This window comes from Benincasa hispida, chromosome 4 (genome assembly GCF_009727055.1).
Source record: "Benincasa hispida cultivar B227 chromosome 4, ASM972705v1, whole genome shotgun sequence".
NCBI lineage: Eukaryota > Viridiplantae > Streptophyta > Magnoliopsida > Cucurbitales > Cucurbitaceae > Benincasa > Benincasa hispida.
Genome location: NC_052352.1, coordinates 4885887 through 4957975, shown reverse-complemented (window position 1 = coordinate 4957975; position 72089 = coordinate 4885887). Strand labels below are relative to the sequence as shown.

The window sequence follows — 72089 nt, the reverse complement described above, 5'->3', positions numbered from 1 at the left end:
CATGGGACACATATGCACATGAAATAAGAAGGAAGTTGAGTCCTATCCTACTGTAGTTAAGTATGCCCACTACCTCAGTGAATCCTGAAAGAGACATAAACTGGTGAATCCCGAAAGAATCACAAACTGGTGAATCCCGAAGAAAGCACAAACTGGTGAATCCCGAAGGAAGCACAAACTGTTGAATCCCGAAGTAAGCACAAATTGGTTAATCCTAAAGGAAACACAAACTAGTGAATCCCGAAGGAAACACAAAATCTAATGGGCATCTAACTAATCAGTAAGGACATTTGCACAGTCTCAACATCATAATCATCACNCAGGGTGAATCATTCCAAATCCCCACCGTGAAGCTCTATACCTAAATCAACTCTATCGGTTGAGCAAGCCTGAGAGGGAAACTCATCCTTTCGTTCACTCCATCTACGCCGGCAAGCAATCTCTCCATTCAGATTGGTGTCAAGACATTGGCACTCTTCTGTATCTGTTTCTAACTCTTATTTATCAATTGTATTTCATCTTCTTAGTCGAAATCATTCACAACCATGTATCAGATGCTTGATTTTATAATTAATTGTCATGATCATTCTCAATTCCACATTTCTGTCTATTTCCGTTCCTCCATTATTCGCTTTCTCCACGATGTTTTCTTAATCCTTTGGTGATTAATATGAATTAAACAAGTAACTTAATCTGTGCTAAAGAAATAAAGATGTTTAGCTAAAGCATGCTAGATGACATCTTCACCTGTGAGAGTAGAAGTGAAGATGCCATTCTGATCTGTCGAGAGATGGTTAGAAGAATGTGTTAACTAAAGCGAGAAGTACTTCCAGAGATGGAAGCAACCTTGCGTTCACTACGTTCGTCCCTGTTTCACCACAGAAATGTGGGAAACGCGGCCGATCACCGAGAGGTGTGCGCCAAGGGAAAGCGGAACCATACTTATATCTTTAACGCAATTAAGGAACTTGCGATGTTTATATTCATTAGCCTTTCTATTTCTGCTTCGCACATAAGTCTTGCCACTGCATAACACGACCTTTGTATATTCTTCACATTCAGTCTCAACCTCAATATCTTGTATTATGTAACTTGTATCTTGTATTATCATAACTTAGGTTTATTTTATCGCACTTTACTTTAACGTAATTTACTTTTTTATCGCATTTTTATCGCTTATCTTTACTTTACTGCACAATTTACTTTACCGAATTTTTTTATGTACCTGTACATAACCTTTTTATAAATTGAAAAACCCCCGGTCGCATATATCACAAATATAACGCAATTAACCTAAAACAATCCCTCTGTTCGACCTCGGATCACACCGAGAAACTTGCGGTGGAATTATACTTGGTTCCAACGCAAGGAAACTTGTGACAACGCATAATATACTACAAGATTCTCGTAAATAACACATATCTAGAAGTAGTATCGCATAGATAAAGTGTGTCTGAATAAGCATAACACAGCATCCACATTCCATTTCCATTCCAAGTCATTGAGTTTATGGTAACATGAGCTTGCATGATCCATCATTCATCACAATCCACATGCCTATTTAGAATCTCCGCATCTTAAGCGTTGTATGGCATCATCGCATTCTATTCTTGCTTGCATCATTGTTTAGCTTATGCCTTTACAATTGTATAAACGATCGTGTAGGAAAAGGGTGAGCGATCGTCTGAACGATCGCGTAGGAAAAACTAAGTGACCGTCTATATGATCATTTAGTAAATACTGGGAGCTAAACGATCACTTAGGAAAAAGGTAAACGATTGTTTAGATAATAGCGCACGACGACGTAATCGGTATGAGATCGCTTAGCAATATCGTATATGTAAGCGATTGTGCAGTCACTATCGTATAGGCACTGATTTCCTAAACGATGACACTATTTTGTCACAATGTCCGTGCACACCGAGATCAACACACCGTCAGTTATTTATATTGCACTCATCCATTATTTAGAACAGAAGAGGCGTCTTCCCATTTCCTTTATATCCGTCCAATGAATGTGATCTTATCATATTCCTAAAATATAAATTAATATCTTATATTAATTATAATATTTTTCTCTACTAGATATAAATCATATTATATCCAATTACCTCCAAATTAATGTATCTCATACATAAAGTTAATTATATCATATTTAATTAACTCGCTCAATTATATCATATATAATTGAACTCCCTCTTGTCAATTTGAAACATTTCAAATTGACTCAAAAACTAACTCTCAACTTGTATTCAAGCTACCAAGGGGATCTTATGGACCTATGACCTGAAGCTCCAATGGTACGTGAATAGCTGACTAAACTCTTTAGTCACAATATCCACCATCCGTTAATGCTAGGCATTCCACTAAAGACCGACAGTTGAACTCTTCTTGCCATAGATATATTTCTATGTCCATTGGATATAACCAATCATCAGTACGATGACCCTTCGCAGATGCTCGTAATTACGCAGGCCAATTTACCATTTTACCCTTGTAATTACATCTTCCTCCTTAGGTTCCACCGATCCTTCTAATGAACAATACAACATAGTCCTACTATGTGTGAACACCTCTTGGGCCATGAGAAGGTGCGTGGCGCCACATCGTTCAAGCCCCGGGATCAGCCTTTAAGAGAGCAATCTATCTACTTACCCCTACTTTGGGGAAGGAGTGAACTCCATCTTGTGAAGCTGAGTTCCCAGCTCCCAAATCAGAAAAATCCCCAAAATGGTAGGTTTGAGTCGGCGTTCTGGCCACTTGCACCTATACAAATCAAAGACCACCCTCAATGGCAGGAGTTCCCAACTCACTCAGGATTGAGGTCATGTTACCTATGATCATCTTAGTGAAGTGAAGTCTCAGTCATGAATGATGTTATATGACCAGACATTAACACTTCGAGGTCAAGATTTATACAAACTCTTTGTATAGGATGCCCCTGCTCACATGTCCACTACATAAATGATCAGGATCAGACCATCTGTGACAAGTCACAACATTTGTAACAATTCAACAAAGCGGGTCGTGTCCGTAGTGTTACCAGGATAAGGTTTCCCTCCTATATCTATATATTATAGACTATTTTTGTTGTCACTTAAGACATGATCCACTAGTATGTCACTACATACATGCTTAAGTTACATAACAACAACCAGTGATATTAAGTTTATTGGTTTGTGGTAAAATGAAAAATATCTAAATGTACAAAGTCAAGTAGTGAAGTAAATATCATTTATATTACACATCACAAGTGTTTGAACAAAATTGTTTACAAACTACTGAACATGAGACTTTAGGACACAAACCCTAACAATGCAATGATGTTGAAGGCTAAGAGGCTAAGGCATCAACATTAAGCAAAGGTGTTGAGTGAGGCATGAGATGGCACAAGCGTTGGAGACATGCATTGAGGTTGGCTTGCGTGTGAGGGTTGTTGTGCATTGAAGCTAGCAAAAGGCAAGGCTTGCATTGATAGAAAGGGAAGCTGATCAGCTTTAACCACCGTTTAAGGAATCCAGCTGTGATGGTTTAGTGGGATCAGCCCATTAAGTGGTTGATGTGGCAGTTTATTAAGGATGCCTGGCTGGCAGATTCAAGTATAAAATGGGAAAGCTGACTTCAAAGAATTGTTTTGAGCAAACACTCGAGCATTTGAAAAGATTCCAATGCCATATGAAAGCTGAAGGAGTCTAGCTGATGGTGGAGGGCTGCAGAAGAAGAAACCAACGAAAATTAGCTAAAAATTTGGAGAAACTGCAAGAAGGTAAAGCTCTCGAGTAATCCAGAGCCAGTGCTAAAATTTTGAATATTTTGGCCAAACCACAAAGAATTATGAGCTCAAATTTTAAGGTAAGCATCTTGAGACATTGTAGAAATTTTTTAGAAGGAAGTTTCTTGAGAAAAACTCTAGAAAATGAGGTATTTAACGAGTATTTTGAATCTAGAATTCTTTGAACAAGAAGGCAGCTACTTGAGTTGAACAAATTAGTAACTCGAGTTGGACGGGTGCGTGTGGGCTGAAGTAAGCCTTGACGTGCATTGAGGTTGTGTGTGGGGCTGTGTAGGCGACCATAAGTGTCATGGACACCCAAGGAAAGGCCTAGGCATTGGTGTGCAGCAAGTAGAACACCTAAGACAAGGCAAGGCCGAAAATGGGGCATGCATTGACACTGGTGTTGCCGCCTAGCCAAGCTTGAAACCTAGAATTTTTCTAAGTGTTGAGCACCTAGAAGGTATGCATTGGGAGTTGATGTCTTTTACTAAGAAGATCATAAGTTTATTTATAAAAGTTAGTCTCAAAAGGAAGACCCTGTCCAATAGCTAAAGTATAACGATATGTCCACAGGGTTGACACCAATAGGGGAAGCTTATCATCCACTAAGGAGTTGCCAAAAAGCCGTGAGTGACTAAGTGTTTATGATGTTTTAGAAATTCATGTTTCAAATGAAATATTTATCTCATGCTAAGTTATTTTACAAAGAGTTTTCCAAGCAAATATTTGATTCTAACACATGCTAGTTAAAGAGTAGGGATGGAAAAATTCCCCGCGGGATTGGTTCCCCAACATGATCGGGGTGGGGAATCCCGTGTTTGATCGGGGATTTAGGGGACGGGGCGGGGAATCTTCGAACCCCGAATCCGATTCCCATCCCACCCCGATTTTTTTAAATTGTTAATATATATAATATAATAATAAATAATAATAATAATAATAATAATATAATAATAATAATAAATATAATAGTAATAATAATAATATGTTTCAGTTTTTTTCTTTTTTTTAATTTAAAAATCTAATAGAGTAAATTTAATTTTTATTAATTTATTATAAAAAAATGTAATGTTTAATTTAAACAACTATATGTAATAATAATACTAATTTCCTATATAAAATTTTACAATTTGAATATAAATATTAAATTTAGATAATTTTAAATAATAAAAATAATACAATAATAAAATAAAAAGCAGGGATTTTCCTCACAGGACTCAAATCCCCAAATGGAGATTTCCTGACCCTGACCCGACTCCCCAAAATGGGGAATGGGGTGGGATGGGACTAAAAATCCCCACGGGGATGGGGATAAGGATGGGAGTGCATCCCCGCCCCAACCCCGGCCCCGTTGCCATCCCTATTAAAGAGTCATAAAGTATGAAGTTTTCAAACATATACTAACTCTTCATAATGAAGCTTTATAACATGTTTTAGTTAAAAACTATTTCCAGAACATGAGATATGCATTGGTAGTTATGTTTTGAGCTTGAATGTTGAACTTAGATCATGTTATTATGATTTAAGCTAACATGATTCAGTAAAAGAGATTTTGTTACACCAAGCTTGATATTGAAGAACTTAGAGAAGGTATCTGAGCAATAATACCTAAGGTATGATGGTACATAATTATGACCACGTGCACGTAGGTAGTTTGACATTGAGAGATCAAGTAAAAGGATTTTCTCTCGACTAAGGCTAGATGTTGAGGGTTTGAGCAAAAGGGTTCACTCTCAACTAAGAATCAGTTTTAAGCTTATGACCATACATGTTATGTTAAAAGTTTTCATGTTTAATTGCTTGGAAAGATTTTATATTTCAGTATATGTTTTCTAGTATGTTAGAAGCATGAGAACTATGTTTTATTAAGTCACTCATTGGGCTAGTAGTTCGCCCGTTTTATATGTTTCTTTTCCCCAGATAGCGGTCAACTCCTCGGAAGATAACTCTATTTCTGCTCCGCCACTCAAGAATAAGGACTTTAGTTTTCTAAATCATTTAGGTGTTTGTCTGTAATTATTTGTACACATATTTTGGTGCATACAGGGACTAGATTGTGAGTTAGGGTCCTTAAGATCTTGTATTAAGTTCACTCTGTTTATGTTATTTATGTATGAAACCTTGATGGATGTGATTGTTGGTCGTTGAGTATTTTATGCATGTTTGATGTTATCATGGTTTCTAGGGAAGCTAAGCAGGTTAGTAGACAGTAAGTGCCAACAAAAGGGTTGGTAACTGCTGCAGTCATATCTACTTCCAGGTTAAAAGGATAGTCTGGGAGGAGGCATGACTCACTTACAAAAAAAGTACAAGGAAAGCAAACTAACTTAACTAATGAAATACATCTTGGGGTTGATGCCCTAAAGCTCATAGGGTCCTATAGTTTGTAAACATTATTGAACAAACTCATTGTGTTTTTAATAAAATATATGATATTTTAATCATTGTCTATAAAATATATGATATTTTAGTTGCATTAACCATAAACCAATAAATTAATATCCAAGGTTATCTTTGTAACTTAAACATGTATGTAGAGACATATGGGTGGATCATGTTTAAGTGATAATCTAAATGGTCTATAGTAGATGGATAAGGTTGGGTACCGTATCCTGTTGACACTATGAGTATGGCGCGCTTTGTAGGTGTTACAATTGTTATAAAGTGCTACAAATGATCTAATCCTGATCATTCATATATAGACATGTGAGCGGGGATATTCTATACAAAGAAGTTTGTATAAGACCGGACCACGAAATGTTTAATCTCATTATATAACACCGTTCATAATAAAGACTTACATTTCACCAGGATGACCATAGGTAACATGACCTAGATCCTGAGTGAGTTGTGAACTCCTGCTTATGAAGGTAGTCCTTTTATTTGTATGGGTGAGAGTGTCCATGAGGTCCTCTTGGTAGCTCAATAGGATTAATTGAGAATCAGTTTTTTGGATTAATTTTTTTGAATTGTTCAAATTAGTAGAGGGATTTAATTATATATGATATAATTAAGTTGATTCAATTATATGTGATATAATTGTTATAATGTATTTGATACATATAGCTTAATAAGAGGAAATAAATATTTAAATGAGATTCAAATATAGTTTCTATGAATTGGATTCATAGTTGTTAAATCTAATATAAATATGATTTATATTAAATGTCATAAAAGAGAGAAAAGAAACTATAGCTTAAATTGTATGTGTACAATATTAAAACTATAAGTTATATGTTATATTTAATATAACGTATAATTTAATCTAGTAAATAAACATGTGTGTGTTGTGTATACTATTATATATACTTATTATATATATATATATATAATATGATAAGTTAGTTATCATATTTATATTTATATTAATTATTGTTTTAATAATAAGGGAGGGAGTTACAACTCCCTTCCCCTTCTTTCCTCTCCACCCACGTAAGTGGTTGGTGGTTATTTTTTAGTAAGTAGAAAAGAAAAAAGTTCTTATTCTTCTTGAAGGTTGTCGATTTTGACAATAAGAAAAACAACAGAAGAGTTTTGTGTGTTTTTGTGTTTTTTAGAACACTCTAATTCCTTCTTCCTCTCCACAAAAGTTCCCTCAAATCCAAAATAGCCAGAGCCCACCACTTCTGGGTTCTCACTCTGAGAATACTGAGGAAACCTTTGTGGTGGTTTTCGTTCTTCTTCAAGGTTATTCTTGAAGAAAGTCTTCAAGGAGTTCGTGAACTGTTCGAGGGAAATCGTGAAGAAAGGTCTTCAAAAGTGAGGTTTCTAAAACCTTTTCATTAACATGCTATAATTTATAATTAAATGCATATCTTGTTTTTTGTTTACTGTGAAATTTATATTCAATAAGAAATGGAATTTGATCGATCCGCTTCCGCTCAATGTTCTATTCCCTAAAGAGTTCCTTCAATTGGTATCAAAGCTAGGTTGTAGGTTTCTGATTCCAAATTCCATTCTTTTATTGAATCAATTTGAAGTAATGGTGGATTTTATAAGTTGCATTCTGTTTCATGCGATGAATGGTTGTGAATGTAGTTTTGTTGATGGATATTTCGAGATAGAACTCTCTATTTAAGGCTTTCTTTGTTTACAAATTTGGTTTGTAAAGGCCTCTACGTTTTTTTGGCATTAATCTTACTATAGAGTTTGTAATTTGTAAGTTTGAGTCTCTCGTGTTGTTCACAGTAAGCTTCAAAGAAGGGTTGTAGAGCACTCTTTCGATGGAGAAGCCGAAGCAGTTCTACAAGATCATGTAGCTCTTGCTATGGGATTTTGTAGCTTTTGCTACACGATCATGTAGCATTTACTAAACGATCGTGTAGCATTTGCTACAAGATCGCACAGTTGCTTAACCTTTGGTCTCTACCCAGACCCGATGAAAAAAATGGGATCACTTCTTATGGACTCGTTGAGAATGATACACGATCACTGCAAGATGGTTCATTGAAGGGCGGTTCGATTCGAGCGGTTCAAGGCCTGGTTCACCTGTTTCGAGCTGGATGACTCAAGCTTATGTAATAGATAACCTTTTATTTCTTTTTCCTTTTAGAGGTCCTATCTTGGTCCATCAACTGATAGTGTAAATATACATGTGATATATGTTTTATATTATATGTCATAATGTATGTCACATAGTTTTAAAACCCACCATAGGTTATGCATTTATATTCATGCATCATTTTATATTATAAGTGTTATAATATATGAATACGCATGATTTAAATTACACTAAGCATGCTCATGCATCATATAGTATAAATGTTATAGTATATGTATGCATGCATTATAGCATATCCATGCATCATTTATATTATAATTGTTATAATATATAATTGAATGATTGTATGGAAAGTATGCTATAGCATGATTCATTACTTAGTTATATAATTGTTATATATTGGTAATGAATAAAGATTGCATGAAACATGACATTACCTTAGGTTAATTTATAAATGTTATAATTAACTAAAGTATGTCAAAACAATTATAATTAAATTTAAATTAGTTTTAAATTTTAATTTTAATTTTAAGGGAGAGAGTTATTAATTCTCTCAATTGATCAGGGGATAGGGGTGGTTGGAAGATCATCTTCTTCTTCTCCCTTTGTTTTGACACAAAACAATCTTTGCTCTCCCAAGCAATCGCTCTGCAATTTCTCTTCCTCTCATAATTTTCTCCCTTTCCCAAAATTATTATGAAGGCCACTCCTCTCGTAGATTCTTAACCCTAAAGAGAATACGGAGGTTTCCATTATGGTGGTGTCCAACCAAATTAGGAATTGGCTTTGCTACATTTTGGTCATGTTCGAAGGAGATCCGTGAGATCATGAACGGAGAAGATTACGTGAATAATTTTGTGACTTCAAGGGTTAGTATTTTCTAAACCCTCGATTTTATTTTATTTTTTTGTTTAAGCATGCTATAAATTTCTGAATACATATTGTTTCCGTCCTCTATAATTTTATGTTCATGTGAAAAACTAAAAATTGGGATCCGATCACGCTTTTGCACGATTTTTACAAACCTTCAATTGGTATTAAAGTATGCGTTTTATGAGTCCCAGTTTTTATTTTTCCAAAATTAAATTCAGAGTTATGGTGGGTACAATTTTTTCTTCTACATTTATGATGATGAATGTGTGTGTATATTTGGGATGTTTTTCGAGATTGGCTTTAGTTTTTGGTTGTTATTTTACAAGCTCGGTATGTAAGGGCCCATTTTTTGGCATAAATTTGCTATCGAGTCTGTAAATGTAAAGTCTAGATCGTTCACGAAGTGCTTCGGCAAAGATTTGGAGGCTTTAGAGAAAAAAAATAGAGCAAAATCGTGTTGTACAAAAGGTTGTTTGTACAGCAGTGTCGTGACGCTATACCCTAGTGTTGCGATGCTTCGATTGTGATGATGTGAAGAGATCCATTCAACTGATGGTTCGCGGTTCAGTTCGTCAGACCGAGAGTTCGGTTCTCTAGACGATCCAACACCATTTTTCTTTGTATTTTTTAATTATCAAACGTAATAATTATTTTTTCTATTAACTAAATTAATATAGTTGTTATATTAATTTAATTAATTGTCAGAAAGCCAATCTTGGTCCAAAATGCATTTATTTTAAATTATGTATTGGATGTGTGGTTTATTTTAATTTTATATATCATAATGTATGTCATATAGAGAAAATCCCACCATAGGTTATGCATTATTCATACATCATGTTTATAATAAATGTTATAATATAGTTGTATGAATTGTTAAAAGCTTGCTCATGCATTATACAATATAAGAGTTATAATATATGAATGCATGCATTAATAATATTACCATGCATCAATTATATTATAATTTTTATAATATAGAGTTAGTATGTATGGACGAATGTTATTATTTTTCATTACTTTATTATATAATTGTTATGTATGGTGTATAATGAAAAATGGATTTTCATGGCGCATGATACCACTTTAGGTTAATTATAAATGTTATAATATTTCCAAAGTATGTCATTTAGATGCAGTCTTAGATTTTAATTTGTTTCATTTTACTTCATAATAGTTATAAGTTTAATGAAATTAGAAACTAAAATCTATAATAAAGAGTTACATGTTGATAGCTTGTAGAACTACAAGCTATTGTAGCCTTTTACTTAGAATCATGAGGGTTGACGAGCAGAATATGCGTTGATATTGATAAGAAGTCATGTGGAAAAGTGAGCTTGCGTCAATCAACACTAAAAATCCCCGCTAACCCTATATCATGCGTTATTCTGCGTTAAAATGTCTATTTTTTTAGCTGTTGCAAGAATCGATCGCATGCGTTGATCCCAAAGCATTGTAAAGTTGTTCGCATGTGTTGATCTTCATGAAGACTAGTTCGTCGCATGGAATGTCGTAGCTACAGAGTGATAACCATGATGAAGGTCGATCGCAAAGTGGGTGGAGTGCATTGATACTTCAGAATAAATAATCATGAACGCATACCTTGGGAGTATAAAAAGATAAGATGATGCTGTCATTTCACCTACCGCGTCAGAAGTGGTAGTGATTCAGAGTAGGACTATCAATGCTGTCAGCATTTGAGCTCTATAAATAGAGCCTTGGAGCCCAAATTCAAACCATCAGAGTCACTGCTTTAGGTAGATTCTTGTGATCACAGATGAGAGCATGAGCAGAGTCTTTGAGAGTTTTTCATTCTCACAACCCTTTTCGAGTGACGATCAGAGCTTCGCCAGAGATAGAGCTCGAGAGAGACTACTCCATCACCCATCCATGGCACCACCGACAGCCTTGACGTACATCTGATGGAAGCAAGAGATTGCCTACATCTAGCCCTCCACCTCTTTTCTTATCTTTGTATTGTATTACATTTTGGCTTAAGAGATTAATACATTTTGTAATCAATGCATCTATTTAGTTCCTTCGACACCATTTTCATCATCATCTTCTTCTTTATCATCTTTTACTTTCATTGCAATGAGTTAAGTGTAGATTGCAAGAGTTATCACATACTCAATCATACGACATAGAAATATGACGCATGTAGTAAACCACTGAGAGGTGTGCATTGTGCGAGTATAGTGAATTAATCCTTTTTGCTTAGTACAAGGCTATCACAATACTTGTCTATGAGTTGAGTAGTTATAACCAACTACCCAAGAGGGTAAGTAGTGGAACTCACTAAGCAAAGTAAGCAGTGTTCCTAGAGATAGGAATAATCTTATGCTCAACACAACCATGCTTTATAAAGATATAAGCATGTGGCTGACCACTGAGAGGTATGCAATGCGTTAGTGTGGCGAGCTGGGATTACCCTTACGACCAAGCTTAATGACACGGTGAATTTATGCCTCCACAATTCTACTTCTCCATGCATCTTATTACGCATTAACAGTTGCTGCATCTCTACCAATTCTCATAATCAAACTTCCATTGCTCAGTCTATTTAGCTAGGAGTAAGAGTAGCGCATAGTTAATTATCTTCTTTCTTTTTATTTTTATTCACCGCCTCAAATGCATTACTTTACAACATCATTTAGTTACAAGTCCCTGTGTTCGACCTCAGATCATCCCGAGAAACTTACGTTCTCGTTATACTTGGATATAGAGAAAGAAAACTTGTGATAGGAACGCATGGTCATCGCATACACGATTAACGCATATTGCATATTCTTCAGTTTAACGCATGACCATCAACACCATGGAAATCAACGCATATAAAAAAACTACACTTTTCTCCAAGTTTTTAACACCACTACCGGGGACTTGGCAGCTAATAGTTTGTTAGGTTTTGTGTTTTCGCAGGCACCACTTTGGTCTTAGGTGTATTGTGGCTTGTGTGACCAAGTTGCAAACGATATTTGAGTGAAGGTGATGCACCGAAATTCAATATTGACCCTAAGATCGAAAGGCTATCTGTCGCATGAGCTGGAAGCAGTCTTATAAGCATGGTAATCGCCATGCGGCCAATGAATGTTGGAAGCTCTAGGGGTCGAGACAACGAGTTCCTTGACCTAAGCAGTCAAGTTCAATCTCCTGTATGTATCACTCTAATTTCTCTAGGGACGTCTTCTACTCTATCTTTAATTTGATTTCCTAGTGAGATTTAGTTTATTTATTTGATTATTTTGGATTTGCAGCTGCTTTTCTTGGATGTGGTGTTGCGATCGCTCCTTCTGGGTGTGACAATAATTTCCTCTTGGTGTGTTGTTTCGAAAAAAGAATCCTATCCATCATTCAACATATGGCTATTTCCTCTGCATGAATTCTAAGTATTAACGCAATCACCATTATGCCCGCAACTTTCTTCTTTTGTTATCTTTCATGCATTATCCTTTTGAAACTCTCTTTTACCTGCTCGCCTTCTTTTGCGTTGATAAATTAGCATCAATGATGATACTCATATAAATTCACTACATTCATTAACTAAACGTTGCATGGCTCACATTGCTTTAGTAGCTTTTTCAAAGTTTGACAGTCTTAAGTTTTATTATGTGTAAACCTCTGCTCAAACCTCTTTTACTGCATTTCTGAAGAGTTTGTCTTTAGCTTTTTGGCAAGGACTTTGCCACTCTCTAAATTTGGGGGTGGGAGTAGTTCGGACAAATGCATCCATTTTTAAACATTGTGATGATTGTTTATTTTTAAAAAAATCATAATAAAAACTCCATTGTTAGCACAAAGGGGAGACCTAAGCTGATAAGAGTTAAAGTTGTGAAAGGTACCAACCCATAAAAGTAGCTGACCAGAATCAACGCATGATAACAACTCCTTTGTCTGGTGCAAACTAAAATTAGCTAAGACAAGAGTTGAGTTGAATATGGCACGCAACTGAAGTTAGATGCCCGCATGACACCCGTGGGGGCAAGCCAAAATGAAGAGCATGACTAGGTTCAATGCTTCAATCTAATATGAGTCGCAAAGCTTGGAATCTTTTTGAACGATCACATTGTAAAAAGCTAAAAGCAAAGTTGTCTGCGATGAGTAAAAAGTTTTGAGCGGAGGCTTGCCAGAGTTAAGCTTAGAAAATATCTCTTAGAAGAAGTGGCTAAGTTTAAGGAGAATGTTGCTACCAAGGTTAGAGATGCAAGTAAATTATATTCTGAGAAGCTGGTCAATGCAAGGGAAGAGTCAGAAGGCAAGTTTTGAATTTTCTTAGTATAAGACATACTTGAGGACAAGTATGATTCTAAATTTGGGGGTGTGATAGCTTATAGAAATACAAGCTATTGTAGCCTTTTACTTAGAATCATGAGGTTGATGAGTAGAATATGTGTTGATATTAATAAGAATTCATGTGGAAAAGTGAGCTTGCGTCGATCGATACTAAAAATCCCTGCTAACCCTATATCATGCTTTATTTTGTGTCAAAATGTCTATTTTTTTAGCTATTGCATGAATCGATCGCATGCGTTGATCTTATACCATCGCAAAGTTGATCGCATGCATTGATCTTCATAAAGACCAGTTTGTTGCATGGAATGTCGCAACTACAGAGTGATAAACGTGATAGAAGGTCAATTGCAAAGTATGTGGAATGCGTTGATACATTAGAAGAAAAGATCATGAACGCATACCTTGGAAGTATAAAAAAGATAAGATGATGTTGACATTTCACTTATCGCGTCAGAAGTGGCAATGATTCAGAGCGGGACTACCAATGCTGTCGGCGCTTGAGCTTTATAAATAGAGGCTATCCGAGTCTTTTCCTTAAGCAGATTCTTGTGATCACAAATGAGAGCATGAGCAGAGTCTTTGAGAGTTCTTCATTCTCACAACTCTTTTTCGTGTGACAGCCAGAGCTTCGTCGGAGATAGAGCTCGAGAAAGACTACTCCACCACCCATCCATGACACCACCGACAGCCTTGACGTACATATGATAGAAGCAAGAGATTGCCTACATTTAGCCCTCCACCTCTCTTTTTATCTCTGTATTGTATTACATTTTGGCTTAAGACATTAATACATTTTGTAATCAATGCATCTCTTTAGTTCCTTCAATGCCATTTTTATCATCATCTTCTTCTTCATCAACTTTTACTTTCATTGCAATCAGTTAAGTGTAGATTGCAAGAGTTATTGCACACTTAATCATGCGGCATAGAGATATGACGCATGTAGTAAACCACCAAGAGGTGTGTGTTGCGCGAGTATAGTGAGTCAATCCTCTTTGCTTAGTGCAAGACTATCGCAATGCTTGTCTATGAGTTGAGTAGCTATAACCAACGTAGTGGAACTCACTAAGCAAAGTAAGCAGTATTCCTGGAACTCACTAAGCAAAGTAAGTAGTGTTCCTAGAGATAGAAATAATCTTATGCTTAACGCAACCTTGCGTTATAAAGATATAAGCATGTGGTTGACCATCGAGAGGTGTGTGATGTGTTAGTATAGCGAGTTGGGATTACCCTTGCGACCAAGCTTAATGTCGCGGTGAATTTATCCCACAATTCTACTTCTCCATGCATCTTAGTACGCATTAATAGTTGCCACATCTCTACCAATTCTCATAGTTAAACTTCCATTACTCGATCTGTTTAGCTAGGAGTAGGAGTAGCACATAGTTAATTAACTTCTTTCTTTTTATTTTTATTCACCCGCCTTAAATGCATTACTTTACAAATATCATTTAGTTACAAGTCCCTGTGTTCGACCTTGGATCATCTCGATAAACTTGTGTTCTCGTTATACTTGGCGAGAGAGCAAGAAAACTTGTGACAGGAACGCATGGTCATCGCATACACGACTAATGCATATTGCATATTCTTCAGTTTAATGCATGACCATCGACGCGTAGAAATAAACGCATATCAAGAGACTACATTTTCCTCACACCACAATGTAACATAAGTTTCAAATCATTTTTTAAATAATTTAAATTTGATTCATTTTAGACCTAGGATCACAATATTTCTAATAAGATTAGAAATATGTTCAATCTTTTCATCAATTTAATAAGTTTAAATTGGTTAATAATAAAAGATTAAATACAAATGTATCTATAAGGCACCTTTGTCTAAGGACGGTTCTGTCTAGGCTGGGGTATTTAAGCTGACGAAAACAGAACATCTCTACCTGGGAACGGACTTGGAAAGTGAATCAGATAGATTTATTACAAGCATGCAATATTTGATTAAAGTTTAAATCATTGAATGAACAATAATCAATATTGTTTAACTATCCAAAGTAAATGTTACATTTGAAAAAAGTAACACACATTTAGTAAAAATAATTAGCCGTATTTTTCTAAGTTAATTAACACTAGGTAAAACACTAAGTGGGAAGAAAATGTGGTATATGATATTTAATCTTTCCTATCACGTTTCTCCCTAAAAGTTCACATCGTGAGACCTATACTCGGTATTGAGGGACCTTTGCTTGTGTCTCTCTACGGGTGGTGTTTGTATAGGTCAATAACAAGGTGAATGGAGAGAGTGTTTATAGTTAGTGGGAGCGGGACGTGTGTCAATACATCTCATGGTTTCTCTCATTAGTTTATAGTAAACTTTCATACTCAGTCTCAAGACACCTTTGCTTGTGTTCCCCCTACGGATGACATTTGCATGATTTTTGCTCAAACTCCAAAAATAGATAAGATTGCTTTAGTTTTTGCCCCAATCGATTTTTCCCTATGGTTGGCTCATTGGAGCATATAATCTAAAATGAGGGATTACACTTACAAGAAACATGTTAAGCTAGTTAACAATTTTTGAACCAAATAATGGTGACTAATAATTACAGGAACAAGAGTTGTTTTGGTGTAATTATTGGTTGAGGTAGTCTTAATTTAGTAAAAGGGTACCTGATCACCGTACGGTGACTTTTACCCTACCCCAATGTTTTAAAAGGCTAAAGGCGGCCTCGAGGCGGTATGAGGCGTAAGCCTCATTTTAAATTAACAAAACATAATTAAATCATAAAATATATTCTATTATATATTTATAATGTCATAATATTACTTAAAAATACCTAACATACTCAAACTTCATCATGACAAAGAAAATAATTCCAGTAATTAATCATGACAAAGGAAAAAAACTCAATGTTCCATCTAAATCTCATCTTCAATATCATTATCATTATCATTAATAGGATCTTCATAGAATCATCCTCGTATCTAATAGCTTCATCCTCATTTTGTTGTCACTCTCAATGTCTACCCATTCCTCTTCATCCAATGTCATCGGCCTCTTCCCTTTATCTATTTGTGAAATAAATTTTGTTAATAAAAGTTACAACTAAATGAATTTTGGAAATTTGTTTAAATTAAATCTTTTCAATAAGTAATATACCTTCACTTTTAATATTTGGTTGTTTGGTCTTGTCACTACTTCTTTGTTGAGAACTACTTCCTTCTCCAAGCTCATACACGTTGATGTTAGAATCATCATCCTACTTAACAAAGGAATTTGTGGCCCCACTATTATTTTCAGCGATCCACTCATCATCAGATGGCACATCATCTACCACCAATGGATCGACTTCTTCCTTGAGACACTTTCGCTTCAAGTGTCTATCCTTTAATCTTTTATTGTACATGATATAAACTTAGTTGTGCTCAAATGATTCATTTTCTTTGTATGAATCTATCCATGAAACATAAACTTATCATTAACTGTAGAAGTCCTAGACATTTCTTTTCAAAGTAAGGAAATACAATTGAACACTTCCTAACTTAATTAAATGTACTCCAATTACATTCACCCTGATGCTGAACAAGTAAGACTCAAAACTTTGATTGTGAATTTTGCTAGTCCTGATGTTCCATCCCCGAATTGAGTCCACCAATCAACTACATCGCCCAATATCACATCAAGTAATGAAACCAAAATAAATAAAAATTGATGGAATTATATATCATGCAACGGAAAACCAAAATCAATAAGCACTTAAACTACATTTAATTTGAGTTTTAAGCATGCTATTCATATGATATTCATAAGAGGGTTTGAAACACATATTACCTTTGAAGATTTCCTCTATGTATTCAGCTAAAAATCATCAAGATAGAGCTTGAATCTTCAAGAGGACTACCATCGAGATCTTCTCCACTATGCTCAAGCTGGAACGTATGGTGGAAACATTTAAATCAAGTTGAATTGATGAAAAACTAGTGAGGGATGTGTAGGGTTTTCAGGTTTTCACTTCAACAAGTAAAACTCAGAAATCTTAATAATCTTCATGCATGGAGCTTCTATATATAGGTAAAATTCATGCAAATATACAGGGTTGCATGGTGGGCAGCTCCAGCTTGAAAATCATCATAAAATGAAATTGGAATTTGGTGATAATCCACCAACTATGTTAGTTGATTTTTATCAAAAATGAAAAAAAAACCCATTAACTTAAAATGATTTCAAACATCATTTTATTTTGTTATTTAAATTAGTTTTATAAAATTAATTAAAAAATAATTAATTTAAACAAAACTAATTTTAATTAATTTAGAATTAATTTTAATTAAGAAAAATATTAATTTAATATCTTAATATTAAATTAATAAAATATCAATTTCACCAACAAATCACTTTTATATTTAAATCATAATCTAAATATTAATTGATGTTCCTATTTCGTTTAATTTCAATTAAATTAAACGTTTTTAAATGTATCATACACACTCAATCGAAAACAATAAAATTGAATTTGAACATTTCAAATTCATAACCTTAATTTCATACATCAATACTCAATTTGTTATTCCAATTTAATGAGCTAGTAGAGGGATCTAATGGACCTATAGATCATGAGCTCCAACGATCTGTAATTAATTCGTTAAACTATTCGTTAAACTCTTTAATCGGATTAATTACTATTCGTTAACTATCAAGACACATCACTATAGCTCGATAGTTGCACTTTTCTCACTGTAGATATAATTTTGTCCATATAAATCGTAATCAATAAGTCGATCCTTCACAGGTCGTTCGTAATTACAGCTGGATCAAAATTACCGTTTTACCCCTGTAAATACATCTTGTTCCTTAAGTTCTCACTGACCCTCCAATGAACAATTTGATTCATAATACTACTTATGAATCATGTCCTTCTCTATCATGAGAAGGCACAACCCCGATTGTTCAAGACCTGGAATCAGCATTTAAGAGAATAACCTATCTACTAACCCTAAAATGGATAGGAGTGAATTCCATTTTGCAGAGCTATGTCCCCAACTATCGATCTGGTCTTATCCACAAAATGAAAGGCAGCTTATTGAGCAGTGTTGTTGGATTACTCTCACCCATGCAGATTAAAGGATAATCTCGAATAAATAGGAGGTCATAGCTAGCTCAGGATTAAGATCGAGTTATCCTAGGTTACTTTTATTATGAAATAGTCAGTTTTAACAGTAAACGGTCGTTATAAAGAAAAGTGACTATTTCGTAGTCCAGTCAATATGCAAACTCATTGCATAGACTTCCCCACTCACATGTCTCTGCATGAATGATCTATGGATCACATCGTTTATATTACCTATACAAAATGGGTCGCATCCAATAGTGTTACTAGGATGAGATACCCAATTTCATCCATATACTTATGGACCATTTAGGCTATATACTATTAACTTGATCCCGTTTATGTCACCACATAAAGTTAAAGTATTCATACTATAGCCATGGATATGTTTATTGGATTTTCATAATAGAATGCAAAATCAATTACTTTATTGAATAACATACTCAATAATACTTTATTGATAAATAGAATGTTTAACACAAAATTTACAAACTGCGAGTCTAGGACATTCCCAACAAAAATATGATATATTATCTTCATGATGCTTACCTGGAGATCTTTTCTTGTAAGAGGCTATTGCTTGTTGGAACCCAAAGAATCCTTCTCTCATTCGAAATGAATCTATTTGAAGGTCGACTTTTATTCTCTCGTTTTCATCTGCTATCAACCTATCCATACATGTATATAAGCTTAATTTAATTTCCAGATGAGTGGAAAAATTATCATCATATTGAAAATGTTGGCTCAAGAAATATGATGTCGCATGTAAGTTTCGATGTAGTTGAAACTCCCACTTTTCATCAATAATATTCCATATCTCCTTATAACTTGCTTCCTCCCCACCAAGATTCTTGGCAATTTCTTCTTTTGCTAAATCCATGGCACCATATAGAAATCCCATTGTAGGCACCTTCTCATAATCAACCAATCTCAAAACACTCACCAAAGGTTTTATTGTCTTAATTGCATACATTACAACGAGCCAAAAAAAAATCACTTAAAATTATACTCTTCACTTCCTTTCCTTCAGGTTTTTTTGCCCAAACACTATCTTGTCATTCCTTAGAAGTAAACATTGCTTGTAATGGTTGTTTAGATTGACAAATACTTTGCAATGTCAAATAGACAATAACAAATCTAGTGGTGGCTAGACGAACAAACTCTCTTTTTGTGAAAGATCTCATTAATGCTAACACCCAACCATGATTATAGATAAAATTACTAACCTTCTTTGCTTTTAACAATGCATTCTTATGTTGAGGTAGCTCACCAAGTTTTTCAAGCATCAAATCGAGACGATGAGCAACACACAGAGTCTAATACAAATGCTTCGCCTTTCCATCAATTTTTTCTAGCTACCTTGTACTTAGATGTGTTGTTTGTCACCATTTGAACTACGAGGTTCTCTGCAATTTCCTCTACTGCATCATCAAGAAGTTGAAACAACAAATTTCCATCTTTTATGGTGTCTAAGGCGTCAATCGATTTCAAGAAAACTGTTCCACTTGGTGAGTTTACAAAAAAATTAATTAAACTCATCCCTCTCATGTCCTTCCAACCATCCGATAAGATTGAAACTCCAGTGTTCGCCCATGTCTCGCGAATGTCATGAATAATATTATTTGTAATTTTCATCTCTTCCTTCAAAATCCATGAACTTAGTTCATGCATACTCGGTGGCTTCAAACCTCGACCATATAATCCAATGGATCGGCACATATTTATGAAGGAAGGACTTCTCGCCACATTAAACGAAATACCATTTTCAAAAAAAAAAAAAAACTTTCAATATCCATATAAACAGAATTGTGCACTTCCTTTGCATTCATAAGAGTAACTTGATTTTGAACCGTATATTCATTATCAACACCACTGTGATCAATTACCATATATCGATCCATTGGTCCTCGAATACCTCTCAAAGAAACATCACAACTACTTGATGTTGGACCGTAATAGTATGCCCCCCTTCAACCACGTCCTCAAATTGCTTTTAACACGCCATATTTGCCATTTCTCCTTGTTTAAGATAATCTTGAATTTCTTGTTTAACTTCATCAGGAACTTTATAACATGGTGCAACATTTTTACGTGTTCCTTCAAGATGGTCTTTCATTCTTTTGACACCTCCCGTAATGACCTTATTGCAAAAATTGCATTTGATATAAATGTAGGATTTTCTTATTCGACCTTCTTGTACTTTAGTGCCATACTTCCAAGTTGGATCTTTCCTAGTCCTACTATTTGTTTTTTTTTTAACACTTCCAACCATATCTAGGAAGAAAACATAAATTTGTACATAGTTAAGAAATCAGATGGGAAAATATAAGAGAGTTGAAGTCCAATTCTAAAAACATGGGGGAACAAATAGGAAAAGCACAAAACTAGGAAAAAAAGTCTTAATATATCGAACAAAATAGAAAAAAATAATAAAATTTATGTATTTAGAAAAATAAAAAATAAAAAAATGTGTGAAATAAAAAATTGTGGAAAAAAGTAAGTATAAAAAATTTAAAAGTTGGAAAAAAAACTTCAATATGTTAAAAAAAAACAAAAGAATAAGACCGTAACTATTAAGAAAAAAACTCTTTAAACAAAGCGAAAAAAAAAAAACAAAAGAATAAGACGGGAAAAAAATCAATTAAGGAAAAAAACTATTTAAACAAAAGAATAAGACAAGACAGATCAATTAAGAAAAACTTTTTTGAAGTTTAAACAAAAGGAAAAAAAAAAATGGCACAGTGAGGAAAAAATCTTTAAAAATAACAAAAGTAAACAGAAATCAATTTTATTGCACAGATAAAAATGGTGAAAAAAAAGCTAACCTTAGAAGTCGATTGAATTATGTAGACAAAATTGAACAAACTCTCCCACTTGGTATTTTGAGTTGTTATCAATTCCACTAAATCTCTTAATGGTTTTAAATTAGTATTGGGTTAATTTATATTTTAAAACTTGTTGTCCTTTCTACGTCCACCGCAAAAAATAAAAATAAAAATAAAAATAAAAAAAATAAAAAAAAAATAAATAACAAAATTTTGTTAATGGGACGATTCCACTCCTCTATATTGCAGCCTGCAGGATTGAAAATTTTGGTGGTGGGACCCAGTCCCTTTAATTGCACATGCAAACAATTTTGGTGGTGGGGCCCAGCCATTTAATTTTGTGATTCAGATATTTGAGGCCTTAGCCTCAACAGGCATCAGTGCGTACGCCTTTCTGCACAAAGGCGTAAGCCTCCTTTTTCTTCACATAAACCGACGCCTTGAGGCATGAGGAAGCCGCTTGCCTCAAAGGCATACACCTCATACGTTTCATCATTGTAAAATAGATGTCACATATGGTAGTTTTTATCCTGATCATCGTACAGTGACTTTTACCCTGATCATCATACGGTGACTTTTACCCTACCCCAAAGAAACATCGTTACAAAATAAATGTCACATAAAATACATTAAATTATTTTGCTAAAATGATTGGTTGTTTAAAATGGGTAATGCTTATGAAACTAATATAAATAAATTGTATCTTTCAGCAATATTCAAAATGGCATCCGCTACTCTTAACATGCTTGTTGTCGATAAACTTACTGGTGATAACTATGCTGCATGGAAAAACACTATCAATAAAGTTTTAATCATTAATGACCTACGATTTATCCTTGTTTAGGAGTGCTCTCAAGTCTCACCTACCAATGCCACCCGAAAAGTTCGGGAGGCACATGAGTGATGGTCCAGGAAAATGAAAATTTTCAAATTAATTGAGGGAATTAATTATATATGATATAATTAATATAAATTAATTATATGTGATATAGTTATATTTGATACTTATAATATAAAGTTTAATTTGAGAGGAAATAAATATTTGAATATCATTCAAATATTATTTATGTGAATTGGATTCATATAAAATCTATAGGTTAAATTTTAATATGAATTTAATTTATATTAAATACTATAGATTTAATGAGAGAATTCAAACTATATGTTATATTATATTTGATGTAACATAAACTATAGGTTATGTTATATTAGATATAACATGTAGTATAATATATATGTTATGATAAGTTAGTTATTATATAATTATATTATATTAATTAAATTAAAATTATTTTTTAATTTTAATTTTAAGGGAAAGAGTTATAATAACTCCCCTTAATTCTCTCAATTGATCGTTGGATAGGGATGGTTAGAAGATGTTCTTCTTCTTCTCCCTTCGTTTCGACACAGAACAATCTCTACTCTCCCAAGCAATCACTCTGCAATTTCTTTTTCTCTCATAATTCTCCCTCTCTCCCAAAATTATTATGGAGCCCACTCCTCTGGTAGATTCCCAACCATAAAGAGAATACGAAGGTTTTTATTGTGGTGGTCCCCAACCAAATTGGGATTTGGCGTTGCTGCATTTTGGTATTCGTGTTCGAAGGAGATCCATGAGATCATGACTAGAGAGGATTACGTGAATAATTTTGTGACTTTAAGGTTTAGTATTTTCTAAACCCTCAATTTTTTTTTTTTTCTATTTAAGCATGCTATAAATTTCTGAATGCATATTGTTTTCATCCTCTGTAATTTTACGTTTCTGTGCAAAACTAAAAGTTGGGATCTAATCACACTTCTGCACAATTTTCACAAACCTTTAGGAGGATCAAAAGAAACATCAATGAATTTGAAACAACAGCAACAAGGGAGCCTGATTCATTTAGAAAAATAGCGTTTAAGCCAGTTGTTGGAGGGTTTGATTTCTAAGCGCATAAACATTCATTTTTCACATTTTTATCACACAGAGAGGACCAATAGACCTTTTGGGGATTTTTTATGACAAACAAAGCGTTTTTCTCTTCTGCTTTAAGAATGGGGTTTGTGACTTCAATATAGTATTTCAAAATCCAACTGCACTTTTGCTGGACGTCAAGAATGGGAATATTATGTTGAACATGTTAGAGTTAAATAACATGCAGCGGAAGTATCAAGGATCCATAAGCATTCTAATTCACTAATTTTGGCAAAAACTAAAGCATGTTGTTCATAAAAAATGAGTTTTCAGAACATACTTTTGAAGAACTCTTCAAGAAAATCGTTGTTCAGCTACTGTCTTCACTTAATATCAACGTGAACTACCTCAAAGCCTTCCCTACTATGCTCTTGGAGCTTTAGGCAAAGTTGTGGGACTCAAGAACAACTTATAGATGTGGAAAAACAAGGGAAGCTCACAGCAGCAAGTTGAAGAAGACAGCTACCTCTTCACCACGATTTTTCTCTCAAAATTTTGTATTCATCTTCCTTCTCCAACAACTCCAATCTTCTTTATATATCAAGATGAACAAGCAAAGAGATGGAGTGCATGACTTGCAACTCATGCTTGGAGAATCAAGGTAGAGAAGATCATGGTTTGTGTGTGAGCATAAAGATGATGATAATGGAAAAAACTCTTTTTCCATTATGTGCAAATATGCCAAAACGAATTTTCATTTCCTTTTTAAAACAAAAAAATGAACTTTTAAATCATTTTAATTTTAATTTTGATTTTCTGAAATTAATTTCATAAATTAATTTAAAAAAATTAATTAATTAAATATCGAATATTAAATTAATTTTTGCACAATAATCATTCTTATATATTTAAATCATATTTAATATTTATTCTCTTGTTTTGTTTAATTTGAACGTTTCAAATTAATTTCTCAAGCTACCCGAAGCGTATCCATTTACAGCTAGTAAGGGGACCTTGCGGGCCTACAGATCATGGCTCAACGATCCGAGATTAATCGGCTAAACTCATTAGACTGATCTAACTCACATTCGTTAACTAATGGGTGATTCCACTAAAGGCCATAGCTGAACTCCCCTCACTGTAGATATATTTATGTCCACTCAATATAACCATGATTAGTAAGTTAACTCTTCACAAGTTGCTCGTAATAACGGCTGGGTTGAATCTCTGTTTTACCCCCGAAATTACCGATCTTGTTCCTTAAGTTCCACTGATCCCCTAATGAACAATTGATTTATGATCCAATCAACAAATCGAATTCCTCTCAGGCCAATGAGAGGGTGAGGCCTCTTGTTCAAGACCCAAAATCAACACTTGAAGGGAACAACCTCTCTACCAACCCTAATCGGTTAGGAGTGAATTCCCTCTTGCACCCTACGTTCCCAACTATTCATCCAGTCTTATCCCCAAAATGGTAAGCTTATTGAGTAGAGACAATTGGTCTACTCTCACCGTTTGCAGATCAAAGGATAATCCCCAACAAACAAAAGTTCATAATTAGCTCAAGATTAAGGTTAAGTTACCTAGGTCATCGCTTTGAAATTGTCAGTCTTAAACAGTAAACAGGGTTATAAAGTAAGAGTGACAGGTTTCATGGTCCGATCTTGCTCAAAACTCATTTGCACAGGACACCCCCACTTCTCATGTCTCAACATGCACGAATTAGGATTACTTCGTATGTAGCACTTCACAACTCTTTGTAACAACTACAGAGTAGGCTGCATCCAATAGTGTTACCAGAATAACGTACCCAACCTTATTCATATACTATAGATCATTTTGACTATTTACTCGAACTTGATCCACTTGTATGTCTCCACATAAAGTTCAAGTACTCATATAATAGTCAAGGGACTTAGGTTTATTGGATTTCTAAAAAACAATATATTCAACAACAACTTTATTGAATTCTCATAATAAATTATAATGTTTATAAACCATGAGTTTTAGGACGTAAAACCCAACAGAACATTGTTCCTGTCTAACCAAATAGCCCAGTAGGTGATTGTAATAAGCTCCAAAACCTCAACTAAGACAGAATTATGAATAAAGGACCATCTATCGAAGAAGCTTTAGTTAAATCATCATCCATGATTGAGGACAAAGATAGATAAGACCAAATCATCTAGGCACGAGGGCAGAGAAAAAGAATGTGGTTTGTTGTTTCCAAAAGAGTGAAGCAAATCGAGCAAGAAGGTACAATGTCAAATCCTTTTATTAATAAATTTGTCCCTGCCGGAATTATCTTATCGAGAGCTTTCCAAAGAAAATGCTTTATTTTGTTAGGGATATTCAACTTCCATAAGGAATTCCACATCTTTTCAAACCGGTTACTACTTGAGGATGTTTCTCTGATTTGTTTCTCCATAAACAATTTATATCAAATTTTGACACCGTATGCTCTTTTTTTGTCAAAATATTAATTGATCGTCTAATCTTCTATTTATAGGAATTTTTCAAACTAAATCCATTATATCCTTTGGAAAAGCTTGATTAAGTCAGTCTACATCCCAATTGTAATATTTTGTAATGAATTCAACAACCTTAAAGCTTTCAAAAGCAGAGTTGTAAATTGTTGGTTTGAACGTTGAAACAATGAGGAGCCAAGGGTCAATGCATATGTTAACTTGTTTGTCATTTCCTACTCTAAATCTAATGCCTTTCATGAGTAAATATCTCCCCCACAAAAGGCTCTTCCAGAAATAGAAAGGAGAGGTACTTTTATTAGCTGAAAGATAGTCTCCATTTCTGAAGTAGAGATCTTTTAGTAACTCAGTAACCAACAAGTCTGGTTTAGAAATTATCTGCCAAGCTTGTTTTGCAATTAAGGCATGATTGAATCCTTCAATATCTCGAAAGTCAAGTCCTCCAAGAGCCTTAGGAAGATGAAGTTTTCCCCATTTCTTCCAATGGATTCTTCTTTACTTCGATGTTAAACCCTACCAGAAATTAGCAAAAATTTTTATGATTTCCAAACAGAAGCTTCTTGGTAGTTGAAAAAGACTCATGACAATGGTTGGAATAGCTTGACCAATGCTTTTAATGAGAACTTCTTTCATTGTTGTTGAAAAAAAAAAAGACATTTCCAACCTTGGACTGTCTTCCATGCTTTGTCTAACATATAGTTGAAGTCACTAAATTTATTTCTAGAGAGAGCAAAGGGAATTCCCAAATAGTGCCACAGGTATTCTACACAGTTGATTCCCATTATACTGCTTAAAAAAGCATCTCTATCCGTATTTGTATTTGGTGAGAAAATCATAGCAGATTTAGAGAAGTTGATACAATATCCTAATGCTTCTTCATAAGATAATATAAGAGTCTTTTCAAGTTCATACAATTACGTTAATCAGCTTTGCAGAAAATCAAACTATCATCTACAAACAAAAGATGATATATTACTGGACATGAATTAGAAAAAGATAAACCATTGATGTTAATCGTATTACTAGCCTCTTGTATTAATGAAGAGAGTTCTTCTGCAGCGTTAACCCACAAAACCACTAAACTAAGATCCAAGGTTATCTTTTATAACTTAAACGTGTATGTGGAGACATATAGGTGGATCATGTTTAAGAGATAACCTAAACGATTTGTAGTGATAGATGAGATTGGGTACCTTATCCTGGTGGCACTACGAATACGCTCCACTTTGTAGTTGTTACAATTGTTGTAAAGTGCTACAAATAATCTAATCCTGATCATTCATATGGAGACATATGAGTGGGGGTATTCTATACAAAGAGTTTGTATAATACCGAACCATGCGATGAATAGTATTTCTATATAACACCGTTGATAGAAGAGACTTACATTTCACCAAGATGACCATAGATGACTTGACCTGAATCCTGAGTGAGTTGTGAACTCCTGTCAATGAAGGCAGTCCTTTGATCTACATGGGTGAGAGTGACCAGTTTCGCTGACTCAATATGCCTACCATTTTAGGGATTCGTCTGATTGAGGAGCTGGGAACGCAGCTTCACAAGAAGGAATTTGCTCCTACATAGTTAGAGCGAGTAGAGAAATTTCTCCCTTAAGAGTTGATTCCAGAGCTTGAACAATGTGGCACCACACCCTCTCCTGGCCCCAAAGAGGTTTGGTCATAGTTGAACTATGACTTATTATTCATTAGAGGGAGCAGTGGTACTAAAGGAGTTAGATGTAACTACAGGAGCAAAACAGTAATTTTGGCCCGACTGTACTTACAAGCAATTTATGAAGGGTCAATGCACCGTTGATTGTGTTAGAGTTGGTTATTAGGGGTTCATCTTCCCCTTTCATTCAATGCAGAATAGTGTGTGCTCTCCCAGACAATCCTTCTGCAAAAATCTCTCTCTCAAATTCTCCCTCTCCCTTTGCCAAAATTACTACGAGAAGTCCATAAAACTCTCTCTGATTCTCAACCTTTGAGAATACCTTGGTTTCTTTGTGATGGTGTCTATTTTGGCATTGCTGTAATTTTGGCGTGTTCATGTTCCAAGGAGAACGTGGAGATCATTTGGAGAGAAATCGTGAAGAATTATTGGTCTTCAAGGATAAGTGTTCTTCAACCCTATGTTTCTTATCATTTTTGTTGATTAAAGCATGTTGTATTAAAATGTGTATGAATCGTTTCCGTCCTTTATAATTTTATGTTTCTGTGATAATAAAATTGGGCTACGATCCACTTCCGCATCAAAAGTTTGCACATCCTTCAAATAAATTCAATAATAAGAGAAACACATTTAGGATCAAAACCAAACTTAAGCATAACAGATTTTAGAAAAGGCTATTCGACCTTAACATAAGCTTTATCGAGTTTAATCACAACAGTGCCATTTTTCCTCCATTTTTTCTGTTTTAATTGGTGAAGACACTCATGGCCGATAATTAGCATGACTTGGAATAAAAGCAGCTTGACTAGGAGAAATGATCTCGTCAAGAATCCATTTCAAACGATTAGAAATAATCTTTGAAATGATTTTATAACATACATTACATAAGCTAATAGGACGATATTCATAAACATATGTGGAATTAGTTGTCTTGGGAATTAAAAAAATGTTAATTTTATCCCATAAACTAATATCGGAGGAACTATTTAGAATATCTAAATAATTTTGAATTGTATTTTTACCCACTATCTCCCAGTAATATTGATAAAATAGTGTAGGGAATCCATTAAGACTTGGAGCTTTAGTCGGGCTCATGTTAGCTATAACTATCTTAATCTCTTCCTCATTGAAGGGTCCAAGTAGTTTTGTATTCATTTGAGTCGTGACTCTATGATTAATAGGATGAATAGCCTTTGAAATGATTTCTTCTGTTGGGTGGTTGGTAGATAAGAGGTTCTGAAAATAAGATGCAAAACAGTGCTCAATCTCTGCAGGGTCTTCAGTCCAAACATTTTTTTTTCATTTAGAATCCCGTTGATCTCCTTTTGTTTCTTTCGGATTGAGGTTTTTTTCGTGGAACCACCTTGTGCTTTTATCACCCCATTTTAGCCATTCTTTCCTTGACCTTTGTTTCCAATAAATCTTGTCATCTTTTAAAATAAAATCCAACCCAAGTTCAATGTCGTGGATCTTATTAAAATTAACATCGGAAAATCATTGGTATGCATCCTGCAGTGCCTTTTTACAATCAAAGATGCATGTAAACCCCTAACCTTGTTTTACTAGTTAATATGTTTAAGTCCTCTTAATTATGAATTTAAGTTTTTATAAGTATGTGTGTATGATTATTGAATTAATTGAAATGGATAAAAAGCTTAATGTGTATGTATGTAAAGGTTAAATGAGAAGAAATATTCTAAGTGTTAGGGAGCAACGTTCTCGGGTACTTAAGAGCAGAAAAATATTCTAAGTTTGGAATGTTGAGCTCTCGGGTGAAATGGAGAGGAATTAACACTTAGAAGAAAAATAAAAAGCTTGATGCGACAAAGTCATGTCAAGCTATGCGGCTAGAAGTCCAAGGAGGGGGCATTATAGCTAAGTATGATCCATGAAGTGTGGTGAAGGCCATAAAAGAAGTTAAGTTGGCTCTCGTGTGAATAAGAGTTGATTTAGATTGGTAAGGAAGTATGCGACCAAATCCACATGAGGTTAGTGAAGTTCAATGTAGGCAGTGTGCAAGCGACCAAGTTTCCTAAGCAAGCTCTTCAAGAGGATGCAAAGGTAGTATGTTAGGAGGGTCGCGAAATAAGTATCAATCGAAAGGCTTAGAATTTGGCAAGCGAGGTTGTTGTGGACTGATGCGATGATGTTATCGCCCAGGTGATGTGATGACGTATGTTGTTATGGAAGTTGATGAAGGTTGATCGGGCAAGGCTGGTAAGGAACGTATGAGGCAAAGTGATATGATGATGGCTAGAAATGAGCGATGACCAGGGAACTTAAGTAGTCGCAAGCCCTATGTGATGAAGTTAAGATAAGCATTCAGTTTAATTAATTAGTTAGTGGGCTAAGTAGCAACCTTAGAAGCGTTAACTAAAGATTGGTGGGCAATGACACTTAATTAAGCTTAAAGTTCATGCACACCTAAGTGTAAAAAGATGAAACAAAGATGAAATCTATTTCACCAAATTCTTTACGCTAAGAGGAAGAACTATTGCCCACCTGAAGCTCAGATGAAGTTGAAGGCAATTTCAGGCTGCCAGGGTGAGATTCAAACAGTTAAAGGTTGGAAAATTGAAGAAATTTATGAGGATTCAAGCCTCAATGATCTCGGGCAAGCTTAAGAAGATAGAAGAATTCTAACCCGTTAAGAGGAATTTGCAACTCAAAATCCTAAGGTAAGAGGGTTAGGATGTTTATGAGCAAATTCTTATAAGGAAATGTGGTTAAATAACGACTGGATTTAAAGTTATGAAATTAAAAAATTAAAATATAGAATGATGTTATGGATGAATAAACAGGCAACTGCATTTGAAGAATAAGCAAACAACTGATCCGTTGAGATATGCGACGACGCGCATAGACATGAAGTGAGGATTTATGCGAGCAGAGGTAGTCACTGGGTAAGGTGCGTGCGACGTGAGGCGTGTGGCTGTGAGAAAAGCAGTAACAGCAGTCAAGGCACACTCAGTGAAACATGCAGTAGATGTTCATTGCATAGGCACAGAGGCATGTCTTCTTGACTTTTCAAGCACCTGATAGAGGGAGTTACCATTATTTAGCCAAGTAAAAGATAAATTGGCTAAGTATAAATGATGCAATGAGCTCAGGCATGATGCGATGAGATCAGTAGTATGCGTTGATATCAAGTTTATATGTTAAGCTCTAAAGGGAGCTAATGATACTAACCAAAGGACTTTTCCTTATGACAGGGTAGATGCAAATAGGAGAGACTTACAAACCCTTGGATAAGTAGCTTAAGACAGTGAGTGACAAGTTTTCACAATGATTTCTAACGAGTAGTTTTACTAATGATTTTCAGCGCATAGTCAGTTTAACATGCTGTTTTTATATCATGATTTCCTCAACGCATGCTTAAAATATATATTGATCGCATGATCCCTAATTTCAAAGATTGAAATTTTATATGTGAATTTGGCATGTGTTTTCAGTAAGTTTATGTCCATGTTATGAAATACAATGAGTTCCTACAAGGAATTTATGAGCATGTTTATGTTTACAAGGCATTATACGATGACATGAAAATTTTAAAGTTTAACCATTTTTCCTTGTGCATGTTGTTTTATGTTCATGGAATGTTTAAAATGTTTTGTGCCTTATACAAAAACCCTACTCCAAATGTTTGGTACCGAAGGTATGGTAAGGTATCAAAATTTCCAGTTATGTTAGGGATCCCTAATACCAAAGGTATGGTAAGATAGGCAGGATCCTAATAAGATATGATCTATGTAATAGACGTTGATGAGATCGAGCACAAGGGTTCTCTCTCAACTAAGGTTATTAAGAATTGAGCAAAAAGACTATCCCTCATATTCAAGCAGATGAGTAGAGATGCTTTATAGGAAATAATGATGAGTTTTAATTCAGGGTTTTTATATGCTACAATCTCATGTTTTTAGTTTCTATTTTCAAATCCTGAAAAATGAGCATGTAAATGTTTTATGTAAGGCATGTCATATTACTTTTGTATGAAAGCATGTTTCTTAAAAGTAGTCACTCACCGAGCGTTTTAAGCTCATACTTTTGAATGCTTTCTCTCCCCAGGTAGCAGTCAACTTCCTGAAGCCTAGCAGATCTGCCTGTCAGTCACTACTCAGGATTTTCAGAACTCGAAGTTTATGTGGTCCACTGCGTTATGTTAAACCCTAGTTTTGTCTGTACATATTAGAGGGTTCAAGGTAGAATTTCAAGCCAACTTGTAAATATGAACACTTATACCTTTGGTACTAATGTATATGTTTGGATGTGGATGTTCTTGATATGAAATTTTCTTGTTATGTGTTAAGTTGTTACTGGATAGGATATTGAACTATAAAGGGATATAAACTATTATCAGGTGCTGAGAAACAGGTTTACAGGAGTATGTTGGGCAGTAGTTGTCATAAGAGGGCTAGTAACTATCGTCTTCACATCTCTTCTCGGATTTAGAGGGTAATCTATGAAGGAGTGTGACAATGCGTTTTTTTTTTTTTTTAATCTTCAATTAAGGTTGATACCCCATCTACTTAGTCTTGTTGCATAATTGCCAAGATTTGAATGTGTACGCTCTTTTCCAGCTTCCCATTCTCTAGTTTCTGAGATGATTTCCTTGCATTCATGGTGTAACGTCCAACATTCCTCAAATTTGAATTTATACTTGGTTTTTTTTTTTTTTTTTTTGTGGTGCCAATTGTAACACTCTTTTAATTGTATTTCAATTGGTCTATGGTTTGATTGTAACCAACTAAGATGAATAACATCTAATCTATTAAACAGGGTTTGAAAACTTTCGTTGCACATAAATCTATCTAATCTTTCCCATGCATTTCCTTCTTTTCTTCTTTTGCTCCAAGTAAATACATCCCCGGTAGTATTCAAGTCAGATAAATGGCAGTCATCTAAACACTGACGAAAATTAACTGAACTTTTTCTATCTCTGAGAGGCCCCCCTGACTTTTCATAACCCCTTAGTATTTCATTAAAATCTCTACCTAACAACCAAGGGAAACAATCAAAAGAATACAGTCTTCTGATCATCTCCCATGTGAATTTTTTCTTATTCTTTTCATGGTAACCATAAATTCACGTGAACCTCCATTTTTTATCCTTCCATGAAACAACAGAATCAATGTGGTATGAAGAAAAAGACTTAATGGAAACATCAAAATGGTTCTTCTACAGTAGACATAACCCCCTTTTGTACCCTCACTTTTACAGTTAAGCAACCATGGAAATTACCTTTTATTTTAATGTGACTTATTATCTCTCTACCACATTTGGTTTTAGAAATGAAAAGAATATATGAGTTTCTCTCTCTAATGAGCTCTCTTAGGCTTTTGAACGCACCAGGGTTGCTTAATCCCCAAGAATTCTAACATAGAACACTCATTGTTCCCAGTAGAGCTGTTTTGCAGCATCTTCCAAATAGTTATTGTCGTAATACATTTCAGATTGTCTTATCTCATTGCTTCTACTTCTCTTACTAGTGCTAGAGCTCTCCAATTCTATAGGTTTACGTTTTGAGAGTATAGGTTGAGAAACATTACCAAAACTCTCACTGTTTGCTTTTGACTCTCTCTTCCAAGATTGAATTTGACCTTTAGAGAATGGGGCCTTTTTTTTCTGAAATATTCTTCATTCTTAATAAGTTGATGCCAGGGAGAGTCTAGATCAAAATCTTTCAAAGTGGTAGTAGAATTGTGATTGAATACTTCCATGGACTATTTGGCTTGTACTTTTTCATGGTGAACCATGGTAACTTCTTCGACTGTCGTATTCAAAGCATTAAGAACCGTGTGTTTAGAAGCAAATATTTCTACTTGCTCATTAGCTTCAATAATCTCTGGGGGACATTTATTCAAATCAAGATTAGGTTATTCTTTCTGTGGGGAAATGGACTGATTAGATCTTGAAACCTCTTCTTCAGCAGGTTTAGGAACAGGGGAAGGATTTTTTAAGCGACCTAGTGATTCCTTGGAATTTCAACCAAGAGCCAAATTGGTAATTTTTAAAGGAATTACCATCGGGAACGTCAGCTTGAAAGGGCCAATTCTTCACGGCATTACCAATACGATCGCAATTAAAGCAGAAGTCTGGAAGGAATTCATATTGTATCTTTAACCAACGTTTGTTTGATAAATCATCCATTTTGAAGTAGAAGCCTGTCACACCCCTTTCCAGATCACCCTTTTAATCTAGAAGAGAATGTGACGACAACAATTACCAACCATTTTATGACACTTACTGTCTAACAAGCCTGTTTAACCTACTTAGGAAGCCCTGGAAAACATGATTAACATTCAAGAGCTAGCGGAACTTAAAACATTTAAAACAACTTTAGGATTCCATACATAGCAAACTCATAACATAAACAGAAATAAGGTTCGGTGGGTCCCACACTCAATACTAGTTCCTAATATGATGACACGTGTACAAATATTTACATAACAAACACCTAAACTTTCTCTTCCAACCGAGTCTTTAAGTGACAAAGCAGCAGTACAGTTATCCTCTAGGGAGATGACCACTATCTGGGAGAAGGAAAACATTTAAATGAGTGAGCTACTAGCCCAGTAAATGATTAATAAATAACATGCTTTAAAATTGAAAATTGCCAAGCAAACTCAATCAAAAATTTTCATCATAGCATAGCTTAAAACATAGCTTAACATAATCTTAAGTTGAGAGATAACCCTTTTGCTCAATCCCTCAACGTTATATCTTAGTTGGTGTGGAGTATTCTCAACACAACCAACGTCGGTCTACCTTCATGTACGTGGTAATATTTAAGTACCATCATACCTTAGGTACTACTACCCAGATACCTTCTCATTGTCCTTCAGTATCGAGTTCTAATAGTCATCATAAAATTCGTACTGTGAAGTAATTCATACTTTGAAAGAATAGCATCATAAATCATATGCTTAAACATTTTTGCTAATAAGCATCACTTCTAACGCATGCTTCTTGAAATATAAGTATTGAAGTACTTAAGTCATGCTCATAAACTTCTTTAAAACTAGCATGCGTTAATGGCTTCATGAAACATAGTTTGCTTGAAAATCATTTTAACATTCATATAGACAAGCATTAGTCTAAACATTTAAGTAAAACATGTGTTACTAAAACATTTGAAAAACATCAACTTTATCACTCACAGCCTTGGACGTTTCTCCTAGGGTTGATAATCCCTTCCTATTGGCGTTAACCCTATGTAAATGAAAAACATGTTTAACCAATGCTTATGGCTTCCTTGTGAGACCAACTCACATAAACTATCTTAACATTCAGCTAAAACATCTATTTCCTTTTCAACGCATACCTCTTATGCATCCAACATTTAGACAAATCTTGAGTAGTTAAGCCTTAGTCACGCGGCCAACATTGCAACCCATATGCCCATTGCATGTCCTATGTGTTTTTCTAGCGCGCTAACGCACGGCTAGTGCCCATTGCGCCTAGCGTTTCGCATGTCTGCCCGCACAACCTTCACTCGCTTGCACTCACAGCTTCAGCACACGCCTGTACCACATCCATTCAGCATAACACATTCCTTCACGCACAAGTTCAGTGCAAGCCTTGTGAAGTAAAATAAGCTCAAACATTCAACATATTCAACAGCTCTTCACATTTCTTTAACTTTTATAGTTTGTTATTGTAACTACTTGTATAAGAAAATAGTATAAATACTCATCATTTACAAATTTCGTAGCATACAACATACAAAGCTTCAAGAAAGCTTGAAATCTGTAAAAGAAAAAGCAGTGACTTAGCTCTTGAATAAAATCTCCTCTCCTTCCCGTGGATGTAGGCATCATTTGCCGAACCACGTATATCATCGTGTAGAACTCTTCTTCCTTTTTTCTTTTACAAGATTGCACGTTCTTCATCGTCGATCGTTTACTCAAGCAGTCGCACGAAACAAACAGAAAAGATTAGGGTTAGAGAAGCTCTGCAAATTTGATAGAGAGAACGAGAGAGAGAGAAATTAATTCTGAAAAAATCCCATCATAATAAAAGTTTTCATTCGCTTCCATCAGGAAAGGGATAGTGGAGCGAACCACGTGGAGCACATCAGCTGGAAGTTCGTGGAAAAAGGATATCCAAGAACTCTACCAAACCAAATTTAATTTGGAGCAAAATTCTTGGGTTCACGAATTGGATTAGCAAAGCAGGGCCACTAGATTCATCATTTGGGCTTTTAGTTTATAATCAACAGAAAGCAGGCCCAAAAAAGTGGTATCAGAGAAAAAGACATACAAGATTGCAATTCTTGAAGATTCAAGATTCAAGTTTTTCATTCCAAGATGTAAGTAGCAAGATTCGAAGTAGAGAAATTCGATGGCAAAGGAGATTTCGCCCTGTGGAAGGCCAAAATCAAGGCAATTCTCGGCCAGTAGAAAGCTTATAGAGCCCTCCTTGACCCATTAACACTCTCTGCTACAGTGACAACTCAAGAAAAAGAAGACTGGGAGCTGGCAGCTTATGGTACGTTGGTTCTAAACCTTAGTGACAGTTTTTTAGACAAGTTTTAGATCAAGAAACTGCCCATAGGATATGGACTAAACTAGAAGAATTATATGCTACCAAAGATCTTCCTAGTAAAATGTACCTTAGGGAGAAATTCTGTACATTTAAAATGGATTCATAAAAAACTTTAACTGATAATTTAGATGAGTTCAAGAAAATTGTTGCTGAATTCAAAACTCTAGGAGAAAAACGTGGTGATGAAAATGAGGCCTATGTGCTTCTAAACTCTTTGCCTGAACCCTATAAAGAAATTAAAAATGCTCTAAAATATGGAAGGGACAGTATAAGTACTGATACTATAATTTCAGCCCTAAGAACTAAAGAACTAGAGTTACAGATTGATAAAAAGGATCATCCTAGTGGTGAAGGGTTATTTGCTAAAGAAAACTTTAAACAAAATCATTCAAAGAACAGAAAACCACATAACTCAGATGATAATAAGTCTAAATAGAAAATAAAGTGTAAGTATAGCAAAAAGAAAGGACATTTAATCAAAGATTGTTTTATCTTAAAAAGAAAGAACCAAGAGAAAGAAAATGACTCAAAAGGCAAACAGCCCGAAACATATGTTGTAGAAAGTTCTTGTATCTACTTAGATGCTTTAGCCTCAACTTTAGACAAATCCAACTATGTAAATCCTCTAGGAAAACATGATTGGGTCCTAGATTTTGGATGCACCTACCACATGACCTCAATGAGACCATGGTTCAACACCTTTAAAGAAACTGAAGGAGAAATGGTTTATATGGGAAACAACCAAGGCTGTAGGATAGAATGCATTGGCTCTATTTCTATGAAACTTAAGGATGAAACTATTAAACTCCTTAGGAATGTGAGATATGTTCCACTTCTTAAGAGAAATCTAATCTCTTTAGGTATGCTTGATGCAATTAGGTGTGAGTACAGGGGTAAAAGAGGAACCTTTGAGGTGCTAAAGGATTCTAAGGTGATACTAGTTGGGGAAAAGATAAATGACTTATTTGTGGTCAAAGGAGTTGAAATGATGACAAGGGCATATGTTGCCACCACAAATGAGATCGCAGAGGCTGATGTTTGGCACAAGAGATTATCTCACATTAGTGTTAAAGGCCTAGAAGTCCTATCTAAACAAGGGATTCTACCTAAAGGTCTCTCATAAAATCTAAACTTTTGTGAACACTATGTTTTAGGAAAAGCCACAAGGCAAAGTTTCACTAAAGCACAATACGCCACAAAAGCTATCCAAGATTATATACATTCTGACCTATGGGGTCCAACTCCTACACCTAGCCTAAGTGGCTCAAAGTATTTACTTTTTTCTACTGATGACTTCTCTAGAAAAAGTTGGGTCTACTTCCTTAAAACTAAAAACCAAGTGTTTGATAGGTTTAAGGAATGGAAACTCATGATAAAGAAGCAAATTTCTAAAGAAATTAAAAACCTAAGAACTGACAATGGACTAGAATTTTATATTGAAGAGTTTAACAAATTCTGTAAAGAAACAAGAATAACTAGGCATAAGACTGTTAGATTCACTCAACAAAATGGAGTAGCTGAAAGACTAAATGGAACAGTCATGGAAAGGGTTAGATGTCTTCTCTCAGATGAAATACTTAATGAAAAATATTGGGCTAAGGCAGCAAGCTACATTGTGTACACCTTAAATTGGTGTCCTCATTCCTCCCTAAAATTTCTAACTCCTGAAGAAAAATGGACCACACATCCACTTAACCTAGAAAATCTAAGGGTATTTGGATGTGTTGGCTATATTCACCAAAATCAGGGGAAACTAAAGTCTAAAGCAGTAAAGTGTATGTTTGTTGGGTTCTCAGAAGGTGTCAAAGGCTTTAAGATGTGGAATTCTATTGAGAAAAGGTTTGTCATAAGCAGGGATGTCACTTTTAGAGAGAAAAAAAGATATTTATGCAAAAAGAAAAGACAACTTATGAAGTTCCTAATAGCCTTAGTACTGCTAAGATTGAGGTGGAGACACCTACAGATTCTTCCACTAGCCATAACCCTCCTAATGAAACTGAAGAAGAAGAAGAGGAAAACTTAAATGAGCATACTGTGAATACTGAAGTTGTGCCTGATCTAAGCCAGTATTCTTTGGCTAGGGATAGACAAAGAAGAGTGATAGTTCCTCCGGCTAGGTATACTGAAACTAATTACATGAACCTAGTCCTAAATGCCACAATAGCTCCTAATGACCAAGAACCAACTACTTTTGAAGAGGCAGTAAACTGTCCTAATGCTAGGTCTTGGATTCAAGCTTTGTGTGAAGAAATGGAATCACTCACTGTCGATAATATTTGGACCCTAGCCCCTCTTCCTAAAGGATGAAAACCTATAGCCTCTAAATGGATATATAGACTAAATGAGGGTTCTACCAAAGAAGAAAAGCCTAGATACAAAGCAAGACTAGTGGCTAAAGGGTTTACTCAGAGGGAAGGCATAAACTATTCTAAAATTTTTTTCACCAGTAGTAAAACAAACCTTTATTGGACTTCTTTTATCTCTAATTGCTTAGTACAACCTTGAACTAGATCAACTAAATGTTAAAATTGCTTTCCTTCATGGAAATCTAGAAGAGGTTATCTATATGGTTTAACCTAAAGGGTTTGAAGAAAGAGGGAAGGAAGACCTATACTGTCTCCTAAACAAGTCTATATATGGTCTTAAACAATCCCCTGGATGGTGGTACAGAAGATTTAATGATTACATAGAGAGTATTGGATTTCAAAGAAGTTCCTACAATATTTGTTCATACATTAATTCAACAACCTATAAGGACAAAGTCTATCTGCTACTCTATGTTGATGATATGCTACTAGCAGGGAAATCTAAGGAGGATTTAATTCATGTCAAAGATCTCCTAAAGAGAGAATTTGACATGAAGGATTTGGGTCAGTCTAAAAAGATCCTAGGGATTGAAATTCAAAGAGACAGGGTTTCCTCTACTCTAATCATTAGTCAATTAAGCTATTGTGAAAAAGTAATTAACAGATTCAATATATCTAATGCAAAACCAGTCATTATACCTATTGCTAGTCATTTAAAACTTTCCTCAGAAAACTCACCAAAAGAAACAAACATAGAACATTTGACTCAAATGCAATCAATTCCATACAATCAAGCAGTATGGAGTCTAATGTACCTAATGATATCAACTAGATCAGACCTATCATATAACACTAGTTTAGTCAGTAGATATATGTCTAACTCTGGAAAAAGTCACTGGGAAGCAACAAAATGGATTTTAAGATATCTAATTTGGTCTAAACAGTCAAAATTAATATATCAAAGTACTAATGAAACAGATTTAGAGCTATATGGATATGTTGATTCAGATTTTGCAGGTGACCAAGACAAAAGAAGACCATTAACAGGTTATCTATTCTTATTTGGTCCTTATTTGTTGTATTGGAAAGCAAATTTATAGTCAATCACAGCATTATTAACCAGAAGCAGAGTATATGGCTTTATCAGAAACAATAAAAGAAGCATTGTGGTTAAAAGGGTTGATGAAGGACTTTGGTATTAATCAAACAATAATAAAGATCTACTGTGATAACCAAAGTGCCATTCACCTATCCAAAAACCCTCATTATCATTCAAGAACCAAACACATAGATATTAAATATCACTTTGTAAGAGACAGAATAGAAAAAGGAGAAGTCGAAGTGCTAAAAGTTCATACCAGTGAAAACACAACCGACATGCTTACCAAACCTGTGTCTAAACTCAAGCTAGCAAACTGTCTTGGTCAGATCGGCTTCCAACTTCCTAAAAAAGGGTGAAGACATGTTAAATCTGGTGAGCTTAAGATGGAGATTTGAAGTAAAATAAGCTCAAACATTCAACATATTCAACAACTGTTCACATTTCTTTAACTTTTATAGTTTGTTATTATAACTACTTGTATCAGAAAATAGTATAAATACTCATCATTTACAAATTTCGTAGCATGCAACATACAAGCTTTAAGAAAACTTGAAATCTGTAAAAGAAAAGGCAGTGACTTAGCTCTTGAATAAAATCTCCTCTCTTTCTCATTGATGTAGGCATCATTTGTCGAACCACGTATATCATCGTGTAGAACTCTTCTTCCTCTTTTCTTCTATAAGATTGCATGTTCTTCATCACCGATCGCTTACTCAAGCAATTGCTCGAAACAAACAGAAAAGATTAGGGTTAGAGAAGCTCTGCAAATTCGATAGAGAGAACGAAAGAGAGAAAGAAATTAATTTTGAAAAAATTCCATCAAAATAAAAGTTTTCATTCACTTCCATCAGGCAAGATTTATTGGAGCGAACCACATGGAGCACATCAGCTGGAAATTCATGGAAAAAAGATATCTAAGGACTCTACCAAACCAAATTTAATTTAGGGCAAAATTCTTGGGTTCACGAATTGGATCAGCAAAGCAGGGCCACTGGATTCATCATTTGGGCTTTTAGTTTACAATCAACAGAAAGCAGGCCCAACACCTTGCGCCCAACCAGCCCCTCGTGTGCGCCTGCAGCCTGCTTGCTCAACGGTTGTAGATGACTACTTGTTCAACCAAAACCCAATTTCAATTTTGAGCTTGAATAATTTATTTGCCAGACTTTATCTTAGAAAATTTGCTTCTACATACTTGTTTAAAAATATCTTAACTTGCTTACCTTAAAATTTTAGTTCTTAATTTCTCGTAGTTTGTTTGAAAACTTCAAATCTTCATCACTGGCTTGGAATGATCCGAGAGCTTGACCTTTTTGCAATCTTCTTTAGATTTCAATCTGAATTCCTTAGAATTTCCTTCCAGCATCCCTAGACTTAAACTACACTCATCAAGCTTTTGAATGGCTCTGAAATCACTTTATTAGCACGAGCAAAGAGCTTAAATTGAGCCTTTGAACTGAAGTTTCCCTTTTATACTAAGCTTTGCATGTCCTCCAAGCATTCTTAAGCTGCCAACTCACCCACTAAGTAGGATTAATTCCCTTAATTTTGACAACTTGTCCATTATAATGGGTGACTCAGCTGTTAACCACCGTTGATCAATATATGGCTTCCCCATCATTCACCTTTGCTTGGCACAATCAATGCATGTCCCTTTGGCTTACACATGGCCTCAACGCATATAGCCCAATGCTTGGTCTAGTGCCAATGCCTGCTTTCCTTTGTCGTGACCTTTACTTTGAACATTGAATAACTCACCAACGCATGGCTCAAACCTCATCATATAGCTCTCTTGCCAGTGCCACTGCATAGCCACCAGCCATTGCCATCGTATATACTCACATGCTCACCCCGCGCATTAAGCCATCGCATGCACGCCCATCCTTGGCACAAACTCAACTTGGCAGTGCTTTACTTGGCATGTCCTGCACCCTCTCTTATCAACACTCACGCACAGCCCTCAAACGCCTAAGGCTTTCATGCTCTTACGCACGCATCCTTGCCCATCTAACCTCTCATGGGCTTGTCCAGCGCATGCCCTTGCTCAACGCAAGGCACCTCATGCGGTCATCGCTTAGCCACATTTAGCATGGCCTCACGCCCATCATGCATCCAAATAACCTCCTTGAAGCTTGGCTGCTGCAACCTAGGCAACCCCCTTTAATGATTATCTATCAACACATGGCCATTTTGACTTCCATTCTTAGTCGAAAGTTTTCCTTACAAAAGGCTTCATTGGCTTGCTACCCGAGACCACATTGTTCAACACTTGGAACATGTTTCCTTCTTTTCTTCTTCAAGCTTTTTTCCTACAAACATATTTATAACCTATTCTTAAACTTAATTAATATGTTAATTAACTTACTTAAGTAGGAAAAATAGGGTTCGGGATTTACAAAGCCTCTTCTCATCAATTTCGTAATATCCATTATCACTTTTAAATATTCTCTCCTCAACAAAAACCTTCTTGGTCGCATTCCACATCCAAAAATTTGCCAATAATGGTCCCTATTTTTCAGCCATGTATTTATTATGTAGTCTGAGCGGAGGATCATAATACGAATCCAAAATGCTTCTTTCGCAAAGTAGAACTCTAAAGATTTTAGGCTTGCTTGAGGAATCTCTAAAATCAAAAGAGATTTATCGAATACTCATGGGCCATTCAAAAAAACCCATTCTTTGTCTTTCTTTGAGTGGAATTTGCAAAGGAAAACATTCTTGCCTATATCATCTATGCTGAAACTACTTCCAATTCTCCAAGAATTTACGAAGGCCTTCTTTAGGGCTAATCTAGTGATACTACAAGGGGAGAGAAGTTTATCGACGATACAAAAATCAAGGTGACCATGAACACCTGGTTTTATCTTCGAATCTGATAAAAGAGTTGAGACCTTTTCTTCGTCGGAGAACTTGAATTTTTCCCATTCTTTCAAGAGATCATTTTTTGAATCCATAAGGAGGTGTCTATTTTCGACTTCACCTTAACAATGGCATTTGGAAAGACCAGACTGATATTACCCCTCATGGAAACCATAGGATTTTGGAGGGATAAAACCCTATTTTTCTACAAGTCGCCATTCTTGTATTTGAGAAACCTAAAATCTTATTTTCATTTGCATATTTGCAATGTATTTTCTTAATTTCAAACTTTGTTCCAAATAAAGATATTATCTTTTATGAAGAATATTATTATTTGCTTTAAATATATGTTCGAAATATGAATCGGTGTGTATCTACAATAAAATAGGGAAAAAGAAAACAGACTAATTTACAAAATTGAAAAGTGAAAAAAAAAAAAAAAAGGTTGTAAAACCACTAAATTGTTTGAACATTTAGAGCAACATCTCTTCTCTCTTCAATATATGAGAATCAATTGTGGTCTTCTTCTCCCCCTCCTTAAGATGTGAGAACTAAATACATGTTACCATTATAATTATGAAAAGGGAAAGAAAAAAAAACCTACAAAAGCATTAAAAAAAATGGCATTAAATCACTTTGTAGACCTTGAATATGTGATAGGAAGATTTGAGAATTGGAAGATTGAAAAGGGGCAGGATTTTATAGATGTAAAATAGAAGGGAGTAATATCACATTAAAATCATAGAACTATTAACGTGAATATTTTAAAAACAATAAAATGAGAATTTTAAAAAGTTAAAAAAATAAAAAAAATACATTATTATATATTTTCACACTTTGTCGACCCTAAATTGATTGAACCTCGATAACCTCAAAAGTAAGGTTGTTCTTCTCCACCTTCTTCAATAGGTGAGGATCCATAGGTCAATATGCTTGTATAGAGTAAAAAAAAGAACTATAAAAACATATAAAAAAAATTATATTAAATAATCACTACGGACATATGTTTAAAAAAGAAAAATAAATGTGATATCTCCTTCTAGACCTAGAAGAGATACTCGGAGCAAGAATGTTGGAGTGATAGTAAAGCTTAAGAGAAATAAGCAAAGAAATGTGGGAACGATGTTTGCTATTAGAAGAAGAATTCTAATCGAAAATGAGGTTTAACTTAGTTATTTATAAAGAAAATTTCGATAGAGATAGAATATAACTTTTTTATTAATTTTTAAATCAAGTTAAAACTATATATATTTTTGTTTTTTTACAAAAATTCTTTCTAGATTTAGATATAATATAATATATATTATATTATTTTTATTTTTATTTTTCAATCTAAAGTGATGTAGAGTTTTTTTTTTTTTTTTTTTTTTTTTTTTTTTTTTTTTTTTTTTTTTTTTTTTAAAAAAATCTTTTTGTTCCTAGTCCATTTTTTTTTATTAGATTAGATAGGAGTATATATGGATTTATTATTATTATTTTTTTAAAAAAATAAAGTCAAAACTGTAGTTTATTATTATTATTATTATTTTAAAAAAATCAAGGATTAGATGGTATATATTATATATATATTATTCTTTTTCGTTTTAACGTAGTTTAGATTTTGTTTTTGTTTTTGTTTTTGTTTTTTTTAATTTTTTAAGGTAAACGGCCTTTAGAAGTATTTAACGTGAGTAAAATTTAATTGGATGATTTAAATGTGAAAACCTAAATAATTTGATTCAATCAAATCTATCTAAAATGTCAATTTATGTGTACTATAAGCTATTTTCTTGAAAGATTTTTATATACAAATTTATTTGGTTTGTTATATACTAAAACTGTTTTTATTAATATTTTTCAAAGTTAGTGAATGAAGATCAAAGGTTGGTTGGTATGATTGTCGAAATTGGTAACTAGAAGTTTGTCTGCAAAATTATCGAAAGTGGCAATGAAGGTTGGCTCGTGACCGTCATCAGAAATAATAGTTGGAATTGAGTATCGACGATGACCGAAAGTGGTGTATAGTTGATCGACAAACTCTCTTAGATTAAATTAGGAAAAAAAAATAGTGTAGCTCTTCTTTCCAAACAAAAAAGGGGAAAAAAAAACGTAGCCCTTAAATCTGGTGAAGGAAGTAATAGGAATGAGAATTTACTAATTTAGGGCTTCTTGCTCCTCAAGCTTACTCACAAAAATTCGATACCCACTCCGACCTCGAAGCACGACCGCGACAGCTAAAATGGCCGATGGAGAAGAAGCCGCCCGGCGTCATACGGCGGTCAATGACTACCGCAAGAAACTCCTTCAGCACAAAGAACTCGACGCTAGAGTCCGATCTCGTACGTCCTTCCCTAGCCAGTTTTACAAACTACTCCTGTTTCTTACTTTTGTGAATTCCGTTATTATTTCCGATTCGAGCAATTGTAGGTCCTGACTTCTGAATCTTCGGCAATGAGCGTTCCTTGGAATATGAGATTGTAGCATCTCAGTTTTTGGCTGCTAACTCAGCTCCCCCAATTATAAATTTTGGCCTTTGAAAGCCCTAGTATTTCCTAGACGCCCTGTATAGAGTTTTGTGTAGTTGTATGTGTAGGAAGGGGGAGTGCGATAAAATATAGGGCTTAAAGGAAGGAAATTTGGATATGATCTGTTAGGAAAATATGATCATTGTAGGAATTAGAAAACGTTGGGAAATGGGTTGTGTTCTTGACTGTTAGTTCATCATTTCCCTTTGCTACATTTCTGTAGTGCTTATAATGTGGCTTTATTAGTTGGTATTTCGTTTAGTGGTAATGGTAACGGAAGCTGAGATTCTTGTTTATTTTACGGAAGCCTTTAAGATTATGTTTAATTTATGTTTCCAGTGAGGGAGAATTTACGAGGTGCAAAGAAAGAATTTAACAAGACTGAAGATGATTTGAAGTCTCTGCAAAGTGTTGGCCAGATTATTGGAGAAGTTCTCAGGCCGCTTGACAATGAACGCTGTACTTCTTCTTACTCCCTGAATTTCTTTTGAGATAGAGATAAAATTTTCTCAAATTGGTTGGTAATGTTGGATTATCGTTGCCTTTGTGATTTCAGTGATTGTCAAAGCAAGCAGTGGACCAAGATATGTGGTTGGATGCCGTAATAAGGTGGATAAGGATAAATTGACGTCTGGTACTAGAGTGGTACTTGATATGACAACACTCACTATTATGAGGGCTCTTCCACGCGAAGTAAGATTTTTGTTTATACTCAAATGATTACAAAGGAAATAAAAACTAGGTACTATCATATAATGCACGATTGCCCACTTTCCCTAAATGTTTATATCTAATTTAATCTGGTAGGTAGATCCAGTTGTGTATAATATGTTGCATGAAGATCCTGGTAATGTTAGCTATTCTGCTGTGGGTGGTTTGTCTGATCAAATTAGAGAATTGAGGGAGTCTATCGAGCTACCTCTCATGAATCCTGAGCTTTTCCTTAGGGTTGGTATCAAACCTCCCAAGGTACTATCTCTCTATCTCTTTGATGGGATTCGATTACCATATTTTAGTTTTCTAGTTTTTGTTCTATATATTACTTGCATTGCACCGGCTTCGTCCTCCCTCTTTTACTCACATTATTTGTTTACTTTTCACTTAAAGGGTGTGCTTCTATATGGTCCTCCTGGTACCGGCAAGACATTGTTGGCAAGAGCAATTGCGAGTAACATAGATGCCAACTTCTTAAAGGTTGAATTTCCTCCATGTACTGAAATGACATTAATATTCCCCTCTTTCCCAACTAATATATAACTACTAGCTTCTCTCTTCTATTTATTGAAGTATAGGTTGTATCAAGTGCCATAATTGATAAGTACATTGGAGAAAGTGCAAGGTTAATACGTGAGATGTTTGGATATGCACGTGATCACCAGGTAAGTTCTCATGTGGTATGAACTTCTCTTAGTATGATTCTATTAGGAAAGATGTTTCATAACTCACACACCATTCCTTTCTGCTTAGCCCTGCATAATTTTTATGGATGAGATTGATGCCATTGGTGGGCGGAGATTCAGTGAGGGAACAAGTGCAGATCGTGAAATTCAGCGAACATTGATGGAGTTACTCAATCAGCTTGATGGTTTTGATCAGCTTGGCAAGGTATGTCTGGATTTGTTCTCTTGGTTTTATGGGAAAATGATCTTCTCATGGGTATCTAGATTATGACCATTGTCTTGAACTTAAAGGTATATTTAGATATTCAGATATTAAGATATCCAATGATTCTATGAACCTGATCGAGATGCCCAACGTAATGATGGGTGTTTTGAATATTCATCTCATTGGAAATCTAACAATGACATCTTTGTACTTCTCCTTCCAACATGTTTCGACGGCATCTTTTGATATTTTGATGTGCAGGGGTACTTATTAACATCAGTATCCAGGTGCCCATCAAAATCACGGGTGTTATAAGTTTCATCTCATGGAGAATCTGACTGTTTTGTTTTTTTTTTCTTTTTTCCCCACTCTTTCTTTCTTTCTCCCTCTCTCTTTCTCTTTACTTAAATACATCTATAATTTTTTCATATCATCAATGAAATTATGATTACATGTTTCTCATCAAATATATGTGTATATATATATATATTAATTTTGTATAATGTCTACATATTTATATATGAATGTTTTTCACCTTCTGATTGATAAATAGTAAGAATTTTACTCTCTTCTCGGTATACTGAATTCCCAAAGGTGGTGGAGACCTGAGGGCTGTTCTCCTTACATTAACTAGCAAGGGATAGGCAGAAAATAAAAATTGAAGTTAGTGGCCAAATGCCAGATATGTGTTCATTCTTTTTCCAAGATTGTTTTTTATTCACCTGTGTTATGCATCCTGAAAGGTTGTGGAGACTGGAGGATAATCCTCCTTGCAGTAACTAAATTGGAAGTCAGTGGCCAAATACCAAGAATGTGTTCATTCTTTTTCTAGTTTTGGTTGTATTTACCTGTATAACTTGTTAAAACAGAAAATGTAAGGTCTTAGGCCATGTTGCTGATGCCGACCATGCTAAGACAACTGTTTGTCTTAGATCTTATTTGGATATTTTTACAAACATTTTGTTTTCTGATCAAAATATTATTAACTTGAAACTGACACTGTAGGTCAAAATGATAATGGCCACAAACAGGCCTGATGTTCTTGACCCTGCACTTCTTCGACCAGGCCGATTGGACCGCAAAATAGAGATTCCCCTGCCAAATGAGCAGTCCAGAATGGAGATCCTTAAGATTCATGCGGCTGGAATTGCCAAGCATGGTGAGATTGATTATGAAGCTGTTGTGAAGCTTGCAGAGGTAATCCTGCTAGCTCTTTTTTATTCATTTCTTTCTAGCTGTTTCCACAATCTAGGCATGCTTGAAACCGTCATTCATCTAGGGCTTCAATGGAGCTGATTTGAGAAATGTGTGCACCGAAGCTGGAATGTCAGCCATCCGTGCGGAACGTGACTATGTCATCCACGAAGATTTCATGAAGGTAGTTTGATATTAATTTCTCAAGCATTCTATAGCATACACTTTATCATGTTGGGATTAATTGGCGTGTACGGACAGAAGGCTCTTTCTTCCAATACTCACCTTTATCATCTTTTGATGTTCAGGCTGTACGAAAATTGAATGAAGCCAAGAAACTTGAGTCCAGCGCACACTACAGTGCTGATTTTGGAAAAGACTGAAGTAATGTATTTTACTCTTAGCAGCCAAACTTTTCTAAGCACAAAACTTCTCTTCCCGGCGAGATGATGCAGTCCTTGGATGCAGGCAGGGAAAACTGAGCTTTTTCCTGGTATCACTGCTTATCTTAGAAGTCAGAACCCTAGGAACTTGCTTGTATCTGAGATCACAGATGGGAGATCATGAATATTCATGAAAATATGGCTATTCTTGTTATCTTATTTTCTATTTCCAAGCTGAGAGATGAACTGTCCACTGTGAATGTGATTATTATTTACCAAAACATGATATCTGCGGCTCAGTTCACAGAATATACGATTGATTGGAAAGTTTATGAACTGTTTTTATTTGTAATGTTGCTGCTCTCAGGACCTTGATTTGATCAAACTCGATACAACAAGAATCTTTCTGATAATGCGAGGTTGTTGAGTTGCAATTAGGACATGGAAAGCTGTTGGTTGAGTTGAGAAGAATAAGATGTAGAAATTGAAGTTTGTGCCATTAATGGACTGAAAGCTATATGATTCGAACAGAAGCTAAGCAGCCATTGGAAGATAAAGAAACAGAGAGATGAAAAAATTGGATACATAAGAGGAGATTAACTTTGATGATTTCGTTGAGACAATGAAACCTTCAAATTTCCAAGCATCTGAAATCAATCATTTCCGCTGTTTGGATTTGTCTCAAAATAATTTTCCTTTCTAAATAGGGATTGACATGGAAATTTGTGTTCAGGGAAACAAAAGAAAATGACTACCCGGTTCTTTTTCTTTATGGAAAATGGTGAAAATTGGTAGGTTGCAGTTGCAGTTGCAGCTAAAATGGAACGGTAAACAAATTAAGAAGATAATCATTGGATTATCGTGAAATTTTAAAGAATAATAGAAAAAAAAAATATATAAATTAAAACTCAAGCTATTCTGAAAACATATTTGAGAATTATTTCTTTTTATAAAATTAAATAAAAGATTTGAATGTGAGATTATTAGTTATATTCATATATTTAAATAGTTCTAAAATAAAAGTTATCTAACACACGAAAAACTTATATAGGATGTTACAACATTTTCAGAAACATCATAGATAAATACAGAACACAAAATTTGGTTACCCAATATAGTGCAAATATCACCTATGTTTTAGATAACCATTTCTTAGGCTCCTCCTAAGTATAAGAACATTAGTTTTGCCTATAATAAATATACTAATCATACTGCAATAACAAATATCCTAACAAATTCTAATACAATACTTATCAACTCACTCATAATTGAATTTCTTTCGTAGTATTGAATAATCTTAAAACTTAATTCATTAATAGATCTTTTTTATTCAATGAGCTAGCTTGATTTTGGTTAATATTGCATTTAAAATAATCTATACTTTATTGTCGCAACAAATTTTAAAAATTAAAAGCTATCCGGAATTTTACTTGACATTTGTTGAATAAAATATAAATTAAATTTGATAAACTCATATCGAAAACTTAAAATTTAATTCAATTAAAAAAAATACTAAATTCAAACTGTGCAAAAATTTCAATAATCGTATAAACTCAAAAGTCAAATGATCAATATAATTAACATAAAAATTCAAATTTTGTAAAAATAAATAAATCAACTAATAGATCTCCTCAGATGCCACCAACCAAACACATTTTTCTTAATTATTCAAAAAAATTTAACACTTCTAAATTATTTAAATATTTGTTTTTTTTTTAAACATTTACCTTAAACTCAACTCACGATATGTATTTTCAACGTTATAAAACGCGTGCAACGCACGCAGTATTCAATTAGTTATGTAAAGTTATCAGAACCACGAGTTGATTTTTTTCTTTTTTAGTACAATAAGAGATTGAAGGATTTAAACTAAGGACATCCTAGTCATTATCGCATCCATAAGCTACTTGAACTTACTTGCTCTGACTATAGAGTTATTTTAATTAAGGTATCCCAATCATTACAATAGTCTTCTCATTAGTGATACATAATATGGTGAGTAACAACTATTTTTTCATGGTTGGTGAGAGACCCAATTTGTTAATTAACCATTAGAGAAAAGAGAATGTAATATGGAAGCATTTTTTCCCACACATCAAACACTTAGGTCCCATATGTAACCATTTCATTTTTGGTTTTTGGTTTTTGAAAAGTGGAGTCCATTCAATTATATTTATTGTTTACTAATATTCTGTAATTGTAATAAATTTGGGCCCCACAACTAAACTGTAATCCTCTGTAAAACGGCCCTTAAAATAAGGGTGCTTAGTTCGATTAGATTTAAAAATTATATAAGACTTACTAGCCTTTTATATGAACATTTTGTAGATTTTTCAGATTATGCTCTTGCATGTCATCAATTACTGTTTTAATTATAAAAAATGATTGCGATGGTTTAAATGGTCATATATCATTTTCAGTAAGATCATAGGTACCCATTTTACGTTTTTTGACAATAATAATAAAATATATTCTTTATGGGTTCTAACTTTCAAAAAATTGTTATATGAAGATTGTGTGTTTTTCTTCTTTAGAAATGCGTTTTTCTAAATTAAAATCTGAATTTATTTTTTTTAGTTTTTTTAATATGCATTTTTATAAAAAAAAAAATTAACTCAAGTGTTAATTTCTTACCATTTAAAAATTAAAAAAACTAAATAAAAATGATAAGAGGTGTTTCAATTCTTAAAAAGAGGAAACAACAAAATAGATGGATTATTATGATTGCATCAAATATGTACTAAACACATTAAAGAAATTAGACATAATAAACTCATTACGAAGACAACAAATTAGTAAATGTTGCCTTATTAAAAAAAGTTAATAATGAAAAATTTTAAAATCGAAAATACTTGAACACACCTCTTACTGTATCTAATTAAAAATTGACACTTGTTAATCTTTTTTTTTTAAAAAAAAGTGATTAAATATATATATTGTAGGGGTAGGAAAGGGTTAAAACCATAATAATAAATTTCCATCGTTGATATTTTCACGTTTTCATTGATTCAATATCGATGTAAGGGTAAATCGATATTATAGTCGTATCACAAAACATAAAAAATAAATAATAAGATATCAATATTTTAAATATAATATAAATAGTAGAAATGTTAATTTCTTTAAAAATCAGAAAATGACTATTTACTAATTAAAATTTATTTTTTGAGTTTATTGTTTATATAATTTTTATAGAAATATTCTTCGAAATCAAATTAAAACCTCGATATTTCTGTTCATTTTAAGCCCCGGTTAAATCAAACTATGTGACACCAAAACCATAGTTAAAAGCAACGGCGTCGTATCACAATTGTTATAAAGCGTAGTCCATAAATTTGGGGAAGAAGGCAAGCAATTTTTGCAGAAGGAGAGAGCATCTAAAGCTTCTTGCTTCCCAAGCTTTCTCTGATAAATCCACCGGAACTTCCACCTCCGACCACCAAGAATGGCTGACGGTGAAGAAGCCGCCCGACGTCACACGGCGGTCAATGATTACCGCAAGAAACTCCTTCAGCACAAAGAGTTAGATGCCAGAGTCCGATCTCGTTTGTCCCTCAATACCCAGCTTTATAATCTCCTCCTGTTTTTATTTTACTCTGTGAATTCCGGTTCTAGTCGTTCCTAATGGGGTTTCTTTTTGTTGATTTGAGTAATAGTAGGTTTTGGGTCTTCGACAATGACCGTTTTATGGACTATGGGATTGCTGCATCTTGGTTTTAGAGTGTTGTAATTCATCCCCCCGATTTAACTTTGGGTCACTAAGAAATTTGTGTAGATTTGTGGGTGTGTTGCATTTCTAGGAAGTTTTAGGAAATGGGTTTGTGTTGTTTCTTAGTTTTCATTTTGCTACATTTCTATTTTGCTTGTGATATGTGTTAACATAAGCTGAAACTGTTGATTGTTTTACGGATTCTTGAGAAATTTTCTTTGATTTATGGTTTTCAGTGAGGGAGAATTTGCGAGCTGCAAAGAAAGAATTTAACAAGACGGAAGATGATTTGAAGTCTCTGCAAAGTGTTGGCCAGATTATTGGAGAAGTTCTCAGGCCACTTGACAATGAACGCTGTAATTTCTCTTGTTATTCCTTTTAATTCTTGTGGTATGAAAATTCTCTCAAATTGGTTGATAATGGTCGTAGAGTGTCATTGCTTTTGTGATTTCAGTGATCGTCAAAGCAAGCAGTGGACCAAGGTATGTGGTTGGATGCCGCAATAAAGTCGATAAGGAAAAATTAACATCTGGTACTAGAGTAGTTCTTGATATGACAACACTCACCATTATGAGGGCTCTTCCACGTGAAGTAAGTTAGATTTATTGATCATACTCAATGATTATAAAGGAAAAGGAAAGAAGGTAGTAGTATCCTCTAATTCAAGATTGTCCTAAATGTTTTGATATAATTTGCTCTAATAGGTAGATCCTGTTGTGTATAATATGTTGCACGAAGATCCTGGTAATGTTAGCTATTCTGCTGTGGGTGGCTTATCTGATCAAATTAGAGAACTGAGGGAGTCCATTGAACTACCTCTCATGAATCCTGAGCTTTTCCTTAGGGTTGGCATCAAACCTCCCAAGGTACTCTCTCTCTCAACCACATAGCTGATAGGTTCCCAAATTCTGGTTTTCTGGCTAATAATTTTTGCGTTATCAATTACTTACACTGTACTGGATACTTTCTCCTCCTTTTGTTTAAAAAAAATTTCCCCATTTCTATTCCAAGGGTGTGCTTCTGTATGGTCCTCCTGGTACTGGCAAGACATTGTTAGCAAGAGCCATTGCAAGCAACATAGATGCCAACTTCTTAAAGGTTGAATATTCTTCTTATACTGAAATGACTTTACTTCCCCTTCTTCCCAGTTAGTGTATAACTATTAGCTTTTATCTTCTTTTTAGGTCGTATCGAGTGCCATAATTGATAAGTACATTGGAGAAAGTGCAAGGTTAATACGAGAAATGTTTGGATATGCACGTGATCACCAGGTAAGTACTGATGTACTGGTGTTATGAACTTCTTTTGGCATGATTCTATAAGTAGTTGTGATTCATAATTCATGCTCCATTCTTTTCTGTGTTTAGCCCTGCATAATTTTTATGGATGAGATTGATGCCATTGGTGGGAGGAGATTCAGTGAGGGAACAAGTGCTGATCGTGAAATTCAGCGAACATTGATGGAGTTACTTAATCAGCTTGATGGTTTTGATCAGCTCGGTAAGGTATGTCCAAATTTTCTGACCCCTTGTTTGTTTTTTTTGGGAATCCCAGGCCCTTCTCACATATATTTAGATTCCAACCTTTGTTTTGAAGCCTGAAGGTATCTTTAATATTTAGATATTCAAGTATCATATGAACATTGCTACTTAAAAACTCTATTAGATGAGGGGTCTTTTAAGTTGAAAGATTACTATATCTTATTATTGTTGGTATAATATGCAATTGTTAAATGCTACCCTAGACAAATATGGCAAAACAGGTAACTGTTCTTCAGATGTCTAGATTTTTAGGTTCACAAATCCTTTGCAAATAAATGACCCTTTAACCATGTTTATCATTTGACTTTACAATGGACGTGAAAGTAATCTCTTCTTTATCAAGTATTGGTTGGCCTGGTAGTAACATGCGCAAACAAACAAGAGAGATAATGAGATCAAGGCTTGATGACCACTTCTGATCTATCTAAGACATTAATGTTACACAAGTTCTTCAGAAATCTTAGTGAAGAAAAAAAATATTGTGATTTTGTAAGTGGCATTTTTCTAAAAAATATTTAACAGTAACCAAGTATGGAATATAAATGAAAATGGAAGCTCTGGCCATATATCAAGAACTCCGTTTCTGGTCTTCTTTTTTCTTTGTTCTTTCTTTTTTGTGTGGGGGGAGGGGGTGGCAATTTCAGTTTTGTCTTACCTACATGATATAAGGTCGCATGCATTGTGAAGATATTGTTTTTTTTTTCCAATGTTTTAAAAGGGTAAAAGCGGGCTTGAGGCTTTTCCTCTTGAAGAGGTGCAAGCATTGAATTGAATTAAAAACATTTTACAAGTCCTAAATTGGAATGACCAAGTATTGCTAAACATGATAGTCATATTGGGAAAGTGTTAAAAAGAAATCCTCCCCCTTGATTTTCACTTAATCAAAAGTTCTACAAGGGTATCTTTAACATCACTACCATTATAATTAATAGGATTGACTTGTACTATAAATTTTTGTCTTCAATGTTTTTAAAGTCACAACCGTAAAAGTATTAATAGTTGAAATTATCACAACTCAAAATCTTTATATTTTTGAAGAATGAGGCAAATCACTAGATGAGGTGTAGAATTTTAAACCTTAGTACCTTTTCACAAAGGCTTAAGCCTCTTATGGTTCAATGAAGGTGTAAGTCTTGAGGCTAAAAGTTAGAGCTTTAGGTGTAAGTCTTAGTAGCTTTCTAAAACATTGTTTTTTTTTTAAATAAATAAATAAATAAATAAGAAACTGAGAAACCATATATTTCACACAAAAACAAAAGAACATGTTGCCTTGTGAAGAGAAGATATAAATTTAAGGTCTTAGATCTTAATCATGTTCCCGACCATGCTATGACTTAATTTTGTCTCGTCATTTCTTTTATTGCAATTTTTTCCCTCAAACTTTTATGTTTTCCTAACACAAGATGATTAATTTGATGATACCATAGGTCAAAATGATAATGGCTACAAACAGGCCGGATGTTTTGGACCCTGCACTTCTTCGGCCAGGGCGATTGGACCGCAAAATTGAGATTCCATTGCCGAATGAGCAATCCAGAACGGAGATCCTTAAGATTCATGCCGCTGGAATTGCCAAGCATGGTGAGATCGACTATGAAGCTGTTGTAAAGCTTGCAGAGGTAACCTTGCTAGTTTTTTTTTTTTTNTTTTTTTTTTTTTTTTTTTTTTTTTTTTTTTTTTTTGTTTATTTAGGATTTCTTTTAGTAGAAACTTTGTCCACAATCTGTGATGCATAAAACTATCCTTTGTCTAGGGATTTAATGGAGCTGATTTGCGGAATGTCTGCACTGAAGCTGGAATGTCAGCTATTCGCGCCGAACGTGACTATGTCATCCATGAAGATTTCATGAAGGTAACTTCTTTCTATAGCGGTCTTTATTCATTGTATTGCAACAGATTCCTACAGAGAGGTCTTTTCTTCGTACTCACTTTCATCTTGTGATATTCGTTCAGGCGGTCCGAAAATTGAACGAAGCAAAGAAACTCGAGTCCAGTGCGCACTATAGTGCCGATTTTGGGAAGGACTAAAGCTATGTAACGTAGTCTTGGTAGCCAAAATCTTTGCAAGCATAACATTCCCCCCCAGGGAAACGATGCACTCTTGGGATGTGTGCACAAATGAGCTTTTCCTGGTATCACTGGTGTTTTTCTTAGAACTTTAGGAACTTGTATCTGATCACAGATAATGATGAACATTCATGAAAATCTAGCCATTCTTCTTTTCTTATTTATATTTCCTTTTGCTTGTGGGCTAAACAGATTGTTCTTCACCTGCCTTAACTTTTCTTGTTAATGTACTCATATTGAAAAGATATAAAGCTGAAGATGAAATGGTTCATTGTGATTTTCTTCTACTTAAACATGATCATCTGCAGCTCAGTTTACAGAATGCATAGTTCATTTCAAACTTTATGCCACTGTTGTTATTTGGAATGTCACTGCTCCTAAGTTACAAATGGGATTTGATGAATCATAAAATTGCTAGTATTCTATCTTTTTGACATTTCCTTGGCTGAGATTAACTGTTCTTCAATGTCAATCTGTTGTTGAGTTTGAATCTGACCATTCTCACGATCTTGTAAAACCAGTAGGCACTGACTAGCTGCAATCCCAGCGCCATGGCCTGAAGTATAGGAACTAATTAGTTAGTGAAAGTTGCATAAAGTAGTTTATAATGGAGTAAACATGTCAATGTTTCAAATCATATTATAGATTTGTTACTTATGTGGTTGTGTTTATTTCATCGTAAACTTGTAGTTCCTTTTAACATTGTTATTTCATACTTTTTTATCTTTTTTTTTTAATCATAATATCTATCAACATTGACATTTTATTAATTGAAACATCATGTTATCGAGAATATGGAGTTAGATGTCTGAAAAAAATACCTTAATAAGAAAAGGGACCGTGGCAGTTAGAGTCATGTAGGTGAGATAAGGCCCTCCAACCATTCTTGCAGATGAGAATATCACTGCAAATCCAATCTGTCAACACATCAATATTAGTTTAGCTCACACTCAATTTGATAATCACAAATTGTGTTTATTTTATCATTCTTTACAAACAATGATTTTAATCCACAAGTTTTTTTTTTATAATACTATTGCTTCTAAATTTTTTTTAACTTCCATTGTTTAAGTCAAAGTTCAAAAGTATTAGCCAAATATTCAAAATAATAACATTCCCATCTCTGCTTTAATTTTGCATTCAAATATATTCAAGTTGTTGATTTCTCCAGATCTTGCTCGTTTGTATTAACATAGTCCCTTTGATAAGAGTTGGCATGGATGATAATTCAACACTAACGGTTAAGTATCTAAGTTTAGCTCAATTAGTTAAGATATGTGTCGTCCATTGAATACGAATCATTTCATTCTAACATATTAATCAACTATATATATATATATATGAAAGTGACTTACATCAGCTGCCAAATTAAGGTCAGTGCCTTTGTAACCAATTTCTTTGAGAATTTCCCTTAAATGGAGAAAGGGGCTTGAGATCTCTGTTATCCACAATGCTGCTACCATCTCTGACCCACACTACATATTTATGCCCAAAATTATTGCTAGTTAATTGGGTAAAATATTAATGGCAAAATAATTTAAATATTTACATTATTCATCAATTATGTAAATCAACTATGGTTATATAAAATAAAAACAATTATTCTCCTGCAACAATTAAATTATCCAACTATACTCAATTAAGAACGGTTAGAATATTAAATTCCATTTGATAATCATCTTTGTTTTTACTTTTTGAAAATTGTACTTGTTTTCTTACCATCTTTTTAGATTTTTGTTAAAGTAACATTTGAATCCGTAGTTAAATTTCAAAACTTAACATGGATTTTGAGATAATTGTTTGTAAGTAGATAATAAACATAACAAATAAAGAAAGCAGTAAAAATTTTAAAGATTAAAAAATCAAATGGTTATGAACGAGTGTGGAAACATAAAAAAGAAAGAAAAAGACAAATTGAACATAGTTTAGCGGATAAGACATGCATATATAAAGTCAAAAATCAATCTTCAACTCGACGATTATAGAAATACAAAATGGGGGAAAAAAGTTTACCTTTTGATAAGCAAAGCCTGCTGCAATTCCAACAATGCTAACCAAGTGATGGATTGTATTGTCCAAACTCACTTTCTTGTCAAAATGGCAACACACCATATCATATATCAAATAAGAACAGCTGACAGCCAATGTTTGCATCTGGCTAACACATTCATCCCATCATTTAATAGCTTGAAGCACAATCTTACTAACAAATCAAATAACTTCGACAATAAAGATTTGACGGGCAATCTGAGCATAGCTTAATTAGTGAATAAAGACAGAATAAAAACATAATTTGCATTTTAAAAGTCAATGTTTTGAAAGATCCAAGAATGTAGAGGATTGAAGATTATAGATCGTAAATAACGAAGAAGGCGAAGAAGAAAGAGTGAGAATTAACCTGAAAGGGTGAAGATTGAGAAGCAAGAGGACAAATGGGGCATCGCCAATTTCGAACAGAGATGGAAGCCAATGTGACAGCCAAACAAGCATGGATTGTTGAGATGAGGCGATTACAAAATTCAAAAGATCGATTTGGAAGGAGTTTTCTTAAGAAAATGAAACCCAATGTCCATGATATTACACCGAAAACAACGATGTTTATTACGTGGGGATCTCGACTGTCGGAAACTGCCATGGCAGCTCCAAGAAAGCAGAGGTTTTGTAGAAGAAGAAGCCGAGTCTTGTGGAAAGATCAGAGGAAGTAGCAGTTTGTAAAATGAGAGAGAAGAGTCAATTGTGGAGCTTTTTCTGAGATTAAACCAACTTTTATTTATTTCTTTATTTATTTTTGTTTCTTTTCCTAAAGAATGGGGGTTGGGTGTTTTCATTGATGAGCATTTAATTCAAAAGTGGGGTTTTTTCTGGTTGAAACTAGGACCATATGGGGGTCCAAAGTCATTTGTTGGTTTGTTTTATTAATGGGAAAATTAGTTTTTTTTTAAAAAAAATCTAATTTGCATTTGATCTGTAAATTTCAAAATATTAAGCTTAATTCTTAAATTTTAAATTTGATTTCAATTTTGTCTCCGACTTTCGATACAATTTTACATTTAAGATTTGAGTTTTGTTTTAATTTAATTTTGAGATTTTGAGATTTTACATTTTTTATATCGATTTTTATTAAAATACACACTTTTAGTTATTGACATTAATATTTATTTATTAATTTGAAATAATTATTAAATTTAAATTTAAATTTAATAAGAACACTAGAATTTTTTTTTAAAATAATATTTTTTTTTAATAAATAATGACAAAAATAGGGTCGGAGAAGTGTTTTGGGAAACTATTGACAAAATTAGGGTAGTGGAATCGTGTACCGGGTACACGATTTCCATGTGGCATACTCGTGTACTGGTACATGAGTACCGNACTGGTACATGAGTACCGTTTAATCCCGTTAGCACCACGTCGGCTGACTGGTTAACCGGTCAAGCAAACTCGTGGACCCGATCTACGATTTGCTTATAATTTTTTTTTTTTAAAGTTTGTTGACTAATTTTTTTTAATTGTAGATGTACAACAATATTAAAACTTTAGGAATTGGTCCACAAATTTCTTCATTATTAAACTTAATTATATATTTAATATACAATGAAAATATCTTGCACTCAAATTAAAAAAAAAAAAAAAACCATGATATTAAAGAAAAACAATTAGTTCTTTAATTTACAATTTGAAAATGATACAATGTGGGATTTAAAAACGACCTTACCCCTTATGGGTTGTCTTCGTGTCTCTCTAAATTAGGTTCACCCTGTTGTTGCTGTCGTCTACGAATACGTCTTCGATCGGTGTCAGTAACATTGAGTCGTTTTGTTTGTTGAATAATACCTTCTACGTTGACCAATGTTTGTTGACACATTGAAGTTTGGTGATTTCGAACATCCCATGAGTTTTACGCTGACATGGCCGTAACCTCCCAGTACAAACGTCCATGATTTACATTTAACATACCAAAGATCCTAATTTGATTCCACTACGACAATTTCGTATTGTTCTATCACACAATATTTTTTTATAGTAAGCTGTAAATTTCTTTGGTATTAAACAACATTTATCTACACCTATATTCCTTTCTTCCAAAGTAGACCCTAGTTCACACTTTGAATTTATCATTTCTTAATCTATTTGGGTGAACATTTCTGACGGTACCAACTCAAGATCATGTTCACCACTATTGTCGTTTCCAAATAATTCATCAACTTCAACGTCAATGTCACTATCTCCATCATTTCCATGTTCAAGAATAACTAAATCTTACGCATGACACAAAAAAAAATCTGTTAATATGTTACCTCAATAAAATCCAATTTCTAAGTTTAACATATAAGATCTAAATATTATACATTTAAATCGGCCCAAATCTAAGATTTATAAATTATATATTTAAATCAACCCAAACAAATAAAAAAAAAAAATATAAGATCTAAGATTTAAGATCTACAAACATATACATATAAGATCAGCCCAACAAATACATATAAGATCAACTCAACAAATTCATATATTTCTAAGTTTAACATACATATATTTTTATTGAAAAAGATACATAAAATATATTGAAAAACATACATATCTAAGATTTACCACAGAAATATATAAGATCAGTCCAAACATACATATATTTCTAAATTTAAAATATATTAAAAACAACTAGAGAAAAAAAAATTACCACAGAAGTGTTCGGACGATTTTCTCGGTGAGGAAAATCAAGCAAAATTGGAATTTTGGAAGATTTTGGTGTGGAAAATCAAGGACTCGGTGAGGAAAATCAACAAGATTTTGGAAGGTAGAAAGCAAAATGGAGCAGATCATTTGAAGTTATCGGTGAGGAAGAAGGAAGGCAGAAGGTTCGGTGGTCTCGGTGAGGAAGAATAAGAGGTGGATTTAATGGCGAGGAAGTCGTGTACCAGGTACACAATTTCCTTAGTCAACCCTGCATAGCGAGGGATTCATGTACCAAAAACCTATTTTTGGGAATACTTTTCCTCCAATCCTATTTTTGTCATTATTTATTAAAAAAATATTATTTAAAAAAAATCTGAAAAATAGTAAAACCTAATTAATTTTATTTTTAAAAAATTAATTAATGAATATTAACACGAAAAAGAATAGTTAGTAAAAAAATTAATGTTAAAAGTAGAGATGAACTTAAAATAAAAATCAAATTTCAAAAGTAGAATGGTAAAATTTTGAAGCTTCAAGATTAAATTAAAATAAAATCCAAAACTTAAAAAAATTTGAATTTAATTAACATTTTGAAATTTAGGATTAAAATAAAAACTATATTTCTGGGGAAGAAAAGGACGGATATTATGGATGATATTAGTTCATAAAATTTTAAATTTTATGTTTAATAATCTTATTACGAAATTTATAAAATTTCCATACTTTAGTTTGAGGTTGGATTCTCTGCCCTAGAAGTTCAAACGAGAGGATTGGATGAATTTTGTCCGTAAATGAAATCTAAATCCAAATTTTGTAGTTTCAACATTGTGAAATGGATGCATTATGTTGGAATCATCCAGCAATTTCTCTGAAAGGCAGCAAAAATTCTGAGAATCATGGTTTCCTTAAATCCAAGTCGTCGTCGCATTTTCACTGCCGAGCGGCGATGAACAGTTCAAATTCAGAATCAAAACCATCGCCACTGAAAATCCAAAATCGCATGTTTATTCTAGGGATGGGTTTCGTTGGACAGTTCTTTGCGCAAGAACTAAAGTACTCAGGATGGTAAAATCTCTACACTTCCTAGTCTTCAACTTGTAGAAATTAGAGAATTATCCGGTAATATCATTCGGATTCGAAATATTTGTTGAATTTGAGATTTATCTTTAAGAATTATAGGTGTGAAGCTAATGACATGGGGGTTGATCATTAGGGCTGTTTCTGGGACTTGTAGAAACCCTGGGCAGAAGATGCAACTGGAGGGAAGGGGTTTTGATGTTTATGTTTTTGATGCAAATGATCCAGAGTAAGGTTTCCTTTTGTGTTTCATTGAGAGATAATGAAAGATAAATGTGTGCTGTCCTTACATTATGTTTCATTGATATGGAAATATTTTCTAGTTCATGAGATGAGAGTACTAAATGTAAACAAATCGACACCGACGTCCAGGATGCTTGTTAGGATGATGTTACGGGCAAAGTTCACTCCATACCTATGAACCCTATGAGTTTGGCTGCAAGCTCATGGCCAATATCTGGATTATGTTGTTTCTTACTCACGTGAAATAGATAGAGAAACATTTATGTATTTTATACTTTATGTTTCTGCTGTGATGATCTTAGAAATGGTCTGTTCAAAACCTGTAAAATTGATAGTTTGGAAGTTGATATAGTTATAGTGTGAAGTTTCCATTGGTTAATTGTTGTGTTTGTTTTGTAGACAGGGCACTCTAAAAGCAATGAAGTATCATACTCACCTTCTTGTTTCTATTCCACCAGATGTGGATGTTGGTGATCCTGTATGCCATAATATTTATCTGTTTTATTTTGAATACTAATGCAGGACAGTGGTAGAAACTTTTGTTGAGATTAATTTAGGTGTTTTAGTTGAGCTTTTTTAAGCTTTTAATGAGGGTTTCACAGCTTACATAATCTGAAATGCCCTAGATTAATTGCAAGAAAATGTCATAACATTGTCCTGCATCAAAGACTCATTAATTTGGGTTATCTTATGGAAATTTCTTACTGTCCTGCTTTAACTTTGCAGCTGCTCCAGCATGAAAAACTATTAAGGACTACTTTACAGGGTGGAGATCTTCGATGGCTTTGCTATTTGTCATCAACAAGTATGCGTTTGTTGTAATGTAAACTGGGCAGCATTTCCTGTTGTCATACATGCATGTAAGATAAACAGTAGAACATAGGTCTAGCAAGCATGTGAGAATTTTTTTTAATCACTATCTCCTTCAAAAAACCAAACTCTACCTTATGTAGTGTTGCCAACGTACTCACTCTATTTTAGGGATAGAGAACAATGAGAGGCTTTCATATTTTGGTTTGAATCTCTCTCTCAGCCCCCATTTGGCTCTCTTTCTCTCTTACAAGCGTTTTATGAGGACCTAAACCTTAGATATGAGTAGAGCCCTTTGGAAGTCCTGCCTATGATCCCGGTTCATCTTATTTCTACCATCGGAATCCATTCCTATGCCACTGATGCAACAAGTATAGGACTTGTGATTTCAAGGGATCCCATGCCTTCTTCCTTTTGCTCATAACTGTTTTGCCACGTCGGTCCATAGTAGACCTTTGGCCTCAGTAATTGCATAGTTTCATTATTGACTATATGATCAAAGTTTCTTCTTCGTGGCAGGTGTCTATGGAGATTATGGTGGTGCTTGGGTAAATGAAGAGTAAGTGATTTTTGCTGTATACTCAGTCATGATTACCAATTACCATCGTATATTTACTTGATTTCGGTATTAAACAAGTAAATTACTCTATGGTAGTAACCCGACAAACCCCTCAAGTCAGTCAGGCAAGTTGAGGATCGAAGCAGAGGAGAGATGGCTAAATTTGGGTAATGATCTTGGCCTCTCATCTCAAGTATTTCGGCTTGGAGGTATCTATGGTCCAGGTAGAAGGTTGTGATCTCCTTTCTCTTGATATATTTGTTAGAAATCAGCCATTTTTCCACGTTCCGTTCTTGTCATTCACTGCATTCAACTTCAAGTCTGTACCATTTCTATTCTTTTGATTTTCATCAAGTTCCATGTCCGTGAACAAAATGTTATTGTTCTTGTTTTATAAGTGATTGTTTTTTTTCTTAAAAAATTTGGTTTCATCACAGTGCTATTGATACAATAATCAAGCAGAGATCCTTATCTGAGCGTCAACAACATAGGGCACGTAGACAATACACATCCCGAGTTCATGTTCAGGACATCTGCCAAGCTCTTAAAGCCTGTATTCAAAGGCCTTCTTCCAGGTAACATAACGTTATATCAATAACAGTATCGTGTAGTTAGAATGAGAGAGGAATGAAATTGAAACTGAGAGATAAACAAAGATTTCAATGCTAGACATTCTTTTGCAGGAGAGTTTACAACATAGTTGACGACGATCCAGCTCCAAGGGAAGAAGTTTTCTCGTATGCTCGAGATTTGGTCGAGAGGAAGTGGCCCGGGAAGTTCGATTCATTGTCGAAGCAAGTGGAGGCAAGTGTTATTACCAATGGGAGTGAAAGGGGTGATAAAAGAGTGTGTAATGTACGAATGAAAAGAGAGCTGGGAGCGAGTCTTGTGTATCCCAGTTATAAATCAGGATTGCAAAGCATAATTGACCAAATGAAAGAAGAGGAACCCTTTTGAAGGGTCTCCAAATTTGTAGACCATAAATATATTGAATGTCTTTTGAGTTAAACAAAATTGTGGGATAGAGAGTCATTCGAATGATTGAACCATGGATCTTTGAGATGAGATGATAATTAGCACTTTATCGATTGAGTAATGTTTGAATTTGCTTTTTATTTAGTTTAATTGAAGATTGAATGCATAGCCTCTCTTATCTTATAAATTGGAAAAATGGTTAAATTTAGGACACATATCAATTTATACTCTAAATTTTGGAGGTTGTATTCATAAAAATCTTGAACTAATGATTGTATCAATTTAAACGTTAAACTTTCATAATTGTATCAACTTACATTCTCCAAATTTTATTCGATCAATATCATATGAAACTTATAATTAGAGTTGATTAAATTCATAAATTTACCTACTTATTTTTTAAAATCATCAATGCATTAATTCTCAAATATGTGTAGATTTCTTTAAATGTTAGTTTTACAAAATAGACGATTAAAGCAAATACATTGATGATTATCAAAAGAAATTTTGTTTAAAAGTCTAAACTGATCCATTTATTAAAGTAACAATTATAAATTTTATACGAGGTTTTTGGAACATAATGAGTATGTATTGGAACAACCACTAAAATTAAATTGATTTTAGTTATTATATAATGTGTTTTGTATTTTCAAAGATGTCAGGATGGCCGAGTGGTCTAAGGCGCCAGACTCAAGTTCTGGTCTTCGAGAGAGGGCGTGGGTTCAAATCCCACTTCTGACAATCAAATTTTTTCTAAAAATAAATATGAAACCATTTATTATCTACTAAAATAATTATATTAACAATAAATTTTGTAAACAAATTGTCAGGATGGCCGAGTGGTCTAAGGCGCCAGACTCAAGTTCTGGTCTTCGAGAGAGGGCGTGGGTTCAAATCCCACTTCTGACAATTTTAGATTTCGTTTTCTTTTATTTTCCATTGGGCCTGGCCCATTTGTTCACATTTCAATGGAGGCTTTGGGCCGTTTTCTACCAATGAGCTTGGCCCAATCTCGAGCTCTATCAAAAAAAATAAGTCATCATTTTTATTACTTGTGTTAATGAATAAACATAATCAAGCATAATTAAAGTTCAAAAGAGCACAATTCAATTTTATAATTTACCTTTTCTAACCATTTATAATTAACCTTAAATAATATATAAACGGTTGCATTATAGAAAAAAAAAAGAAAAATTGCAAGAAGTTTACCTAAAAGGAATGAAAGTCATAGTTAAGAAATTGTGAGAAAACAAACGTAAATTTTTAATAACTAAATAGTCATCAAATGAAAGATTATCTACTAAGTTATATTGAAATTGGCCACACGATGTAAACTTAGATCGTGTTTTGATTGGATCGACTATGTATGTATGGATCACTAGCAAGAAATCGTTTCTTTTTTAATACTGCTCCATGAGTTCTGCACGCATTGTAGATGACAAGATCATGTTTGTCACAGATGCAAAGGGCGAATAAGGAATCTGGTGTCAACCCGTCATCGAGAATGGCCTGTGTTTCAAAAGTTGAATTTAAGAGTAGTTTAAATTTAGCATTGAATATTTTATCTATTTTAGTCCCAAAAAATTTAAAACTTCACCATTACCTCATTATTTTATTTCTAGATAGTGTTGGTTACATTTGTGCTTAAGACTGATAGGTAGATTAAGTTGGTCACTTGTGGCACATACACTTAACAAAAGTTTAAAGTTTAGGGTCTGTTTGGATTAACTTAAGAAAAAATTATATTTTTTTTCAAAAAATTCAGATTTATTTAAACATTTTTTTTTATTAAAAATTGATTAAAATATACTTGAAAAGTTATCTTGAGTTGTTGCCAAATACTCAATTTTTTTTCAAAATAACTTATTTTTTAAAATTAAACATTTGAAAATGTAATTCAAACACACCCTTAATTAAGTTTAATGTCGATAAATTGTGTGTATTTTTGCCTATTTTTTTTTTTTTTTGAAAAAAAACATGTAATTTACATTATTTGACCTTAGGATTTTATTTCTAAGTAATCATAGCTACATTTATGCTTAATTAGGATATAGCTTGAACCATTATACCTTTTAACATAAAGTAATGGTATTATATTGACAAATTTGCATACAAAGTTACCTTATTTGTTTGCCAATGCCATGCCTTTGCTACTTGTAATTTGTGTTGTTAATACTACAAACAAGAATATTAATTTAACATTCTCATTAATTAATATGATTATCTATATAACATCATACTAATTCAATAGAGGTTTGGTTCCCAAAATACCAATTCAATTGAAGTTTATAAAGAAAGATATGTTGTCATCGCCATCTTATCACTATTAATATATAAATTAAATAAAAGTAACAGTCAAGGCAAAAGAATGTCAAAGTCCAAGACTATAACAAATTAACCCAATTAGAAAAAATAAAAGGTTTAAATGTTACTTTGATTACTGTACTCTCAATTTTAATTTATTTCGATTCTTATACTTTCAAAAAATAGGAAAATTTTTATGAATAGAAACATTCAAAAACTATTTACACTTTATGACAAAAATTCTAAAAGTATAAAAAAAGTTCCAAAAGTATTCTTACACTTATAGAGTTTTTTTTGGTATAAAGTGTAAATATTTTTTATTTTTAAAAAGGCCCATTCGAAAGATTTATTTTGGTCCTTATATGTTGAACGTTTGTTCAGCTTAGTCCATGTGTTTTCAAAAGTTTATTTTGTTCCGTTAATTCATTTTGTGACATTTTTTTTAATAAAAATGAACTACAATTGAAATTACAAAAATCAAAATAAACTTTTTGAAGTAGATAGATGAAAATAACTAAAACAAAAAGAAATATAAAGACTAAAATAGTATTTATTTATTATTTAATAAAAAAAATATAAATTAAATAATTTAACTAAAAATAAAGGGTTGCTTTCAAATAAAGGAAAAATGAATCAATTTACTTATAAATATAGCAAAATGTCAGTATTCATCCATGATAAACCGCGATAGATATCTATAATAGTTGTAGTCTATCGATATTTATCAGAGCGATAGAAGTCTATCGAGTCTATCACTGATAAACAATTACGTTTTGTTATACTTAAAAATTATATATATATATATATATATATATATATATATATATAACATTACATCAACATTCACGTAATAAAAAAAAAGGTTACGTACATTTGAAAACAAACATACAACTCACAAAGAGAAAATCAAATGAAAAGATGTGTATTATAAAAAGAAAACATTAAAAAAAAAAAAGTTCAATTAAACTAATTTAAAAAAAATGGGGAGAGACCTACAGTTTTAGTTCATGAGAGTTGGAAATGAGGAACCTTTTTCTTTATTATTAATTATTATTTAATTTTGATAATAATAAAAATTGACCCTTAATAGAACCAAAAAGCCACCGACTCTCCACTCAGCTAAAACGAGTTCCAAACACAAAATGCCCTCTCTGCATTTTCTGACAATTATGTTCTCCTTTTACATTTATATCTCTTCCACGTTTTTATTATTATTATTATTTTTTAAGAGCTTCCAAAACACTTCAACATATATCTTAATTAACTCAATTCAAATAATTCATGTGGTGTATATTTATAAGTAAGACATTCTTTTATAATTAGATAATCTATCCGGTTGAGGATCGTATTTGGTTTTATGTTTGACTATGGATGACCTCACCCAAGGTTGAGGTCGAGCATCATCCTTAGGTCATTTTTTGGGCCTAAAATGATCTCTTGGGTCGGGGTATTGCATTAGGCATGTCCTGTTAGGCATTTGGTAAGGCTCGATTGAGGTTAAGGTCAATTACAGGGCCCAAGCCAACCCCTTTTTCTAAATTCATTTTGGTCATAAGTTACCACTTTCAGTTTGTATCATGTTTTCTTTTAAACCTTATCATTTCTATTTACCCTAGATGTCAATTATATTTTTCGATCCAAAATCACCCCTAACAAATATAATTAATGTGAATATATAATATGAATGATCCGTATACTAACTTATTTAATAGGAATAAAATATTGATTTTTAATTTTTTATGTTTAAGATTTATTTTGTTTAAAAAATATATCGGAATCGACATTTTTTTATTTTTTTTTTTAGTGGATATTAAAAAAATTCAGGAGATCAAAATGAAATTTGAACTTAATTCTAACGCTAAAATAAGGTTTTTAAAAATTTAATATTATCTATTTTCTTAAAAAAAAAAAAATTGGGTTCTAAAGTCTATAATTTCTCTTGATAAAAATTTCAAACTCAATCAAATAAATCAAAAAGTGACATAACTTTATTATTTTTAGATGGTCCAAATTTTTTAATAAGATATTCTTTTTCAATCTTCGAAATTATTTTCCTTCCTTTCTAATTATTAAACACCTTTTAACCTTATATTTTCTTAATTATTATGCAAATTAGTGCATAATACATAATCTCAGGTTCGTCGATCCTCTCGACAACATTGTGGGCTACTAATAAAATATGAATCTTAATTAAAAATAAAATACTTAATGCCTTTTTTAACTAATTCTTAATAAAACACCACATAGATCATTTCTTAATGATCGAAAAAAAAATCTTTCACATACAACAATTTTTTTTAACTAAAATACAACAAAGAAATTGGTAAAGGGTTAAATTTACAAAACAAAGTATATAATATTGATTTAATTTGTCATTACTTTTGAACCATAATAAAATATTGAATCTTTACTAATTATATAAATACTTTATAAGTTAAAAATAATATCCATTAGATTAGTTGTCATGTTTGGTAGCTATTGCAATTTTTTTTTTTTTTTTTTGAACTATTTTATCGAATCAATATAATGAGCTTACACATTTTGTTATATGTCAAAATTGCCCGCTCTTTCATTATTTGCATACTTCTAGGTGAAGAAAAGAGAATTTTCTCTAGATTTGATGTACAATCATTATTGAATTGTTAATAATGAATGATTAGGAAATAACACTTTTAATTTATTTGAGCATCACTTCACATGTTATTTCACCTTTATTATACTCAAGCTTCCAAATCTTCCATAATTAGCGCGATTTTGTACAGTTAATTAATTATGTTATGTCATTCTATGACACAAAATTGGTCAACTTATAAATATCATTTATGCTATATAAAAATATTATACATGTTTAAACAAGCAATAATTCAAGACCAATATTGAAATAGTGTTGTATTATTAATTGTTACAAAAAAGTCCTAAACATTATTATATACCATTGATGTCAACTTAAAAGTAAATATTTTTAAATTTTAAACATTTTAGGAAACTACGTTTTGTAAATTTAAAAAAAAAAAAAAGAGTTTATTTATATGTCCGTTGAACGATGCTTATATAAACAATTTTAAGTCATGAATAAGAAATGTGACATTATTATAAATATTTTATTCTATACAAAATGCTACTTTTGTTTTGTTTTAGTCACAATTGTCGACACAAGCATACTTCAACTTGTATAAAATTTATACTATCGACTTAGAAGTTAGAAGTTTGATATCCTCACATATTATAAAAAAAAGAAAAAAGTCTCAATTAATTAAAACCACGTATATTTCTAACATATTAAGTAGAAATTACAATGACATAGGAATTCAATGGTTGTATTACATAGATCTAAATATTTTCTCTTTCACCAACGTTAAAAAATTTGGTATTAAATTGTAGAATGAAAACATTTTTTTTGGTCGACCCTCTTTTTAATTGACTTAAATATAGCTCAACTGATTAGTGACGTTAACTCTAAAAAGTAATAATAATTTATATCATCAATCAAAAAGTCAATCAAAGCTTGAATCTTCATTGTAACACGTTGACCTAAACAAAAGCAAAGCAACATTTATTATTGGTTGAAAGATTAAATCTAATATTATATTATTTGAAAAAAAAATTAGTGGCTTTCAATATTTCAAATAATGATAATAAAATTTTCATTATATATATATATATATCTTAGAAAATAAAGTTTCATTATATCTTTATTTTTTAAAAAATTAATTTATATAGTTAAGTATTATGTCTATCTAATTCTCGAGTTTTAAAAAGTTTAAATTATATTACTTAATATTAAATTATATTCAATTTAGTATTTTAATACATGACATATCTTTTCTTGACTTCATGTGGAAGGAGAAATTGAATTGCAGATTGTCTCAATTATATGCCTTAACTAATTAAACTATGTTAGAAGTTGATATAATATCTTCGAATCTATTTGGTAGGAAATTTGAAAACATTAATTAGAAAGCAAAGAATTCAATGAAAATATAATTATATTTCATGTTTCCAGATGTGTGTTTAGTACCAACTTCTAATTTAAACAATTGTTTAAAATATATTTAATATTATATTTATAAATCATAAAATTAGTTGTAGTTATCCACTAAATATTAGTTGACAATAAACTATTTTTTTATGAATATATTTTATGTTAAATTTTTTTATAATTATTATTTTGTAATGGTATATAATTTATAATACGTATTTTAAATTTTGAATAATTGAATTGAGATGGTAACATGACATGTTTTTAAATATTTTATTTTATTTAATATAATTCTGGATTTTAAAATTCAAAATTCAAATTTTTTTTGATATAATGAAAACATAAAATCTACTGTTTTTAGAATTTATACGGTTTAGATCATAGAATTTGAAAATAATTTTTAAAAATCAAATTTGAGTGTTTTCTAAACACGTATTTGATGAAGTCAGTGAATTTATAAATATAAAACACAACGTGAATTCTCAACCAAACGGATCCTTAAATTGGAAATAAAAATTATTCTTAAGATAAAAAAAAAATTAAATGTAAAAATTGAGAAGTGATTGGGAATGGAAAAAGGCATATTTGAACCCCAACCAACCATATGCATATGGTTTGAGTGGGAAGCCAACATGTCCCTTTCTTTCAAATTTTGGGCCAATTATCCAAATTACAAGTAATATTGTTGACCAATCATTTATCAAAAAGCTCTTCATAACCAACCAAAAGCACTACTATATCCCTTGTAAAATCCTAAAGAGTACAACTATAATATATCTTATTTTCCCTTTTTTGCTTTTGTGTTTTGCCCTTACTTTATTAATTCAAATATAATTTTTTTCCCCTTTTTACTTCATGTTTGAATTAGCCCTTTATAAACAACTTCAAACAATCAGCTTGCTACAAACAAATTTTAGTACTATAATATACTTCATTTTTATTTACATTATAATTTTACATTCATAAATATTCCTTTCAATTATAGTGGAGCCCACTCCATTTTTTTTTAAAAAAATATTAATGTGACAACCAGTTAATGAGAGTAGTATCCCTATTAAGGTGGTTTAAAAAAAAAATATTCCTTGACATAATTTTTTTTTATAAACACATCACGATAATATTCTTTAGTTATGAAACAATTTTCTCTTTACTCTAGTTTGGATTATTGTAGTCCTAGGTTATCATAGTTTGTTAAAATAGTTTGTATTGGGGGTATGAATTATTTTAGTTTGGATTATAATAGTATGTGTTTGAGACATAAACTATTTTATTTTGAGAATGAAGTAGTAAACATTGTAGCAAAGAATAAAAGAAATGGTAGAACGTAAAATAGTAAAAACTATAGAAAATAGAGAATATGATAGCAAATATGGATTTTGAAATAGTGTTAACTATATTTAATTGAGGGTTTTGAAACAAGATGTGGTTATAATAGTCAATATGGAATACTAGAAATGGTTCTTTTTGTTTGTAAACAATTGAAATAGACACAAAATTTTTAGCCGTTTATAACTAAATACAAATGATTCCGAGGTTGGTTAAAATATCATTTTTTTAAAAAAAAAATTTAGTAGTTGTAATTTCAAATCTATAAATATATTCTTATAGTATATTATCTTTTTGCATGAAAAATATTATTATTATTTAATCAAATTTAATAAAAATTACTTTAAAAGGGACTAAGATCTATTGAAAGTACACTAAAATTGGACATTTCAAAATTAAATAACTAAATTTAACTTTTATTTAAACATGTGAACTAAAATTGGACATTTAAAAGTACTAAATTTAATATTTATTGAAAGCATAAAAACCAAAATTAAACATCAAAGAAATGACTATAAAATTTTAAAATATATGAACTAAAATGGTATTTTAACGTATTCTAATTTTTTTATTAGAACAAACTCATCCCTTTAGAAATTAAAATAATGATGAAATTGCCGACTCATGATTAACTTGTTAAGACACCAACATCTTCTTTAGTTGAAAGCCACACTCATGCTCTTTATTTGGAATATAAAATTAAAAAAAAAATAATTTAAAGAAAATAATAATAAAGAAAAAAAGTTCACAATACATTTCACATTTTTATATGGAAATATCTTTTCATCATTAACAAAATTGGTTTACAAAAAAGGTCAAAATTGGTAAGTTTTTAAATAAAAATGACAAAAAATGTTTCAATCTCCAATCATGATTAAAAGGTAATAATTAATTAAAAAAATAATAATAATAAAGGAGAGAATTAAGAGTTTGTAAATATGAGGTTAGATG

General features: G+C 33.1%; 5 protein-coding genes and 2 non-coding genes across 9 annotated transcripts in view; 5 read left to right on the top strand and 2 right to left on the bottom strand.

The window, feature by feature from the left end:
• Positions 1–44062: 44062 nt before the first annotated feature.
• On the top strand, positions 44063–48229 carry LOC120076750 (26S proteasome regulatory subunit S10B homolog B-like). Its single transcript, XM_039030652.1, has 10 exons — positions 44063–44509; positions 45035–45154; positions 45252–45388; positions 45503–45664; positions 45803–45889; positions 45988–46074; positions 46163–46300; positions 47306–47497; positions 47580–47678; positions 47803–48229. The coding sequence occupies exons 1-10, from the start codon at positions 44410–44412 to the stop codon at positions 47875–47877; spliced, it is 1197 nt and encodes a 398-aa protein (XP_038886580.1). The 5' UTR covers positions 44063–44409; the 3' UTR covers positions 47878–48229.
• Positions 48230–51199: 2970 nt separating this feature from the next.
• Positions 51200–55471, top strand: LOC120076748 (26S proteasome regulatory subunit S10B homolog B). The gene is made up of 10 exons (XM_039030650.1): positions 51200–51422; positions 51823–51942; positions 52041–52177; positions 52291–52452; positions 52598–52684; positions 52771–52857; positions 52954–53091; positions 54555–54746; positions 54881–54979; positions 55081–55471. Exons 1-10 carry the CDS (start codon positions 51323–51325, stop codon positions 55153–55155), a joined length of 1197 nt encoding a protein of 398 aa, XP_038886578.1. The 5' UTR covers positions 51200–51322; the 3' UTR covers positions 55156–55471.
• On the bottom strand, positions 55466–57956 carry LOC120076749 (TLC domain-containing protein 5-like). Its single transcript, XM_039030651.1, has 5 exons — positions 57593–57956; positions 57208–57348; positions 56550–56669; positions 56016–56111; positions 55466–55750 (listed from the first exon to the last, which is right to left on the bottom strand). Exons 1-5 carry the CDS (start codon positions 57827–57829, stop codon positions 55646–55648), a joined length of 699 nt encoding a protein of 232 aa, XP_038886579.1. The 5' UTR covers positions 57830–57956; the 3' UTR covers positions 55466–55645.
• Positions 57957–60567: 2611 nt separating this feature from the next.
• LOC120076650 (protein YeeZ) lies at positions 60568–63650 on the top strand. 3 transcript variants are annotated; one of them, XM_039030530.1, is made up of 8 exons: positions 60568–60930; positions 61079–61171; positions 61585–61663; positions 61912–61990; positions 62515–62554; positions 62651–62785; positions 62992–63129; positions 63238–63650. In XM_039030530.1, exons 1-8 carry the CDS (start codon positions 60698–60700, stop codon positions 63509–63511), a joined length of 1071 nt encoding a protein of 356 aa, XP_038886458.1. In that variant the 5' UTR covers positions 60568–60697; the 3' UTR covers positions 63512–63650. The 3 variants fall into 3 exon arrangements, with proteins under 3 accessions (XP_038886458.1, XP_038886459.1, XP_038886460.1); XM_039030531.1 differs by having other exon boundaries at positions 60788–60930; positions 61045–61171; XM_039030532.1 differs by having other exon boundaries at positions 60789–60930; positions 61037–61171.
• A 536-nt stretch (positions 63651–64186) lies between these two features.
• On the top strand, positions 64187–64270 carry TRNAL-CAA. Its single transcript has one exon. It is a non-coding gene; the product is annotated as a tRNA-Leu (tRNA).
• An 84-nt stretch (positions 64271–64354) lies between these two features.
• On the top strand, positions 64355–64438 carry TRNAL-CAA. Its single transcript has one exon. It is a non-coding gene; the product is annotated as a tRNA-Leu (tRNA).
• Positions 64439–72060: 7622 nt separating this feature from the next.
• The window catches only part of LOC120075032 (bZIP transcription factor 44-like), a 1302-nt gene continuing 1273 nt past the window's right edge, over positions 72061–72089 (bottom strand). Inside the window, exon 1 of the mRNA XM_039028176.1 lies at positions 72061–72089. This exon is cut by the window's right edge and continues 1273 nt beyond it. The gene's annotated coding sequence lies outside the window, so the exon portion shown is untranslated.

What these genes read in the sequence shown, in the direction of transcription:
- LOC120076750 (XM_039030652.1), top strand. Translation starts at nt 44,410, where the DNA reads ATGGCCGATGGAGAAGAAGCCGCCCGGCGTCATACGGCGGTCAATGAC. An exon ending in TGAGGGCTCTTCCACGCGAA is followed by an intron (nt 45,389 to 45,502) that starts GTAAGATTTTTG and finishes TTAATCTGGTAG; the next exon opens with GTAGATCCAGTTGTGTATAA. An exon ending in TCCACGAAGATTTCATGAAG is followed by an intron (nt 47,679 to 47,802) that starts GTAGTTTGATAT and finishes TTTGATGTTCAG; the next exon opens with GCTGTACGAAAATTGAATGA.
- LOC120076748 (XM_039030650.1), top strand. Translation starts at nt 51,323, where the DNA reads ATGGCTGACGGTGAAGAAGCCGCCCGACGTCACACGGCGGTCAATGAT. An exon ending in TTGGCATCAAACCTCCCAAG is followed by an intron (nt 52,453 to 52,597) that starts GTACTCTCTCTC and finishes TTCTATTCCAAG; the next exon opens with GGTGTGCTTCTGTATGGTCC. An exon ending in TAGATGCCAACTTCTTAAAG is followed by an intron (nt 52,685 to 52,770) that starts GTTGAATATTCT and finishes TCTTCTTTTTAG; the next exon opens with GTCGTATCGAGTGCCATAAT.
- LOC120076749 (XM_039030651.1), bottom strand. Translation starts at nt 57,829, where the DNA reads ATGGCAGTTTCCGACAGTCGAGATCCCCACGTAATAAACATCGTTGTT. An exon ending in ACCTTAATTTGGCAGCTGAT is followed by an intron (nt 56,112 to 56,549) that starts GTAAGTCACTTT and finishes ATGTGTTGACAG; the next exon opens with ATTGGATTTGCAGTGATATT. An exon ending in CGGTCCCTTTTCTTATTAAG is followed by an intron (nt 55,751 to 56,015) that starts GTATTTTTTTCA and finishes CCTATACTTCAG; the next exon opens with GCCATGGCGCTGGGATTGCA.
- LOC120076650 (XM_039030530.1), top strand. Translation starts at nt 60,698, where the DNA reads ATGGATGCATTATGTTGGAATCATCCAGCAATTTCTCTGAAAGGCAGC. An exon ending in GAACTAAAGTACTCAGGATG is followed by an intron (nt 60,931 to 61,078) that starts GTAAAATCTCTA and finishes GTTGATCATTAG; the next exon opens with GGCTGTTTCTGGGACTTGTA. An exon ending in TTTGATGCAAATGATCCAGA is followed by an intron (nt 61,172 to 61,584) that starts GTAAGGTTTCCT and finishes TTTGTTTTGTAG; the next exon opens with ACAGGGCACTCTAAAAGCAA.